This window comes from Eulemur rufifrons, chromosome 18, assembly GCF_041146395.1.
Source record: "Eulemur rufifrons isolate Redbay chromosome 18, OSU_ERuf_1, whole genome shotgun sequence".
In the NCBI taxonomy this organism is placed as follows: domain Eukaryota; kingdom Metazoa; phylum Chordata; class Mammalia; order Primates; family Lemuridae; genus Eulemur; species Eulemur rufifrons.
Window position 1 is genome coordinate 10053681 of NC_091000.1, and position 72089 is coordinate 10125769.

Below are 72089 nucleotides of genomic sequence, written 5' to 3' on the forward strand. Positions count from 1 at the left end.
CTCACAGCACGTAGCATGTAGTCTGATATAGAACACATGTTCCACAATTGACCTGAATAGACTTCCTATCCTAATTAAGCAAGCAGAAATTAGGAGCACCTAAGCAAAAGTCACCTGCTTCCTTGTTTACTTAACAGCTCACAGTGAGGCTCTATCTCAGCCAGAGGCCCTACTTCTATAGTTAAGGGCAACATGGAAGTACATTGAGAGATGCTAGCATGACTCTCTGGTAGGTAGACTCTGACTGCCAAGTGACTTGTGTCTATGCATGCTGGGGCCACTGCCCTGGAAGAAACTCAGGGAAAGATCCAGATAATTAAATAGAACGTTATATAAATTATAACTTATTTGGGGGAGACTAATTGAAGTTTGTTCAGGTTAACAAATTATTGAAAAATTTTTAGGTTTGTTTGGATTATTTTTCCTCTTAGTATAAGGTACATGGGTACAATAGAAAGTTTGACAGAGATATCAAATTTGGCCTTACAGGCACTAAATACATTTGCACTTGTGGTGTTAGCCACTAGCAAGGCAAAGGCAAACTTTCTTAGTAATTCATAGACACTGCAGATATATGTGCGCTGGATCCTAAGAAGGATCTAAACTGGCAGGTATTGGGTTGATTTTGCTCCTAATCATATATCATCCTTTGTTTTGATAGCCAACAAATCTGTTAACCTACTGGAATTGAGGTAAAGTTATAATTACATTCTTCATTAGATTTTATTATCTACATTCAAACAAGAATAACTGTAATGGGACTGGCTTCTCTTACTAAAATGTAATTTCCAGAGGGTCTCTACCCCAGCCCTTAGCAGAGTTCCTAGCTCATAAAAGGCATTTGGTAAATATTTAAATCGCATAATCATGATATAAATATATTGCTGAGGTAGTAGTTGTTGTTTTAAAATCATTTGGCGTGATGTACTAACCAGTGAATTTGTTACTACTGCCATGGCGCTATTTTAAATAGTAAGCTGATTTCCTCAGCTTTAGAAAATACTCAGTTTGTCGACTCTTCATTGGTAGGTTCAACAAATATATTATCTCTGGGAAACTTAGCAAGCAAATGAATTGAAATATTTGAAAAATTTGAAATTATGGCTTAGCATGAGGAATTTTTTTCTTAAACTGTGTGGGATGGAAGTGTTTCTTTTTCAATAGTTGGACCTAAGTAAGAAGATAATGAGTTAAATTTTAGATTCATCACACCTTACATTGTGAGTAGATTTAGAAGAGAAACTGGCCAGTAAAAGCCTAGAGTTTATTGTTTTCCAGATGTTCACAAAGAAATGTAGATCTTGGAAGAAATATTTATTGCTAACAGTATTAGAAATACATTGAATTGCTTTTCTTATGTAAGTATCTGTAAGACTTTATGTATATTTTGATTATTTTTCTTTTGTTAATTGAAAAAACTTGCATGTTTTTTATTTTATTTTATCATATATGAAAACAAAGCATTTTTGTTTGTGTTCTTTTTTGAGTAAACAGAAAATTCTCTTTGGAGATTGTAGAATGAACATATAGCTATGTTGAAATACCACTTATTTCAACATAAATGGGACCCACAGGTGACAAAAAATTAAGTTCACTGTAAGAAGGTCTTGCTATATTATATAAATATGCTTCAAGGAAATACATTCCCCTATAGGGTTTTTAAAAAGGAGCCTTGTTAAAGGTAATATAAGAAAGTATTATTCCAGATAAATTTAATCAGAAGTCTCATTATATTTGCATAAAATTTAAAAGAAAATGAAAGGGTAACATGGTAGGTGCATATATTATTTACAGCAAATCCCAGATTAGCTTAGAAAAACCTTATTCTCTATAAACCCTCCAGCTAGTCTTTGCCCCAGGTAGCAACATTTATTGGAGAAGAACATGATTTTCTTAAAACTTTTTCAATTAATTTCTTTGTGTTAAGCTACACTGTGCAATTTAAATCCTGCAGTTAATATATTCCCGGCTTTTTTATTCCTTGGAAGCTCTATATAAAAGGAAGGATTTAAAGTTGGTGAGATAATTCAACCTGAATTATTTCATTTGAAACTGAAAAATTTCTTAGAAGCTCAGAATATATTTTCCTTTCAAAAATATTTCTATAGAAAACCATAACACCTATATACTCGTTGCTTTGGTTTTACTGAGATACTATGTACTTTCTATAGTCATATCAAAATATTATGCAGTGGTTAAAAGTCCACACTCTGGAGTCAACTGACCACATTTCAATACCTTGTTCTACCTGGGTAAATTTATCAACTTCTCTTCGTTGGTAAGGGCTTCATAAGGTTATAAAGAAAACTAAGTGAATGAAGTAAAGTGCTTAAACTCAGTATCTAGTACATAATTAGAAATGAATAATGCTGGCCCATATTTTGAGATGCACACAAATGCTAAGTGATGCAGGGGACACAAAGATAGGGTTAGCCTGTACTTACAGTCTAGTTGAATAGAATCATTTTTTCTTTCATTAATTCATTCAGCAAAAGGTTAGGGAGTGTCTACTTTCTACCAAGGATGAGAATACAGGATGTGATAAGGCAGTACCCTGGGACTGATAGGTGAGACGATGTGTGAATGATGACACTCCAATGAAATAAGAACTAAAACTGAGGTTGTGCAAGATAGGATGGGAACACAGTGGAGACATAATTCTGCTATTGCAGAAAAAACATCACAAAGGAGACACACATGAGCTGAACCTTACAAAGATTACTAGACATTTGCCAGGTGGACAAGAAGGCGCTAAGCGAAGAGAGATGAACAGATGTATGAAAGTGTAACCTGAGAGAATACATGGCTTTCAGCAATCAAGAAGTAATTGAATGGGCTGGAGCCTGTGTAGGTCTACAGGACAAGATGGTGGGGAAGGAGCCGTGAAGGACCTTGGGCTAGAAGGTGAGGAGCAGCCACCTAATCCATTAGGCACTGTGGAGCTAATGGAAAACATCCTGTAAGCAAGTGATATGATGCAATTTGTGTTTAGAATATATCCAGCTGCAGGGGAAGATGGGATTTGGGGGGCTAGAGGTGGAGGGGCCAATTAGGGGGCCATTGTTTTAGTCTAGACAATAATTTATAAATGCCTACTCTAACTGGAAAGAAAACATACTTACTGATTATGTGTTAAGTTCTGAACGCTGTTTCCGGTCCCTGTCAAACATTGCCTCATCTAATCCTCTCCCTCTCCAGGATCCTTATGTAGTTGGTGTCATTTTATCCAATTAAAACAAGATAAAAGTGAGGCTCAGAGATGATAAGTAATCGGGACCTAGATCAAATACCAGCATAGACTGGAGCCAGATTTTGAATCATAGCCTAGATCCTAATCCTTTGCTCTCTTCACCTTATCATCTGCTTCCCTCAGTGGCTATAGTAGGAAGGGAGAACTGAAAATGGGTGGAAGATATTAGGAGTTCAGTTTTGTAAGACTCAGTGGAGATATTCAGTGTGTAATTAAATATATAGATCAGAACTAGAAAAGAGATCTGTAACGCTGGCTTAAAGATAAATTAAGGGGCTGTGGAAATGTTTATAGAAGAGTATCTATTTGATATTGTTCTGTACTTGGCTTAGAGGTTGGCCAACAGCATTTAAAACAAGTTCGCTCCTCTTCCTTGTTATCGTTATTATATGCTGAATATTTACTTTCAATGAATCTTTCTTTATGCTTATAATGAATATTAATTAGTCTCTATAAATATGTTTACATTTAAGATAAGATTGTTACTCTCATTGATATGTTCTTCAACATTGTTGATTTGGCTAATTAATCAATTAGTCTCTAAGTAAAGGAGATTTGAATATAAATGTGGAGAAATAGAACTTATTCACTGAAACCAAATGGACCATTGTTCAAATACTAGGACTGAGTCTAATTATTTGCACTTATTTTGATTGCTGCATTGTACTTTATGATTTGCATTAGCATCTTATTACCATAAGACCACTGCTATGGTGAAAAAATGTATTTTATATGATTCATAAGGAACAGTTAGGGAAAAATGCCCTTCATTTGCAAATCTCTGTTGATATTTTGCAACAGTTACCAAAGTAAAGTTGAAGCATCAAAGGGATGTATAAGGATCATGCAAACTGCATATAGTGGTGTGTATGCTTTGTTGTGATTACCAGGCAAAAAAAGTCTTATTGCAATTTAAGAGTCATGATGAGAATAGGGAACAGGGAATACACCATTACCCAATCCTGGCACTGTATTTGTGAATAAAATGCAAGTTATTTGGCAAATTACACATATTTTTAAAAACAGAATCAGTGAATAACCCAGTATTTAATAGGTTCCTTCTATGGGCTTAGTACCTGCCAAGCCCCACATTTTATAAAAGATCTATAGAAGGCCGGGCGCGGTGGCTCACGCCTGTAATCCTAGCACTCTGGGAGGCCGAGGCGGGTGGATCCCTCAAGGTCAGGAGTTCGAGACCAGCCTGAGCAAGAGTGAGACCCCGTCTCTACTAAAAATAGAAAGAAATTATATGGACAACTAAAATATATATATACCAAAAATTAGCCGGGCATGGTGGCGCATGCCTGTAGTCCCAGCTATTCAGGAGGCTGAGGCAGTAGGATCGCTTAAGTCCAGGAGTTTGAGGTTGCTGTGAGCTAGACTGACGCCACGGCACTCACTCTAGCCCGGGGAACAAAGCGAGACTCTGTCTCAAAAAAAAAAAAAAAAAAAAAAAAGATCTATAGGCCACATAAGTGCAGGGCAAAGGGAACAAATGTGGTATGAAAATTAAGATCATTGAAATGTCCAAGGCATAGTCTCTGAGACATTAGAGAATTCCCAAATCCATTAATATAAAAAATAACAATGATAGCCATCTTTGCTTAAAGTGTAGTAAAGTAAAACTGGGAACTCTCTGGGATCCCCTAGGGAGCCTTAATGAGTTACTTGTAGTTAGTGGACAGAGGACACTTAAATGAAATATTCCAGGCAGTAGGGTAGGCGCAATCTCAATCTCAAGATAAATGATTGTTCCTACCCCTAACCTCATAACACTAATTAAATTTATGTGAAATTAAAAATTATGCCATATTATTGATTTTCAGGGTCAGTCTCAGCAATTGATGCTGTATTAAGCCAAGATTCTTAGTATTTGCTCAATTTAAATTAAAATGCTAAATATGTGGTATAAAAAATGAGTTAGAGAAAAGTGTGAGGACTATAGACTTACCTTTGGCCACAGAAAATGTGGGACTAAACCCTAGAACTTAATGTAATGGCATTCCATCCATTTCCAAATTCTGCGTCTCTGGCCCATTCATTTCACCCAGTTGTTATAAGAATAAAAGCAGTAATTTCCCTTCTTGCCTTTTAAAATAAAACTAAGAAAATGGATACAGTTTTACCAGCCTGAAGTTTTTTTTCTATACAATTTCCTTAAACCCTTGGCACTGGGGCTCCTGTTAGCAAGAGCTAGCAGATGATACAATGAACGAGTAAGTAGCAAATTAATATTAACAGAAAACTCAGAAACAGTCAAACAGCTTGTTTTGTGTGTATAGACATGGGTGCTAGTGGTTGGGATTCTATATTGGATACATATAATAAGATCGTATTTTTTCGCTCCTGATTTTTGTGACAGAATAAAATATATCAACATGCCATGGTGTTCCATAAAGGAGATGTTGCTTTACAAAAATATGCTGTGATTGGTAGATTCAGCACTACCTGAAGAAGTTTAGGAACAGGGATTCCAGGCAGGGAGTTGTGAGAAGAGAAACAGCATTCCGGGAGGCAGAATCCAGTGTTGATCAAGGTTCAGGAGGTGGACAAGGATAGGATCTGCATGGGGAAATGTGACCCTTTTCACTGGGGAGGAATGGGACATAAGAAAATTATTAGCAATGTAAAGCATAGCCATTCTGCTTCCAATATTGAATGTAGTCTTTCTTGTAAACCTCTAGTATAAAGAAGTAACATAATGTTTGTAGGATATTTATTTCAAACAATGTACAGGAGAGCTATTCCTGTGTTCTAGTTTTTAATATCTCAAATTAGAAGAGATATTCCCAATCATTCTATTTCTCAGAATTTTAATTTGCACTTGTCCAGGTGTTTAAATAAATTGATTGAATATTTACTTTTCCTTTGTTGTTTTTGTTCAACTCCTCGATGTCAGGGGAAACCATGTTGCTATTCAAAAGCCAAGGGTAAAAAGTTGTCACTCTACCTATTTGCATATTACTTTTTGCCCCTTAGGGTAACCTTAAAGCCAGGTGTTTCATAGCAGATTGAGGCAATCATTTTTCATTGATGATGGCGCTACACAGGATAAATTCTAAAGAGGAGAAAGAAGGAAAAATTTCCTTTCCATTGATTTTTCTCCAGCTATTCCTTCCTGTCATGTCTTTGCCTTCTTACTAAATTATTTATTTTGAAAGAATTTTTATTGGGGAAATTTTCTGAAGCTAATACTTTCTCTTTTATGGTTAAATGTCTCTCCTGTCCTGCTGTCTTTCCCTTATGCCCTTACCCCATTCATTCAGTGTACTTATTTTATTTCAACATGAGTTTTCCTCGGCTGAATGACAATTCATAAACCTTTTGTAGTCAGATACCATGTTCTCTAACGTGTTCTTGTTTCCCCAGCAGAAGACACATAATAGACAGGAAATAAATGTTTGTTGAGCAAATGTGGGAATCAATGAATGATTGCTTTCCAATGGTTTTATAAAGAGGCAACAGCAGATTACTTTCTTAGGAATTTTTTCCTGCAGCCCTATATATATATCAAAGGCACATTTGGGATTTTTAAACAAAAGCACTTTCATCGCTGGGTGAATTAAAACCTGTGATTGCCAAATAAGAAGAGAAGTATTTGTCAAATGGAGGTTGGAAGGTTCCTGGTTGAAATGGGTTCTTAAGGTTTTATCTAGATTGTTGCAATAGCTTTCTAGCAACTCTTCCATTTCCAGATGTTATCTCTCTAATCCATTCTCCACTTCATCACCAGATTAACCTTCTCGAGAGACCATTTTATTGTCATTCTTTTGTTCAGAAATCTTCTATTATACAGACTGTCCTCTTGTACCTTAATTCATTGTCTTATATTTATTTCTCCAATAATTTGTTCAATTCTTGAGGGAAAGGAATATAACAGTCTCTCTCTGTCTGTACTTGTCTCTAACACATCTATACACATACACATAAATGAATCAAACTTCACCCAAGTAAATTCTAGTCTCCTCTTATTTTTCTGACAAGCTATAAGAACATTTACCCAAACTATTGATAAAAAATATTTTTGAATTTTTATTTTTTAAAATTTTTATTTACATTGAAGAGGATACAATCTAATACTTATGTTATCATAAACCCATTTTGTGTGTCGAAATACATAGTTAGATTAGGAATGACCTATATATTTAAAAAAAATGACTGTAGTAGAATAGACCACTTTTTGTTTTTCTAATGTTTATAGCCATGCTTATCTGAAATGGCCAAAAAAAAAATTTCTTCAACTGCATGCTCACATCCCCTATCTCCTTCTGACACATTTATTCCATCTTCTTTCTTCATTTCTTTGCTAAATTTACAGTGGACAAGATCTGTATCTTATATTGAGGTATTTTCTTGAGTTGTGTTCTGAATATAATTCTAACACTCTGGTCCCCCGCTCATTTCTACCAGGGACTCGGATGCAGTAATTACCATCAACCAACCACACCATCCTCTATGCCAATTTTCTCTTGGAATCGGTTCTCCTATATCACATGACTAATTGCTATTTTTGTTTAGGATTTGGCTTTGATGTCACATCTGCTATTGAGCCTCCTGGGACTCTTCTAAGTGTGTCAATATCTCACACGGCATCATTCATTAGATTGAGACTATCGACTAAATTTGAGTTCCTTAAAGACCATGCCTTCTCCATCTCAGTATTTACAGATTTCTGCACAGAATCCAGCAAATGCTCTGCACTTGATCAATGTTTATTGAATGCTTAGGTGTTTGCATATGAACTTTAATATTATAAAATGCTAATAGAAAGATGGAAGTGTGAGAATGGGCCTAGGGTGAGGAGTTCTGGTGTCTAAGCTCTAGCTTTGCCACTAATTTATTGAACACTTTGGGTAAACTACTTTCTCTCTGGGCTTCAGTTTGTCATTTGGAAAATTGGGTAATAGAGGAATGGAAAGGACTAGATCTTCACTTAATCCCTTCAAGACCTAATATATTATTTTCCTATTCATCACTATTAAGTGCAGAGGCAATATAAGATTAGCCATTTGGATGAGAAACTTTTTGTTTGTTTGTTTAAGACAGACAATATTAGGGATGCAACAAGTCAGAGAAGCTACAAAGTTCCTCCTGATGTATTTCAGGAAGAGTCTGTAGACCCATGAAGAACATCTAGGTCTATGTATTAGATTGCCCACTCTTGAGCTTTGGATTCCAGAGAAGCAGTTGGCAGTGTGGGAAAATGACAATGGGCATTGATTGCATTGATCAGGTACGGGTTTGAGTTCAGACTCTTACTCTAAAGATGTGACCTTGAGGGCCGGGCGCGGTGGCTCCCGCCTGTAATCCTAGCACTCTGGGAGGCCGAGGCAGGTGGATCACTCAAGGTCAGGAATTCGAGACCAGCCTGAGCAAGAGCGAGACCCCATCTCTACTAAAAATAGAAAGAAATTATCTGCCAACTAAAATATATATATAGAAAAAATTAGCTGGGCATGGTGGCACATGCCTGTAGTCCCAGCTACTCGGGAGGCTGAGCCAGTAGGATCCTTTAAGCCCAGGAGTTTGAGGTTGCTGTGAGCTAGGCTGACGCCACGGCACTCACTCTAGCCTGGGCAACAAAGCGAGACTCTGTCTCAAAAAAAAAAAAAAAAAAAAAGATGTGACCTTGAGCCCTAATCTTTCTGTGCTTCAGTTTAGTCAGCTGTAAAATGGGGCTAAAAACACTTGTCATCAGGGTTGTTTTTAAAAAAAAGTTATAAATTATAAATACTTTCTGCAGTGTCTGATGAATAGTAGGCACCCAATGAATCATAGCTATTACTATTATGGAACTAAAATTAGTGCTGCTGAGATAATAATTCTGTCTTAATATGTCAACTATCACTAAAGGTACAGGATGAGAAGGAAAAAAGAAATGATTAACCCTGTTAACCACCTGAGAAATAAGAGAGTTCTATTTCCAACCCACTGATAAAAGGCCAATTTGCAAGTTTTTGGTGTTCAAAGATTATTTTTATTCTGACATTGCTCCCGTCCTAGTTATGAACCCAGTTCAAAAATAATGATTATACAGTGAATATGCCTAATGATGCTGCACACATATGAGCAGAATTTAGGGGAGCATGGATTTACATTAAATAAGCAAATAAATATATATCAGTCTGCCCAACTGTAGACAGGCAATATGAGTTTAACACAGCTCCCCATCCTATTATAATAAAATACACATAGAGTTGGTGAAGTTTCTCTCTAATAGATATTTACTGTGTGTCTCAGTGTGAAACATCCTGATCTGCAAAAATTATGAGATACATTTTTCAGAATAATATTGCTAATAATTTTTGGTTGCTAAAATTAGTCACCGTAAAAAGAACTTAGCATATTAAGATATTTGCTGGGTAATTGAAAAAGATGATCATGTTTGGCCCTATTTTATAGTGTTCTAGACATGTTATACTAATAATATTTACTCATATTCTAAAACCATCATCAATAAGTCCACATATTCCTTTTTCTCCCCTCAGCATGGTACCCCATTTGAATGTATCTTGTAGAGAAAAATGTATGGAAATCAAACAGAAGTTCATTTCCTCCACAAGTTTTACTTATAGCTTTTTCATTCTGTGGGAACTGAATGCTTTCATAAGGAGATACTTTTTTAGGCATTACAGACAGGTACTGTTTTTCTCTTTGTTTATAACTTTGGTTTTAGGATTAAAATCATGAAAGAATTTTATGAAAATTTTTACTTTGTAAATACGTTGCATAAATTGTTTGCCGGAAGACTACTTCCCTCGGGCAGATATATGTAAAATAATTTTAAAAAATCAATTAAAAATTTTAATTTTATTTCAAATACTTTTTTTTCTAAAAATAGATCTAATGTATAAAAACAATTAGAAGCTGGGAAGGGTAAGGTAAGGGGCGATAGGGAGAGATTTGTTAAAAGATACGGAATTATAGCTAGATGGGAAGAATAAGTTCTAGTGTTCTATAGGTGTGGTCCCCGACCCCCAGGCCACAAGCTAGTACCGGTCCATGGCCTGTTAGGAACCAGGCCATGTAGCAGGAGGTGAGTGGCAGACAGGTGAACAGGTGAAGCTTCATCTGTACGTACAGCCACTCCCCAGCACTGGCATTACTGCCTGAGCTCCACCTCCTGTCAGACTAGAGGCAGCATTAGATTCTCATAAGAGCGTGGACCCTACTGTAAACTGTGCACGCGAGGTATCTAGGTTGCAGCTCCTTATGAGAATCTAATACCTGATGGTCTGAGGTGGAACTCAGGCAGTGATGCTAGCACTGGGGAGCGGCTGCAAATACAGATTATCATTAGCAGAGAGGTTTGACTGCATAGAGACCATAATAAATCAATTGCTTACAGACTCATATCAAAACCCTATTAGTGAGTGGCAAGTGACAATGTAATAATAATAGAAATAAAGTGCACAATAAATGTATTGTGCTTGAATCATCACAGAACCATCCCTCTCCACCCCCACATCCCCCGCCAGTTTGTGGAAAAATTGTCTTCCACAAAACCAGCCCCTGGTACCAAAAAGGTTGGGGACCACTGTTCTACAGCACTGTAGGGTGACTACAGTTAACAATAATGTGTTATACAGTTTCAAGTAACTAGAAGGAAGATATTGAATGTTCCCAACACAAAGAAATGTTAAATGTTTGTGATAAAAATGCTAATCACCCTGATCTGATCACTATGTATTATATGTATCCCAACATCACTATGTGGCCCATAAATATATCCAGTTGTTATGTGTCAATTAAGAAAATTTTAAAAAGAAAACCAATTAGAACATGTTCTTGTTTGCTATTTCACTGCCTATGATTTTGATGCTTTTGTGATTCTTCCTCCTTCATGTCCATTCTACTGGGCTCTCAGTTACTGGGGAAATGTTGTTATTTCCTTATCTTATTTCTACCTTTGCTTCTGCTTATAGGATTATTCATATGTTTATTGCGACATAATAATTAGTATCTCTGTTTACCACACTATGAGGTATGGTGGGGGCGCTGTGTGTGGTATGTGCACGTCTTAGTCTACTCTGGTTGCTGTAACAAAATACCACAGATTTGGTGGCTTAAACAACAGAAATATTTTCTCACAGTTCTAGAGACGGGAAGTACAAGATGAAAGCGCTAGGAGGGATGGTATCTGGTGAGGTCTCTCTCCTTGGGTTGCAGACAGCTGCCTTCTCATGTGTGCTCACATGACCTTTTCTTTGTTAACCTGCTGAGAATAACAGAAAGAGAAGAAGCACCTGGCGTCTCTTCTTATAAGGACTCAAATCCTATTGGATCAAGGCTCCACCCTTATGAACTCATTTAAATTTAATTACTTCCTTAATTCAAATACAACCACTCTGGGGCTTTGGGCTTTGACATATGACTTTTGGGACAACACATATATTTAGTTCATAACAGTGCATTACTGTAAAATGTACTGGTTAGGGATTTTATTACCACAAAAACTTCAGCTATGATATGGAATCTAAGACTACAGTGGGCATGTTTTCAGCAAGCAGAATTTTCAAGGAAGTCCTGATTGTGGAGGCTTACCAAGTTTTCCACACATACCCTCTTTCTTCATTAAGGTGACTGTGTAATTTTTTTCTTCTAAAATTGGAAGCAGCTCCTCCTTGCACAATCCATCTTTGTCGGGCTTCTCCTTCTGTTCAAATGCTTTGTAGCCACTTTGATTAATTTGGGGGCTTGATGTTCAGAGTTTCACTTTGATAAAACATAGGATAATTTTGTATGAAGCATACAGACATTTCTTTTATTTATTATGGCAACAAGCTTTAGAATTACCTTTTCCTCTGCCATTCCAAATATTTATTCAAGAAATGGCAGTATTTGTGGTACCTTAGCCCATCATCATTTTTGATGTTATCTGATGATTCAGTAAAATATAAATCTGGTGTTTTTCAGATTTCATCTATCAAAACCATTCTCATTAGTCATGGGTTGTGGGATTTGCAAATCCTATTGCCTACAGCCTTAGACTGAGATGATTTCTAAAGGTACTTGCCTGGTGCATCTTTAAAGGTATAGAAGCAGCATCGTATGTCTCTGAGAACTCTGACTGGTGTCTCAGCATCATCAAACAGATCCAGCCTGCTTTGTGAGAAAAAAAAAAAAGTTGAAATTGTGTGCATTACTCAGATTACAATAAATACAAGAGGAGATATATATATATATATATATATATATATGTATGTATATATATATATATATATATGTATATATATTATAAAAGCATCCTGCATAATATCTTATATTTTCTTTGAGTGAGGCTGCTATAGGTCTGTTTTTCCTTTATGATAAAATTGTGGCTTACTTAACAGTTCCTAAACTTTTCAAGGTATCATAATCTCATAAAAACACAAAACTCAGTCTTAGCCAACTGAGTTTTTCAGAGTTTTATGGCATTCAGCGTGGACCAGGGCCTTTGAGTTCTGCTTTAGGAACTTATGGACAGTTACTAGGGTTTCATACAATGCCACAGATTGGTTATATGTTGCAATTTAAAAAGTGACTTGCAATATTAAATATATATGTCTTTTAAGTTTTGCTACATATGTACCTTTAATCTAAAACTTTTAGGTAAAAGTTTCATTTATATGATTTAAACAGAAAGGGCAAGGGCGAATATGAGCTATCTGATCAAAGAAAATCATTTTAAATGTTGAACATGTCCCATTATTACTGTTAATTGGCTACATATATTCTTAGTTTTAGAAATGTTTTTCTTCATAGATTTTATATTATAGCTTCCAATTTGATAAAGCCTCAGGCATAAAAAGATCAGGAGCACATTACACATTAAGTGAAGAGAAAATGTAATTTTCATTTTGTTCTTTTCAGTAGCAAAAAGATTATTTGAATTTATGTAGACTTCACAGATTAGGTTTTCAAAAAGTTATCATTGCTTTAAAAATACTGTGTATATCTAGGCTTATATTAAAAAAAGATGGGCTTTGCACAATTGGGTGAAAAATCCTGTATAATGTTTTGAAATGATCTGACCTCTTATTGGCATATGAATCTATTAAGGTAAGTGATATTCATTATTTTTTATATTAGAATAAAAATTAAATCTTAAGTAAGCCATCAATTTGAAATAGACATATTTTTCATTAGATATAGCACAAATAGAAAATAATTACAGTAGTAATATGTTAGTATTACATATTTTTATATTGCATCTTATTGCTGTGCACACATTTTTTTAAACTTATATGTGTTCTGCGATGTAGATTAGAAATAGGATATATTTGGCAGGTATGGTACGATGAATTGAATTTCAAAAAAGGACCTCTTTTTTAGAATTCTTTTCTTCACCAATCCCACACACATGAAACAAAGATACTTGTTTTCTTGTGTCTTAAATGCATTCTCAATATTTCTTTTTAACTTTGTGAACTGATGAACAAGAGTAGAACTAAATTCTACTAAAAATTCTACTAGAAATATTGAGGCTGCATCCTCAGGTGAGGATGGATGGGTGGAGCACACAGTGCCGCGACAGGGTGCGCTGGGAGCAACACGTAGTAGAACAGGCTTGGGGAGAATGTGTGGCTTCAGCACATGTGAGTGTACAGGGTTGGTGTAGCCCAGTCTCCTGGGTCTGAGATGGGATGATTTGCCTAGACATAGCCATCAGAACAGCAGCTTTTTATTCACCTTTGCCATGTAATCATACTATAAATAAGTTATTTCTTTCATAGGTCCCTTCTTGTTCCTGGGACGTTTCTCAGATCATAGATCATTAATTACTTTTTGTATGGATCCCTGGACCTCTATTCTCTAGTAGTTTCAATCCAAGGAGCTACAGTTTCTTTATGTTCCTTTTACCTGTGCTAGAGAAATCTTACAGTGGTTTTGGGCCACCTCTTTAGTTCAGAAGTACAGATCTCAGCCTCTAATTGCCTTCTTATTAATCCGGGTCATTTTGAGAGGACATAGAACCAACCTAAATGGCATTTTACACTATCAAGCTTGTGAAAGAACAAACAGTTTCATTTCCAAATTTTGATGTTTCCATTTATCCCACTCAATCCTATATAAAGTTTACTCCAGATCTAATTTGTACATAAATATAAAGCCAGACTTATACTTACCCAAGAGTGAAAAATTCTATAATGTTAGAGACATGTTAAAAGTGCAGTGACCTGTACCAATTATATATATATATATACACACACACACACACAAGCACACTGACATTATATATAAAATATACATTTAAATTCTTAGAAATCCCCTTATATCTGTTTATTGTACTCACTGTTTAAAGTACTAGTAGTTTTAGAGATATCATAAAAATAAACTTGATGTGTGAAAAATAAGTTGGGGCCTTCAAAAACTGTAAGGCTGCTCTTGTAAATCTCTCAGCTCTGAACTGGAAATGAGTATAAGACTCATACACTCACATAAAAGATCAAAAACACAAAGTACAAAGGTCATGCTCCTCCTATCCTGTATTACGAGATGATCTCTTTAATTATTCTGAATATTTTTGGTAAAATCTGTAAGTATACTGTAGAGTAGTGGTTCTCAGAGTGTGAGCTGGGAAACCCTAGGCACCCCTGAGTCCCTAGTGAGACTCTGTGGAACTATTTTCATGGTAACACTAAGATGCGATCTGCCTCTTTCACTCTCATTCTCTCCTGAGTACACGGTGGGCTACAACAGGGGATGTGTGATGATGATATTCTGACGGTCAATGAAATGTATTTATGTATTCTTGTATTTTCTAGAGTGTTCTAAGGTACTAAGTATAAATGTGTGCATTTTTCAGAGATTAATTCCATTTGCTTTCAATATTATTTTACTCTTACTACAGCCTTACTTATGCCTCACACAAAGTCAGCAAACATTTTCTATAAAAGACCATGATAGATATTTTTGGCTTTGTGGGCCATACAGTCTATTACAACTACTCAATTCTGCATTGTAGCCAGAAAACAACCACAAACAATATGTAAACAAATGAGTATGGCTGCGTCCAAACTAAACTTTATTTATAGGCACTAAAATTTTCATTTCACATAATTTTCATATTTTATGAAATATTTTTCTTCTTCTGATGTTTTTTTCAACCATATAAAAATGTGAAAAACCATTCTTAGCTTATGGGACTTTCGAACAGATGTCAGGCTGGATTTGGCCACAGGACATAGTTTGAAAACCCCTATCCAATAAAACTGTAATTTTGAAACACTAAATTTTTCCTTATAAACATGTGGAAACACAAGTAAGAATACTTTGCTATCTTATTTTACTATACTGTTTGAAAATTCTTTTTAAAAACCTCCTTGGTTAAATTTCATATAACATTATTTTAAAATTTAATATTTTGCTCTAAAATAAAACAAAATGCATTTAAAATATATTGTCTGTTTACAAATAATAAACACACAAAAAATTTTTCTCTAAGTTCTTTAGTAATTTTTAAGACTGTTAAGAGATTAGGTCTCAACATCAACAACTTAGCCTTAGAGGAGGTTGCAGAGAATTCGCTCATCTCTCTTCCAGGCCTTGGCACTCATTTCTTAAGCTGCTGTGTTTTGGGGGCTGTCTTAGATGAGACCTTCCAAGACTTGCCTCTAGACAAAATGAGTGTATTAGTTTCCTGGCTCTGCCATAGCAAATATCACAAACTAAGTGGCTTAAACTACCAGAAGTGTATTGTCTTATCACCTCACACTTCTGAAGGCTGGAAATCCAAAATCAAGGTGTTGCCAGGGCCACACTCTCTGAGCTGTCTAGGGGAGGATGCTCCCTTGCCTCTCCCCAGTTTCCGGTGGTTGCCAGCAATCCTTGACATTCTTTGACCTGTAGATGCATCGTTCCACTCTCTGTGTCTGTATTCACTTGGCATTCTTTCTGTGTGTGTGTGCCCAAGTTTCCCTCATTTTATAAGGATACTAGTCATTGGATTAGGGCCCATCCTAATCTAGCATGATCTCATTTTAACTTGATTACATCTGTGAAGACCCCATTTTCAAATGAGATTACAGTCAAAAGTACAGGCAGTTAGGAATTCAACGTATCTTTTGGGGGGGGGGGGGACAAAATTTACCCATAACAGGAGCCACTACCTCACCCAAGCCCACAGCCCTCTGCAGGGGCAGACTACATCCCATCACTGGCATATGTGAGAAGAAGTCTCAAGCCTCCTACCCTGCCTCAGGCTGGGATGTCTCCATAGGGTCATTCCACTGCCAGAGCTCCCTGTAGAATCAGCTGAATCCTCTCTTACTATAGCCTCGACATGCAGTTCTCCCTCCGCCCGATCCTGCTTCCTCACCCCTCACAAGTGTTGATCCCAAGAGCACTACACAGTCAATGGCCTGCATTTAAATTTCAGAACCACAGAGTCTATTTCCTGGAAAACCCAATCTGTGACCATATGCAAACAAAGATGCTTGTTATTAAAACTGTCTTGTGTGTTAACTTACATTTTATATTGGGCTTTTCACTATAGAGACTATACATATTTCATTTTTACAGTGCTTCTTTGTTGTAAAATTAGAGATATTAAGACAACTAGACGTGGGGTTAAGGAACAGACACAAGTATTTAGGTTTTGTTAACTTCACTTCTGCTTCACCATGTCATATCATGACTGGTAGTTTAATTGGTTTCATTGTTTCAAAAGGTTTAATTTTGAAGTTGACTCTTATCAGAGATCAAAGAATGGCGAAAATAATCCTAGATGTTATCTATTTGGACCTTCCATTTAATGAAAGGAGGAGCTTCCAATTTGATAAAGCCCAGATTAATCTTTATGTCAAAGTGGCATATTTGGTGGTGGCATATTCTGCTACTATTCATCTCTTTGTAACACATATGCAAAATTTAATTATAGTACTGTTTAGCAATATTTATTGTAATTCTGTAAAACTGGCCCTTTTATCCTGCTGAACAAAATGTCTCTTATTGCAGTTTATCACTGGACTTCCTTTCCTATGACTGTAAAGTCTCTGAGTAATCAATTTATTCTCTTCAGGATGTTTGCTAAACCTCCTGGAGATATCAGAAACTAGAAATGTTTTGAACTGTAGATTGTAAAATTTTCAATAACTAATGACTCTTCTATTTTGTAGACCACCTGGTTTGTTTTTATGAACAATTTTGCTGTCATTTCCATCAAAGGGATCTTTGGTCTAAGTATCAAATCTTAAGTCATATTAAACATTCCCCAGAACTGTAAATTTAAAATCCTGACTTAATCTTTTGTTTCTGCATTCTTGCTGAAGAGAACGAAATTGAGTTTCTTTTGTTTTTCTTTTTTCTTTTACGATGAACAGAAATGAGATTAGCTTTACAATTTTTGATGTCAGGTGCTGAGGATAGTAACACCTATTTCCCCACTTATTCCTCTCTATTTCTTAATAAGTTGTTTTCTGTAAGATTTCCTTAGATGTGGTCCAAAGTCATCCTCATAAAATGGCTAAAATTTTACCTAGCTAGATAAATTCTGGAGGACTAGTCTAAAACTGGAATTATTTAGCTGAATAAAAAGAAGAAAGAAAATTATTGTCATAATAACAAAATATTAAAATATGAATTAGTCTATTTGGGCTGCTACAACAAAATATTATAAATTAGATGGCTTATAAACAACAGAAATTGAATTCTCAGAGTTCTGGTGACTGAGAAGTCTAAGATCAAGGCACTAGCTGATTCAATTTCTGGTGAGAGTCTACTTCCTAGCTCATACATGGCACCGTTTTGCTGTGTCCCACATGATGGAAGAAGCTAGCTAGCTCTGAGTTCTCTTTTATAAGGACACTAATCCTATTCATGAGGGCTCCATCTTCATAATCTAATCACCTCCCAAAGACCCACCTCCTAATACCGTCACCTTTGGGATAAAGATTTCAACATACATGTTTGGGGAAGGCAGGGCACAAGCATTCAGTCCAAACCAGTTTTTAAGAATAAATTTAAAAATAGTCAGGTGCACCTAATTTTTTCTCAAGGAAAAATAGGAGCAACCTTATAGAACAAAACATTTAAAGTAGATACAAAAAAAAACTACTATACATTTAAGGATAGGTCATAACTGGAGAGTATTCCTTGAGATCATTGAAAATTAGGACTGTATTTGTAAAATCAAACATATTTATTATACACATTCAATGACTGATGCTCATTAGGGACAAAACACAAGATACAGTGCATTCACTCAAGGCTGTCAGGGTAGGAAGAGAGGTAGTACGTCCAAATAATGGAAGATACACCAGTCATCCATGATGAAGGTGCAGCCGGGGATAATAGTGTTAGAAGGGAGGTATCTATAAGTTCTTAATAGCTAAATAGTCTATGAAGACAATAAGTACTATTAGATTTTAAAGAAACAAGAGCTTCTTTCTTTTAAATAGAGATTCTTTTTGGATTAAGTGAGCAGACTTTAGTTAGAATGGAAGAAAGAAAATAGTACAGAAATGATTCACTCAGAGAAAATACGAGAAATGTTCAGAGTAGACAGAATAAACTATTTCCCTAGAGCAGAGATTATTTGTTTGCCTTATTTTATTTGTTTATTTATTTTTAGTAGCCTGTAAGACATGCTAATGTGTTTGGACATTATTTCTTAGGCCAGAATGTGGCCTTTCTAAACAGAAAGTGGAAACAAAATAAGAAAACATATGAGTGTGTGTGTGTATATGTATATATATTTTATATATACATATATATATATAAATAAAATATACAGTGTATGCAAAAAAATACATATAATTTTGCTATATAGTGGTCTAGAACTGTTTAGGTGAACAGTAAATCTTTTTCTTTTTTTTTTTTCTAACATTCTAATTCTTCACTCCCAAATAAATCTTTAATAAAGCAATTGTTACCCAAATTAAAAAAAAATGACCACAGAACTTCTGTATTTTTCAAAGCATCTGTTAAAACCTTTCAAAATGAAGAATTTGTGCCTTAGATATTCTCTCTAATAAGGCAGCTATAAACAAAATGTGGCTGTTTAAATTCAATTGAAATTAAATGAAATTAAAACTAGTTTCTTAGTCATACTAGCCATATTCCATGTGTACAGTAGCCATATGCAGCTGGGATTAAATGACAGAGTATTGACAGGTGAGATTGTTGTTGAAACTGCAAGTGGGTTTTGGTCTAGGTCCAGTTGCTCGTTGCACAAAAATCCAATTATTGAGACAATGAACATTGCCAAGGAAGAAAAGAATTTTTAATATGATAGACATCATGTTGGGAGAATGGAGAAGCATCTAAGGGATACTATGAGCTTTTAAGGAGAAGCCCTGTGTCTTGGGACAGGTCGTGGTGTATCTCACAAGAGGCTACATGCATTTGGGCACAGATTGTGGGGGATGGTGAATCTTGGCCCGAGGCCTTCAGAATCTCAGCTCTTTTGTAGAAAATCTGTCTTTTCAGGCTGAGTCTGGTGGCTCAGACTTATAAACCTCAGCATATTCAGAGGGGAAGGAAGGAGGATTGCTTGAGGCTAGGAGTTCGAGTCCATAATTAGTGTGAAACAACTCAAAAGGTCAAGTAGTTAAGTGAGAGGATTATAAAAAACATACAGGGGTTCATGGAGCCTGTTACAGTATTTAACGGCACAGATATAGAATATTTCCATCCCTGCAGAAACTTCTATTGGACAATACTGCTTTAAACAATGAACAATTTTCAATTATTTCTTCAATTAGGGGGTTGAATTAAGAAACCTCAATATGTGGACATTGTACAGAAAAGACCTCAGGTTAGAGGCAATAATCAAGAAAGAATGTTATAATCCAGGTAAACACTTTGATAAGGAACTTGAAAACACTCTATTGGTCAAAAATTTGCAGATGAATATTCAGTGAATATATGTAAATGATGTGAAGACGGATATGTCACAAGCCCTGCCTTCAAGACACATCTTCTGGAGAAAAAACTGCTTTGTGCATACATAGTAAAATCTAATGCATCCTTTTAGAAAGCCAAAACCTATTAACAGCTTGCTACAACAGGAACAATTCATTCTAAGGGGTTCCAGGAAGGCTCTACTAGAGAAACGAGTGCTGGGATAACTGGTGGAAGGGACAGTAGAGGTGGCAGCTAGAGACTGATAAGGAAGGATTGAAATAGTTTTTAAGAAGTAGATGTCAGTTGAAGGCTCCTTTTAATTCTCTCGTATGAATTTTTATGATCATTTATATCCTATTACTATCATTACTCAGTCCATTTAATTATTAATTTTAAAGATCTTACAAACGACTCCCAGTTTCTTTTTAAAGGTTTTTATTTATCTCAAACTCCTGCTAAACTATTTATTTTCAATTTTTAAGTGATAAAATTGGAAGTTGTGTGCTAAACTGATGTACAATTAAATGATGGTAAGAAGCTTTAAATTTAATACTTAGAAAATGTAATATTCAGATTAAGAGATGTTATGGTAGACTCACTTATCCAACTATGACTGTTACAATTTATGAAGTCCTCGAAAAATTATTGAGGATAATACTGGGTAGACTAATCTGTAATTTTTTGAAGTGAACATCCATTTAGAAGCTATTTCCTTTTTTTAATTATAAAGCTAAATTTCACATTTAAAATTGAAGAATACAGAAGAAAATAATGAGGTGGGGGGGGGGGGAACTGCAGCCCTGGGGCCACATGTGGCCTTTTGGATGCTTGAGTGCAGCCTTTTGACTGAATCCAAATTTTACAGAATAAAGGGATTTGTTCTGTGAAGTTTGGATTCAGTAGAGGGGCCGCACTTGGGGAACTAGAGGGTCACATGTGGCCTTGAGGCCGCAGGTTCCCTACACCTGTACATACCAAGCTAGTCATCTTCCTTTTAGAACTTTCTTCAAATACAAATTATGAAAATGCTAACTAGATAATAAATACCTCATTAAGTGTTAAATCTTCAACATTATTTTTAAGTGCACCATTGAGAGAGTTATTTTCATTGGGTTATTTGGCAAAAAAGCTAAAATACTCAGGTTTTACCCTCTAGGAGTTTTAATCTATATCAGATTAATTTAGAAATGAAATTCACTGAGGAATGTGTGCCTGTATTTGTGTGCATGTATGTTGGGGGTGGGATGGAAATTTATGTGTAATCATCAGAGTAGGTTAAAGATGTGTAATTTGAAAAAGCCTGTTAAATATTATAACAATTTCTGAAATAAAAGCTAGAAAGTAAAATTTCTAAGACTCTCCTTGTCAAAAAGAAAGCTGTGATTCTCAGAACAGTAAGGGAGGTAGGTAGGGGGCTTATTTCCCATTCCGAGAGTGTTAGATTCCCCAGTACCGTTAGAAATCTTTATACTCTTCAGAAGTAGGTTTGCATTAGAAACAGTTGAGAAACATTGACATAAGTCAACTAAAATCAGTACAGACAATTTATAAACTCAGTGGCAGGTGATAAATGGCAAATATATTTACAATATATTATATCATAATGAACCAATAAAGTTGGCTGGAATAAATGCTTGCCTGAATAAGAAATTAGAGTCTGCATCTCAACTCTTTTACTAAACTAAGCTATGTGATATAGGAAAATCATCTAACTTCTTAAAATGTCCTTATTTTTTTTCATTTGAAAATAGATGAGATTGGATTAAATCTTTAAATCCCCTTCAACTTCTCAAATTCCACAATTCTAAGTCACTAAATAAAACTATGATTCTTGTCTCTGGGTCTAAAATAAGGGCACTTTAAAAGTATTAGAAGAAACATTACTATCCTTTCAAACATAAATCTAATTGGTTGAGGGAACGGGGGAGTGGGAGTACACATCCAGATTGTTCTCATAATCACTACCTAAATGATATATTGTTTTAAGAAATATAAAATTCTTGCCACAAAGAATTTATTACATACAACATAGTGTTTGTTTATTTCTCATTGAGTGAGAGTTGAGTGAAATTGAGTAAAGGGGTAAGAGAATGGTGTACTTTCAACATTCAGATATTCCCGAGGGCTCAAACGTTTTCAGTTGGCGCTGGGCCCAGGGAGCACTTAGCACAAAGTGATATTGAAGGCACTGTGATGATGGTATTTGACACTGGATGTGAGGCAGTTGATAGTAGCAGTTACTGAAATGTGTACAAGATAAGCTTTAACAATAAAAGTGCATTATAATATTTGATGGTGTGGGAAATACAGACAGAACATTGAATTCAATGAAATATAACTGAATAAATTAAAAATATGGAATAGTACAATGCTTTGCTATCTCCTCCTAGTAAATAGATAAAAGGTCATGCCAAAATCTTGGTTCTATGATCCTACTTTCTCATATTTGCAGTCCAGTTGTACACTTTCAATCATATCCATCCTTGATTTCTCAGTGAATTCACCTCAACGATTATCGTGTCTCTCCAAAATAATTAACTTCCCCCTCTGAAATGAAATATTCCTATCTGCAGAAAAATATAGCATAGCATTTTAAGATGTCTTTCATTCTCACCACTCCGGCTCCTGCCAAGGTCACTCCCTACATCTCAGAATCCATCAGTGATCTCATCTCCCACTTACAAAAAAAAATCAGTGTTTGAAAAAAGTTTATTATTCCCCCCAAATTTGACATCTTAGCTTTTATTAACACCATATCCCTGGCTCTCCTTATCAATTTTATTTTCTTCCTCTTGCTTTTCCCCTTCTCTCTATCTCTCCCACCTGCTCTTCCTCTATTTCCAACCTCTAAATATTGCTGGAGCCGTTGGCTTTCTCTCATCTACACTCTCTCCCTAGGTGATACCATGTAGCCTTCTGACTGGAACCATCTCAATGCACATAATTCCAACATTTATATCTTCACCCTAGACCTGTCTCTTAAACTCCACAGGGATGTCTAAAAGCCATGACTAAAACCTGCTAAAGAGGACCCCGATTCAAGCTTCTTCCCCAAACTCACTTCTCCTCCAGTCTTGCTCTCTCTGAGAAGATACCACATTCACTCAGTCTCTCAGACCAACACCTGGGGATCATTTCATGTTTCTCAAGTTTATTCCGCCATACTTTCTCTAATTATTAGTCAAGCGATCTCTGTTCTAAGTCAAAAACATATCCTGAATCTATCCCCACAAATCCTACCCCAAAGCAAACTACCATAAGCTTTATTTCTGTACTATCACCTCAGCAAACTAAGTGATCCACTTGCTTCTAAATCCAACTACCAGCATTTTATTCCCCACAAAATAAAAACTGCAGTGTTGCTAGATTGAATTCATATGAAATATTTTGACAAGTAGAATAGTACAGAAAATAACAAAATCCCTACATCTACCTCATAAAATTATCAGATGTTATCAATAACAGTTTGTCATAGATACCTCATAACTCTACTTTTGTGAAAATGCAATAGTATTAAAAAAGTTGAAATTTTACTGTTGCTTGTTACTCCTGTTACCCAGCCTTCCTCACTCTCTCTGATGACATGTTTTGACTTTCATATGTACCCTTCCTATTTTTCTTGTTATAAATTTATGGACGTACATACATAATACTCATACCATTTGTGGCTCACCTTTTAATTGTGTATATGTTTGTGTCTATGTGTGTTTTCTCAAATAAAAAAAATAATTTTAATGAAGTTGAATTTATCAATATTAACCTTTGATGCTTAAGTCATTGACTTAATTTAATAATTTTTTGTTACCCCAAGATCAAAAAAGTATCTTTCTAGATTTCCTTCTGAAAGTGTAAAATTTTAATTTCGTCACTAATGTCTATAATACATTTGGAGGGAGATATATATATATATATATAGTATAAGGTAGACAAGTTATTTTACTTTTCCTCTTACAGACAGCAAATTGTCCAATACCATTTGGTTGACATGAAATGTTACATCTAGTGTATACCAAGTTCTCATATTTGTATGGACCTATTTCATTAGCTTTTTAAAAAATATTCATTTTTGGTTTTGTCACTTTTTTATAATGACTTTATTTTGTGTTTTACATTTTTGTTTCTGTTTTAATTTTTCCTCATTTTACTTTCATTCTTTTCCTTCATTTGTTATTTTTCTAACTTGAGCTGAATACTTTGTTTTTAAATATCCAATCTCTTATTTTCTGCATTTAATTCCATACATGTTTGTATACATTTAATTTCATAAATTTTTTTCTAATACCACTTCAGATATATTACAAATTTTGGTAGCTAGTACTTCAAAGTCATTTGATTCTAAATGCTTCATAATTTCCATGTTTTATGTGACCCATGAATTATTAAAATTGTGTTTATTATTTCAGAACCAATGGGACATATCAGCTGTCTCTTTGTATTTGTTTTGTCAGATGATATGGCCTATGTATTATTCCTTTGCTGTTTTGGTTATGATCATTTTTGTAAATATTTACACATTTTTCATTTGAAATTTGTATCATTTACTTTTTGACATAAATTCTAACGAATGCCTGTGACATCAAGCTTGTATATGGTGTTCAAATTTCTCATCTCCTCACTAATTGGTTTGTGATTAATCTTTCAGTTCATGTAGGAGTCTTTGGTTTCTTTGACTCTGCCGATGATTCTCCAGGAGTTTTCTCGTCTATGAGGGAGCAAAGGCATGCAAGACTCTGGGCTTTATGTAGGAGGCTCAGTTGAACTCCCTTGGCTTGTCCTGTCTCTGCTTCTGCAGGTAGCATTCCACGGAAGTTTCAAACCTGCATCAGCTTCTGATTACAATTGAAGCCTTGATTTCTCTCTCACCCTCTCGCACTCAGGGATTTTCCTTTGTTTCCTTTGTGCTTGGCAACGTTTTTAAATGTTGGTGACCACTGTTACATTTTATGTATCATTTCTAAGTGTAATAGGAGGGGCTCCTTTGGCAAGAGTTCAGTTCTCCATTTTGCTATAAGTATCAGGATAATCTTGTTATGACCTGTATCAGTCATAAAGTCCGCCATGTCAAACTTTCAATAGCTTTCTAATACAGCAAGGAGAAAATCTATATGATCTGGCCTCAGTCTACCACTCTGGCCTTATTTTTGACCACTTTCCTTGCTGTTACAGAGACACTGGCCTTCATTCTGTTCCTTGAATACAATGAATTCATTTCCACTTCTGATCATTTACACTGGTATTTCCTTATGCCTGAAATGGATTGCATCCTATCTTTACAAAGCTGAAATTTTTGGCATGAAGTTCTGACCTCAAATGCCACAGTCTCAAGGCAGAGTCAGCTACATCATTTGCACGGCCCAGCGCAAAATGAAAATGGGAGGCCCTTGTTCAAAAGGAAAGAAATGAGTACACATGCAGGTGCTACAAGACAAAGCTTTCTCCTTTCTTGCACAGCCACTCTCTCAATTTGATATGGTGTTTTTTATTTGCTATTTAATATTGTTCTAAGTAAAAAAATATTAAATTTTAAATCATTAGCATAAATTTTAATGCTCATCTTTATTTTGCACACTATTTTACATGCAAATACAAGAGCATTTAACTGATATTTAGAATCACTAAAATTACACACTTCATATTTTGTAGCTCACATATGCATATGTGCTTTGTTCTTACCAGAACAGTAGAAATGCTACACAAAACTAACTCACTTGTTTTTATCTGACTTCTTGATATGCACACATTTTACCAATACTCTCTGCCTTTAGTTTACTGATGACTAAGGAAGGATTGAAAGAAAAAGGAATGATCCTTTCATTTCTTTTTATGTCATCAGTTTCACTGCTAGTGTTGGCTAATACAGAGAAGTACCATAAGTAAGAGAGGATATGACAGGTTCTTAGGTCATTTATATTTATTAGAACCCCTCTGCCTTCTTTCTGTATTTAAAATGGGGCTATCAGCACCCCATCTTACCCAGTCTGAGATGTGACATGATTACCTTGTACCTGCTTTGAGTCTTCATTTACTGTGGGTCCACCCGAATTATGTGCTGATGGACCATGTGAACATTATAGGTGCATGAGGCTACAAGGAACAGTGCACACTCATATTGTGCATATCTCCACAGATAAAAATGGTTGTTTGGAGTGAAAGGTGTGCACTCAGTATGGCATTGCTATCCTCAAGGGGCCTAGCCAACTTGATAAAGGAAAGATAATACATTTCCCCCCACCATTCCTACCTCCTTCTCCATTGACTCTCACAGTTTTCTTTTCACCAGCATCATCAATCTCTTGTTTTTCAGTTTTTGTTTCCCTTTTCTATCCTAATTAACTTAGCTCTCCCTCCTAATGAAATAAACAAACAAACAAACAAAACCTTTCATTTCACTCTATAGCTCTTTCTCCAGCTCTCACTCTCCACCATTCTCATGCAGTGAACCGTAACCACAGGTACACTTCCTCACTGCCCACATTTCCCCAGCTTATAACCTTACTCTTGTCCCCCACCATTATTTTGAATTCTGCCCTCAAAAGTCACCCATGGCATCCATATTTCCAACTCCTTTGGTCATTACCAGCATTTATTTTTCTTGTTCTCTCTAGTATTTGAGTCTTTTGATAAGTCTTTCTATCGGATGCTCTTTTCCTTTGTTGGCCTTAATGAGGACGCTACATTTTTCTAGTTTTCCTTCTACTTTTATTGACAATCATCTCTCTCCTTAACTATATATATTTCTTTTTCTTACCTGCACCACATAGAATATTTCCAGAATTAAACTCTAAACTCCTTTCTTTTACTTTTCTATTCTCACCTTACAATTGTCAACTACTCCTATTGAGTATTTCTTAACTCGTATTTTCTATCTTATTTCTATTGTATATATCTAAACTTCTGCATTTCTACAACTTCCCACCATCTCTTTCCAGATATCTAGTTCTGTATTTCCAAAGATTTGTGTTCTTTTCTTTTAGAATACCTTCTTCCTCCACCATTCCTTCTCTTAAGACTCTACTGTCCCCTCTCATCAGACTGATTATAAGTCTCTATAATGTGTGGCCTTTGTAATTTTTTTGTGCTCTAATACATTGTGTGCACCATCATCAGATTATGGCTCCTAAAACATTATTAAAATTATGTCAATCTGCTACTCAGAAATGTTCAGTGAATCAATATAGGTTAAAATTATGAAATCCTTAATATCATAGTCACAGTTTTTGTAGTCTAACCCACCTCACCTTTATCTTTTACTTAATCTTCAATTACTCACCTTCTTTGCTAATTTTTCTTCCTCTCTCCAGAACACGTCTGGTGCTTTAAAGATCTTGGCATACTATGTAAATATCTGTAATGGATTAAATACAAACTTAATAACTTTATCAAGATGTATTATTATTATACAGATTGTTCTCTGCAAACAGTAAGTCCATGAAATGCAAAATAGGTATTTCCTAAACTTTTGAAAACATTAACCTTTTCTCTTTTGTCAGGTTGTTCAACCAGCAATTTAAGACCTTCCTGTTTCTCACTTTCAAAATTCTACACGTATTTAAGATTTGCTAAAATAAGATATTATGCACTTGTGTACAATTCTTGAACTGTCATTTTATAAATTAGCATCTGTATACAAGGTGAGAATTTCAGGGAACATTAAACTTTGCCTGAGATATTTCATTTTCTCTGCTGTAATGTAGAAGAAAAAAGTCCTTTAGTGCCAGAAGCCAACAGAGCCAAAATTATTCATAGCTATTAAAAGACCGAACAAAAATTTTCCATGAAGCACAAGAAAAGGTTCTTTTGTAGTCTACCTACAGAAGCCAGTTAGAAGAAATATTTAGAAGCCTGAAGCCGATATCTCTATTATAAACAATTACTGCCCAATTAGTGTATTGATGTAAGTGTGTGTTAACGTGTTGGGCTCTTTTTGTTACAATGGTTATGTTTTAAGTCTTTCTATTCCAATTGCTATATGGTAATAAAGTTAGTAGTAGAATATTAAGACTTTTATTTACAAAGTTCAATTTTGAATGACAAATCCTCCATTTTCAGGTAATGAAACTAAATGTGTATAGGCTTAGGAAATAGCTATTCTCATCTGAAAGCAGCAGTAGCTGTTTGCAAGAAAATACAAAGAACATGTACCTTGCATGCCAGTAAAGACATTTATGAGGCAGATGAAAGTATTGTTCTGAATGTTGCTCAATGCACCAATTAAATAAGAGAAAACTTGACAATTTAAAAAATATATACTTAAAATATCAGCATCATAACTCAGTGTGTTTTATAAATGTTGGTACCTAATGAATTTGATTAAAGCAGTTTAATTAAGGTATAGTCTGCTGTGTTGCAACTCCCTTCCAGAGAAAATAGCTTGGTGAACAGGTAGTACGTCCCCAGTGAACTGTGAATATCAAAGTCAGTGAAAATTCTTCATTTTAATGAGCTGCATTTTCTGAGCCTAGACCTCTCCCCTGACAGGGTGGCTGCAGGAGGCAAAAATGAAAGTGGTTGTTTTCCTTTGAGACATTCGACTGCTAAATGCTGTGAATGCCAGAAATTAAAATAGTGGTGCTAAGATTCTTTATGTCTGTTCTGTCTTGCACTTGCCCTTGGGCTGGAAACTATTGCTAAAGGAAAAGCCCAACAATTAAAAAAATTTTTTTCATGTTTAGAAAACTATTATTCCACTTCTGAATATCAACATTCAAAATATCATAACCTATTTCTTTTATGAAAGTCATATTCCTCATGTTAGAACAACTCTATATAAGTATTAATACAAATATATGAACCAAATATAGTGTCCTTTCATTAAATAATCATTAGGTTTGTAACGTGAACATTTTTTACAACCTGAAATGAAAAATTGCACTTATTTCACTGTTTACAAAATTTACATGACATGAGGGATTGTTATCTTCTGAATGTATGCCAAGAGATATGGTCAAAGGAGAATGTATTTGATACAATTTTATAATATTTTCACTTTTCTTGAATAAGTTAAAATGTGACCATCACAAGTTAAGTGTACTCATTTTGGCAATTATTTTTAAAATATTATTCCTACAGAGCAAGTTCTTGTCTCAGAAAAAAATATTATTCACAATATTAAAAATATAAAAACCAAATATTTGATCATATGATAACTGTTAATACTCAGTGTCTTTGAATATTCATTTAGATGCAAATGCTGATATAAAACACCACCGAGAAATTATTTGGTTGGCAAGGAAAGGAAGCCTTAAGTAATTATACTTGATTTCCATAAACATGTCATGAGAGTTGGAAGGAAAACCAAATATGATTTCAAAGAAATACGTTCCAAAAGAAATAAGCATAATTACTTCAGTTAGCTAAAGGTTCATCTAGTGCTTCTGGATTTGCTCCAAGATATATGTAACTGTCCAGACCCAGAACAGCAGTTCATTGCAACCATTACAGAGAGAAAAAAAATCCACAATGATTTATAGCTTCTAATACTAAAAAGTACCGAAGTTGATTGCAGTTTTTTCAGAATCTCTGACTTGAACTGATTTTCTATACAGAAGATTGTCTTGCTTAGAAATCTAAATGATCTTAATTGTATTCAACTTAACCATAAAATTCTCTTAATATACTATATATATACAGATATGTATATATATCAACTTGCTACTGTGTAAAATTAATGTGTGCTACTGTGAATTTATACAAAGTACATTAAATCACACTTCAAGTATATCCATTCCTTTCTTTTTTCAGTAATTTTAAATTCCAATAATATATCCTACCATCTTTTTCTATTGTTTTCCAAAATCAAATGGCCAGACAAATAAAGGTAGGCCGTAGATTATCATCTAATCTAGGCTACCAGAGTTTCACAGTTAAAAAGACCTTTCATGTTGTCAGAAGTATGCTGCCACTTTAAGTCATTACCTACCCTTCATTATTGACAGTGTCTCCAAGTCACTAAGGAATCAGAAGCATTTGATTGGATATGAACAGGGCAACCATAGAGGTAAAAGTTGACCACAGTCTTGCCACAAAAGGTCCAATATGCCCTTATTTTCAAAAACTCTTCTATCGTGAATGTATTTGAATTTAGTCATCCATATGTAGTTTGATTGCACATGGCCAGGGTTAATATGCTCGTTAAGTTTTAGACTAGCAGTATCCTGTCTATGCTATCAGAATATCTATGACTTTTCAGATAATTTTTAGTCTAGTAGTGCTTTTTCTGAAAGAATGATCTTAAATATTAAATCTTGATTGGATGGTAATAGCAGTCCTGAAATATCCATAATTTTTTTGCAGATACCCTTCTTTACAACCAAGGCATGCATGTCTGTTCCTGATATGTGTTATATATTGTATGATAAATTTGATAAAATGAGTCATTTTATTGTTCATTAGTACTTTCAAGGAAGGAAAGTCCAGCATTAGCAGTTCCAAAGAAGCATACTGGATTAAATTAATTGCTATGATAAATAACATTAGGGCACTCAACTGTAGTAACTCAAGGATTTTTTTTTTTTTTTTTTCCTGTCGGGGTGGGATAGGAATAGTGTTTGCAGGATTTGTACTCTACATATATAAAACTATATCTTCTCTTTTTTTTATTTATGATACAAAAGATATATTTTACTAAAATGCATAGTTTTGAAATTATAATATGTATTTTATATCCTGCTTCACACAAAAAAATGTGAAAAACATGTTTAAGTGCATAATTGCATTGATTAATGAATATATTTTTGTTATGTATTGCTCAGATATTAGAAACAAGCCTCTAAAAGTAAACATTTTATTCATCTGCACTGACACATTCAAAATATTACTAAATTTAATTTTTCAGTGTGAATTCCAAAATAAAATGTATGCAATCTCTCAATTATTCTTTTTGAAAAAGCCCTGTGACTCAGTTATTTTTTATCTTATATAAATCTGCTTTTCTGCTCCTTTTCAAGCATTTCAAACATTGTTCTTTTAGATATTTGTTAATGTTTTGTTTGTCTCCTTTCTTTTTCTGTCTTTTCTTTTCTGCATGTCTATTTCTTATAGCAAGTACTATAAGGTTCCCACCATTTTCAGAAACTGAGCAGATGGTGTTTCCTTAGGGAATCAAAACAAGGTATTATGTGATGATCTTGCAAGCTTTTACCCTGTTATTTTTCTATGGCTTGATTATATCACAATATAGATTGCAGTTGCACAAATAATACAAACTGACTCAAACCAATAAACAATAGTAATATTAGTTTTAGAAGCCAAAATTCAAATTTAAAAAGCACTTTCTTTTCAAAAGCACAATTTTGCATCAAAACTTCCTGCTAGACAGAGCCACACTAAGAAATCCATGTATCTTCTCTAGAAAATGAACAATGAACAAGAAGGGAAAAAAAAAAAAAAAGAACCACAAACACAAATGAATAAACAAATAAAAAAATATCTAGGCCTTATAATGGAAAATACTACTGATATCTGAGAAACTTTGCAGTAACACATTTTTATATATGATTGTAATATTAAAAAGTATCTGTAATGTAATATAGCTTTGATAGTTAAAAGTAAACAATTTCTTGGACTTGAATTTCAGCCTTACCAGTTATTTATTGTATGACAATAGTCAAGTTGGTATCATTTATTATTCTCAATTTATTTTTCTGTACAATGAGGATAATAAAAGCACCTACTTTATAGAGCCATTGTATAGATTAAATAAAATAGAGCATACAAAATGTTTAGCATGTTGCCTGGCTTGAAGTTAGCATTTAATTAATATTAGCTATATTATATGTATTGAGTTGTATGTAATTGAGCTTTTATATATTTAATTTTTAAATGTATATTTTATGAAAAATAGTTGAAATAGTCTCAAAGATATGTATTGATATTTAGACTTATTCATTATTTCATTTTGAAATAGAATTTTGATTTGTCTCCTTGATAATCTGGCAGAAGGTCAGTAGACTTAAGTAGTTTCATTCTACCATTCTCTTCTCTCATTTCTCCCTCCACACACATACCCATAGCCCAGACTGAAGACTGTATATATAATTTAGTAATTTTTGATCATCACATATGGTAGAGAGTAAAACTGTGAGAACCCTCAATGGTGTTAAGGAGCTAGAATCGTGGTCTATATCTACAGAACTAGGACTTAGTCATGAGTTTTCACTGATTTTCTTGAGGAACTCGATCTAGTTACTTGGTTTCTCTGTTTTCAAATTTTCAATGATCAAATGAGGAGCAATAGTATAATCTTTATTAACCTTACAGAAGTGATGTGAGTATTAAAAGAGATTTTCTTGATACTTAAGTCTACTTTAGATGGATCTGAACAGCAAGGATTAAAAAATAAACAAAAGTGAAGCACCTAGTAACACAGATGCACACAGTAGCCTCTGCATGAATGTTCCTCCACTTCCTGCACTTAGGAGTGGTGGGAGTATGGTGAGAAGAATGCAGTCTGGCTGCTAAGGGCTGAGATGTGATCTGAGATAGGAGATAATGTAGCCAGTCAAGTCAGTATTAGCCCAAGAGTTGCAGGAGTGTGCTGTGGTTTCATGCAAAGAAGGAGGAACTGTCAGCACAACAAACCCAGTACTTTTTCCTTTCTGTTGTTCTGATTTGTCAATCGAAATTTTGGAGGAATGTATTAAAAAGAAAAAAAAATTGAAGTCAATATGTTAGGGAAACAAAAGAAAGAAAAACAGGGAAGAAGACATGGAAAAGGAAGTTAAATTGGTTTGTCTATTTGGTTTTATTATCAAGGTTGGGTAAAGACAGGAGAAATGTCTAAAATTTTCAAAGGGGGATATCTCTTCATGGGTGAAATGACGGAAGGAGGAGGACATTCAACTAGATAATCTGTAGATGGATGTACTGCTTTAATATACTATTACTCTAAGAATATATCAACAAGATGTTTAAACTTAAAAAGTGTATGTGTGTGTGTGTGTGTGTGTGTGTGTTTCAGAAAGAATGAAATTAGCTTTGCAACAAGCTGGTCTGTGGGGCCCTGATCATTAACTTATTTAGAATGACCTAAGAGGTTATGTTGTCTTTAATTCCAATTCCATAAAACAAACAGCTTCAAGGCAATAGATAGAGTTGACTTTAGAAGCAACACCAAGAGAAGAGGAACTGGAAGGAATAAGAGAACTGTGCCTTCCTGTTTAGCAAATCAAAGAGAAAGACATTTATTTCCTCTCTTCTGCAAAGCAACGAATGTGGCAAATTTAGTGACCTTGCTTGTAATACGTTTCCTCCATTTTAACATTTCCCTTTAAAAGCAGAAAGTGAGTTTCGGAATTAAATAGTATTAACATAACATTAAAATAAAGCTGGCAAAGTTGGAATGAAGTTAGTCACAGATTCAAAGAAGGGATGTGGCTGAAACAAGAATCGTCCATTATATATATATATATATATATATATATATATATATATGTATATATAAATATAGTTGAATAAACCATTTAAATAAAACGAACATGTAAAGAGGAACATTATTTGAGGCATGGAGAACAAGGGCACAGCAGTGCTCGCTGGAAAAAGAGAATCGCGTGTGACCCGTGCAGAAAAGGGCCATACCTATGCAAACCGGTTGAGCGCGTGTCATCATGAAAGCGAGGACGGCACAGCTGGGATGGATTCAAGGGCTCCCAATGAAAGGGGAAGAGAAATAAGAAAGCCCATCTGCCACAGAGACGGCAGGGAAACCTCCCAGGGAGAGCAGGGTGGCGGCGAGAGGGGCTTCAGAGACGGGGGAATAAAGACGACGCACGTCAAGCGATGGCGACCGACAAAGGGCAAAGGAAACCGCCACGAAGCTTGGGATGAACGGGGGTTTCGGTGGGAAAACAGCAGGGAAAAGAAAACCCTTGAAGGAAAAAATAAAGGAGTCAGAAAACATTTCCTTCAAGAGAAATGGTTTTATCTGAAATCTATAGAGGACGAAAGGGAGGTGGGGAGGAGAACGTTGAGGAACTAATGGAGAAAATGACTAACGAGAATGAAAATAACAGGCCCAGTGTGGTTGGAACCAAAGTCCGATAAAAAAAGGATCCAAGGAACACAGAGCCTGAGATGAGGGCAAGAGTGGACCACAAGGAATCAAAGGGGGAAAGAGTTTTTAAAAAAATCCTCAGAAGGATAAATAAATACGGGAAAACGGAACTGAAGGTAGTAACATAATGCCTGTGGCATGAAAAGGAGGGGATGTGGGCTAAAGTTAGGGCTCCAATTAGAGGATGAAGAAACAAATGATTGAACAGCCAAAAACAGCCTCTGAGAAATACCCAGTGTGAATGATTTTTTGAAGAAAAAGAAGATCTGACTGTGGATAGTCTCAAAGACTTTTGAGATCTGCCTGAGGGTTGTTTAAAAAGAATATGTGAGGATAAATGTTGTTCTGCAATCACAATGGAAAAGAAAGGATTGACAATGATATTTTTAGTTAGAGGGTACTCAACACTAGAGGCCACTGAACACAGAGATTATACGATTTTTGTTCAGGAATCCTCCCTCAAAGGCTGGTGGGATGCCATAAAGACAGCCCTAACTGGCAGGGACAATTAAGAGAAATCACAGAACTTGCTATAGGAGGGAGCTGGCAAGGATGGTTTTCACATATGGAACAAGAATAGTGCTTTAGAATGAGGCAGAAATGCAATGTGCCAGGTGAGAAACGTGGGAGCCATTGTTCATTTCTCACTACTCTCAGTAAGCATGTGAGAAAAAGATGTGATGTCGAACGGGACATACAAATTGCTTACTGCCTTTCACATCAGACCCCCACCTTTTAAATTTTGTCAGTTAGAACATGTACAAATCAGAGTAGGGAAAGAAGAAAAAGAGTAGCCTCAAACATTAAGGTGTGATTCCATAGCAAAGCCCTTCTGTATGGTCAGGGGACCTCCTTGCTGTGGGTGAGCCAGAATGACTATTGCCCAAATGTCTAACCTTAGACAAGTTATTTAAATTCTGAGTTTCTTAAACTGTAAAGTGGGTGTGAAAACTCACAGCATTGCCAACTTTTCGTGAAGGTTTATAGATCATATATACAATATAAATTTTCTAGTGCACAAGTGGTTTTCTATAAATATTATAATGTCATGCCAAAAATAATGTGGTTTTACTATGCATGTTTGAAATATATTGTGTGCTACCACATTCTAGGCTTCTCCTGGGAGGTTGAGAGTAGAGAATGAATGTATGTGTGTGCCCCATCTCCAAATAGCATCACATCGGGGTTCAGGGCTTTAACATATGAATTCTTCAGGGACACAGTTCGGTCCCTAGTATCCTGTTAGAGCAAAACAGGGTCTGCTTTTGCTCACTGTTTTATCCCCTACCGTAGAGGAGATGGTCAATAAATATTGACTGAATGAGTTGGTGATACAGAAAGCGTGCCCTATTCTCCATTGTTATGAACAAGTATAAAGTCATTGCTTATTTAGCACTGGTTGCCTTGAGGAACCTAAGTAGGGTCTGAGGCACCCTGTATAGATGCATTTCTTTATACTCTAATGATTCACAAACAAAAAATTCAGAAGCAATAGGTCAGTCTTAAGGTTGTATTTCTTATGTTTTAGTGCATAAGAATCACAGGCAAAACATGTTAAAATGTAGAATTCTCAAAAGATTGATTTAGTAGTTCTGAGGTAAAGTCCAGGCAACTACATTTATAAAAGAGTTTTCAGGGGACTGAGCTGATTTCTTACCATGCTACATAAATAGACACTTAGATTAATTGTCAAAATAGTTTCAAAGATTCATTAACATAAAGAGAACAGGAGAGAAAATTTCCTTTGGCTCCTGTTTAATCTAAACAAGCAACTCCTAAGCACTTACCCCTTTGTTTTTGTTTTTATCAAGTACTAGTTGCTTTATAATGCTTTCCTTGGCTGGAGTGGTTTTTCATTGTCTATTTAATGATTTACTTATGCATTAACAATCTTCAAAGTTATTCTTTATCACAGGTTAGAGAATATTCAAGGGATATGCAACTCCTATATATGAAGCTAGACTTGATAATGTATAGTCTAATATCTTAAAAGGGCTTTGTGGTAGTTGTGATAATATTTAATAGCTCATGGAAGCATCTTTCCATCCCATGCTTCTCCCCACGGAGTAAATGAACACACACAAGAGACATTATTCCTTGCCTTGGTTTAGGAAGGAGATTGTTAGGCTCTTCAGTTATAGCATTCCAGATTATATAAAGTCAAAATACAGTGACATTTTGAAATATTGACAATTTCATTTATCCAGGAGGCTAGCTGTTGCTAATGAGGAAAGCCTTTGGGCTGTCAGTACAAATGTAGTTGGTCCTTTCAGTTGATTACCTCTGTGAGCCATGAGCTTTAATATGCCATGCACCGTTCCATTTATTTGTTCAGCCATACTGACACATCCTCTGTGTCTTCCTCTACCTGCCCCCCCAGCCCCCCCAAAAATACAGGCTAAGTGACCTGCCCAAGATTAGCTGTGTTACAGAGGGGTGTTGTGCCTGGAGATTATCTCCCTCCCCTCTGATTTTTAAAAAGTCAGATGAATGTATATAAGAAAGAATGAAATGCAAATAACAGTTCAATGGCAAATAGAAGAGTGAAAAACCAAAGTGAAAAAACTCAGGCATGTGGACACAGTAAAGCAAGGAACTCTATGACACTGTGGGGGTTGGGGGTGGGTTGGCAAAAAGCTCTATACTGCATAGCCCACTCTGTCCTGAATTCATCCTTATACTAAGTTAGGGTGGAAAGTTTGTTGTTAGATAGCAACAATTCTAAGGTATCACAAGAAATGGGATTATTATTATTGCACTCTATTTAAGAGCATAAATTCTGACATTAAAAAGTTTTAAAAAATGATTAAAATCAGTATACTTTGCCATTTAAATTTGTCGATTAAATGTAGCCATTGTCCTTAAATTTGAAACATTAAGTATCACTGGTGCCACTCAATATGTGAAAAAAAGATATATTTTTTTAAAATAAATGGGAAAGCTACTTTATGAATTGGAAAAAGAAAAGGTTTTGCACAAGCATATTTCCTTTGTCTCCACTGATATAAACATTGAATTATAAAAATTCTTCATAGACAGAAATCTCATGACCGTATTGAGTGCTCTGATGCAGTATCTCCATAGCATAACATTAACCAAAGAGTACATAGAGAAAGCATTGTCTGCACCTCACATTTAATTATAAAATATCATCTTCATTCTGAATTCAAGTCCAATGGTAATGCATAATCTCTAAATTAAATATTTTGTATTTCATGGACCACTAAGCAAAGTACCAAATCCTGAATTCCAAAATATTCATCATTTGAGCAATTTTACTTTCTTGAAACAAACCATGGTTACTTTCTTCTCTTCATTTTTGTAGTGAAAATTAGATTGTTCAAGTTATATTTAGAATATGGAGCATGAATGTGGACTAAAAATGTAATGCAAATGTAAATATTGACTTCCAGTTGAATTTTGAGAGGAATAATTGTCATTGTAAATACAGTCAGTCTCAGGAAAAAATTGTTTAAAGTAGATTTTGTTATTGATTTTGTTATAGATTTTGTTATTGATTTACTTCTTCCCTTTTTATTGATGCAATATCCTTCCTTAGTTGCCCTACTATTGCTGATGGATAAATTTATATGCAGATATACTTTTAAAGGAGCTTCTATAAATAAAACATCTCAAAAGGTAATATTTGATAGGAGAATTCTAACATCAAGGTGAACTTTAGGGGTCAGGGCATGTTTTGGCACTTCCCTTTCTCCCAGTATTGTGATACAAACAGGCAACATAATGAAGACAAGAAAAAATAATGTTTGCCAAACTTTATATTCTGTGTCTGGTATAATTTTAGATGCATTTACAGAGGTTATCTTACTGAATCCTCCTAGCAATATTGCAAAGTGGATATTTAAGATGTCTTATTTGTAGACAAGTTCACTAAGATTTAAAAAGATGATGTTTGAGGTCTCACAAAATGATTGGGGTTTGAATCTGAATTTGTTTGGCTCTAAAATTGTGCTTTTTATTCTTTCCTAATGAATAGGAAAGTGTTCATGCTATTGCATATCATTCTGCCCATAGATCGAATCGTGTCCACAGACCCAAAAGATGGAACCATCTTTTATTTCCCTCTTTCTTCTCATATCATTGCACCATACAAATGGTTATATCATTCTATCATTCTTTAATTTTTCTATTGGTGATAGTTATGGTCTGAGTTGTGTACCCCCAAAATTCATATATTGAAATCCTAATTCCTAGTAGCTCAGAATGTCACTGTATTTGAAGATAGGGTCTTTAAAAAGATCATTAAGTTAAAATGGGGTCATTTGGGTGGGCTCTAATCCAATATGATGGGTGTTCTTAAATAAATAAATCTGGACACAGACCATGTGAAGACACAGGGAGAAGACAAATATCTACAAACCCAGGGAGAGGCCTCAGAAGACACCAGCCCTGTGAATACCTTGATCTTGGACTTCTGGCCTCCAGATTTGTAAGAAAATAATTTTCTGTTGTTTAAGCACCCAGCCAGTGGCTTTGCTATGGCAGCCCTAGCAAAATAATATAATCATCATCATCTCTCAAATCCATATTCTTACCATTTCCATTAACACTTTGTTCTTGTTTGAATGGATACATAGCACTTACTACATGCCAAGGACAAATTTAAGCACTTTTGACAAATATTAATCATTAAATGTCACCTGCATCTTAGGGATTATTATTATGAAGTTGTGATTTGAACATCGGTAACCCAGCCCCAGAAACTGCCCTGCACTCTGGCCCTGCTGGTTTTGCAATCTCTGTCCTGCATTCAGCTCTTCCCACCTCTGAAACACTTGCCCTGCCGTTCTGTCTACCTCACCAGTTCATCTTCTTGCAACACTTACTCGCATCAGTCTCCTACATTAAGACCATGTTGTAACAAAACTTAAGAATCAGTAATTTAAGAAACTATTTTATTTTTGTCACTTCTTTGCCTTTGACTTCGTGGAGCTCCCTTTTATTACTACCCATCAAAATGCTGTTTAAGACCCTGCTCACTTGCCACGTCCTCCATGAACTCTATTTTCCCAACCAGATGTTTTCTCTCCCTCCAGTGAACTCCTGTAGTTCTTTTTACCTCGCATGCACACTTGCATTACAATGTTCACATATGTCTTATGTCAAAACAAGGTTACAGACTCTTTCAGGTTATAAGTTATGTGTTATGCATGTTGGTGCCCTTACTTTCTCTAGTGCTCTGGATCACTGCCTTAGTTTGCTCCTGCTGCCATAACAAAATCCAGCAGATGAGGTGGCTTAAACAACATAGATTTATTTTCTCACAGTTCTAGAGACTGGAAGTTCAAGATCAAGGTAATGACAGAGTTTCTTTATTCCTGAGCTCTCTGTCCTTGGCTTGCAGATGGCCAGCTTCTCCCTGTGTCCTCACATGGCCGTTCCTCCCTGCACAGGCATCCTTTTTGTCTCTCCCCCTTCTTGTGAGGACACCAGTCATGTTGGATTAGGGCCCCACCCTTATGACCTCATTGAACTTTACTTCTTTAAAGGCCCTATCTCCAAATACAGTTACAATGAGAGTTATGGCTTCTACACATGAACTGGGAGTTAGGGGGTGGGACATAATCCTGACCATAGCAATCACAAAGGCATTTAAGAATATTTGTGGAATTTAATGCTGTTCAGTTGTAAGGTATGGTGTGCTGGTAATGTTTGCCAGCCAGTTCTGAAGGTAGCTCTGATTCATAGTGTGTTTTGGTTTCCCTGGTGTAAATACACCTACCACAGTAGATTTCAGGTTATCAACATGTCAGCCAGCCTGCAATTTTAACACCTGATGCCAGTGAGCCAGTAGGAATGGGCTCCGGCACACTGCTGACTTAGCCCGGGGTCTTTCAGAGCTCAGTTAAAGAAAATATAAAAGGTATAAGATGTTCATTGTTTATTTTTTGCTCCTTTTTTCATCCCCTCAAAATGGAGCCTCTCCACTCAGAAATTAAACTGTGTTAGGGGAAAAAAAGTTATTTATAAATCTAAGTTTGTAGGCCAAAATTCATACTTGCTTCAGTAACTTTTTTAGATGATGTTTATCTTCGTTTGAGTGCCCAGTAAGTTGATAACAGGATAAAGAAAAACTTTACAAGGTGACATTTTAATGAACAGCACATTAAATTAAGTCATTAAAAATTGAATCCCAGTAGGCAGTTTAATCATTATAATTAAACCAAGTAGTTTAAGTAAAGCCTAACCGAATCAGTAATGTTGCTTTCAAATGCTTTGTGTGTTTTGATAAGTTGTTCATTAGGAAAAATGCCCATTTAGAACCAGTAAGTAGAATAAATGTGTACTTCAAAGAAGCACATTCTATTATTTTCTAAATACCGTCCTCAGTAGCATGCAATGTATGTATATTCAGACATTACAGAGAATAAGGATGTGATACTGTGCATAATGTTTTGTGTAGTCATTGATCCAGAAATATATTCTGTAATAGTCTGGTGTGGCTTGAATGCCTTGACCAATGTAAGAGTGGTACAAAGGTTATCAATTACTGCAGGCATCACTGCAAACATGCATACCGGACATAATGCTTTGTGTAGACATCCCTGACCCAGAAAGTCCTACTGTAATAGCTTGGCATCTTCTGAATGGTTTAATCAATGTAATCTGGAGTGTAAAGGTTATCAATTACTGCAGGCATTACGGAAGATACTTTTGTTTCCAGTGATACTTATAAAAAGCATTATATATATTGTCAGCCACTTCACTTTCATCTGCAGTATTATAGGCTGCAATACTGGATATATCAGATTCCAGCTGTTTCTCTCCAGCTAAGGTGAATTCCACAGCTCTCTAGAATGCTTTCACTTGCAAGAATACAATGGCATCTGCTAAAGTACTGACCCCTGCAGTAGAACCTCTTCAATTACAAAGAATAATTCTTTCAGCTGTTCAGATGTTTAAGCATAAAGGTTAAAATAGTCTATTCAGTTAAGCTCTTCATTTATAGTGGTTTTTACATATGAAAGTGTTCCACTAACATTATATTAAGTCATTGAATATTGTCAGTTAGGTATTAAGGTATTTAAGGTATAGGGTTTTGAACCAAGTATTTACATAATAAAAAACAGTTTGAAATGGCATCACATTAACAATCATATATGCCTTGTAACTGCCAAGATGATATTATTTCTAAAATATTTGCAGTGTGATAAAATAACTTGAAAGTATGCAGATGAGGGATAGATTAGTCCTAAATGGGAAGCCAGTCAATATGCCATGGTTCTGTGTGCTGTTTGGTCCAGACTTTTCCCTGATATCTGGCATTCTATTATTAGAGAACAATTACTTCAGTCATCATTGCTCATTAAAATAGAACCCTCTCTCCTGTCACTGTTTGAAGATACCAGCTGTTGCATTAGTTCTTTTGTATAGTTAAATTTTTCATATTCTTTCCAAGTGATGAGTGATGATAGTTAAAGAGAGGATTGATTGGAATAGGGAGGTAGAGTAAAATTAATTAAAGAGAAAGTGTTGACAAAGAGGTCTGTGTGGTGGACTCTCAATAGCTAGATGGTATTATGGACTATCACTGTAAATCTGGTATGGCAGACTTATAGTGCAGTCAGCCCTCTGTATCCATGGGTTCCACAGATTCAACCAATCAGGGATCAAAAATATTATATAAATAACAATACAACTATAAAAAATATGAATAAAAAATAGTCTAACAACTATTTACATAGCATTTACATTGTATTAGGTATTATAAATAATCTAGAGATGATTTAAAGTATATGGGAGGATGTGTATTGGTTCTTATACAGGAGATTCGTGCATCTACAGATTTTAGTATCTGAGGGGGTCCTGGAATCAATCCCCCGTGGATACCAAAGGACGACTGTATTTAAACTCCCATTGTCAAAATCTAGTCATCATCGCTTTATGGGTGCACTGACACATGTACCACTTAGCATCTGTTTTTGCCAAAGCTAGAAAGAAAAGTGAAACACATATCATGGACAATGAAGGTACCTATGTCACATTTCCAGGTTTGCATTGATAAATATTTTAGATGAAACTTTATATATGTCTTCACTGAAGCACTGTAGTTATCTTTTCAAATCAGTAACATCATGGAGCCATGTTTCTGGACTTGATGACTGAAATGACTGAATAAATGAGGATTTTGTAATATGGCAGGTTGTATAAAAAGAAACATTGGTGTAGTCGTCACTTTAATACACTGTTTTCCCTCCCCCCCCCACACACTCATATACTGTCTTCAAATTCTATTTCTCCTCCTGCCCTATTTTTTTCTTTTCCACCTTGCTGGTGTAGTGTAGATTGACTCTAATTCTCTTGCACTTTACTTTTAATATAATTTCTACTTCTCTATCTTCCTTCAGTGCAATGGACTCAATGATTGTGTCCCCTGAAATTCGTATGTTGAAATTTCAACCCTTTATGCAGTGATAATAGGAGGTGGAGACTTGGGGAGGCAAATTAGGTCATGAAGGTGGAGCCCTCATAAGTGGGATTAGTCCCCTTCTCACTCAGACCACAGAGAGCCAAATCCCCCTCTTCACAACAAGAAGTCAGCAGTTCGTATCTGGAAGAGGGTCCTCATCAGAACCCGACCACGCTGGCATGCTGATCTCAGGTTTTCAGCCTCCAGACTGTGAGTAATACATTTCTGTTGTTTATAAGCCATCTAGTTTATGATACTTTGTTATAGCAGCCTGAACTAAGACACCATGCCATTCATTTTCCTCAACTAGGAAATTGTTTTATGAATTAAGGCTTTGGTACTTGAATGTGGAAACAGCTCATCACTCCTTGAAGCTTAGGGAGTAACTGAATTTAATTTAGAAGTTTCAATAAGCTTTATACCAAATAATAAATGTTCATGTTCAATCCCTTTATTATGACTCTCTTTAGGATTAACAAAGGAAAGGAAAGCACAGTAAATTATAACTTATGGAGAACAAGACTATACACCATAACCATATAAACCAAAGCACTGCTGGATATGTTAAACTATTCTGTGCTATGAGAGACTGCTCTGACTTCACAACCTGGCTTCACAGTTTTAGAGCAGGTGACCTCGTATGCACAGCCTCAGTTCTCACATCTGTAATATGCATGTAATAGAAGCAGTAATGGTTAGTGCAGTTAATCTCTAATAACTATTCTACCCAAAATAATTACTCTAAGCAAAACATGGCAATCCCATTGCACTTACTGGTCATTGGCTTTACTTGGGTTTATGACAGAATTCTATAGTGATTTCTCCACTTCTAAGAAAGAGACTCAAAGGAGAAATAGTTCTATTTCTTCATCTGTCTTTTATTGCACCCACTACACCTGCCTTGGACAAAGGTAGAAGCTATGTTAGTTTTCTAGGGCTGCCATAACAAAGTACCACAAACTGGGTGTCTTAAACGCTAAAAATGTATTCTCTCACATTTCTGGAGCTTACAAGCTCCAGAATCAAGTGGTGATAGGGCCATCCTTCCTCCAGTGTGTCTAGAGAGAGGATTCTTCCTTGCTTCTTCTAGCTTTTGATAGCCCCAGGCATTCCTTGGCTATGCAAGCAAAATGTCAGTCTCGCCTCAGTCTTCACGTAACTGTCTTCTCCCTGTGTGTCTGTCTTCACATGGCATTCTCCTCTTCCATGTCCCCGTTATATAAGGGCACCAGTCGTATTGCATTAGGTCCCACCCTAACAATCTCATCTTAAATTCATTACATCTGCAAAGACCCTATTTCCAAATGTGGTCACAGTTACTGTGAGTTAGGACTTCCTCTTTGAGGAACACAAATCAATTATAACAGGAACCAACTTGAGGATAGTTAGCTGAGACCCAAGGCCCCCTCTACCCACTTCCCCACTCAGAGGAAGGCAGGTAGAAAGGCAGAAAGGGTTGAGTCCTCAGTGACATTGCTGAGTCAACCATGAAACCACCCACTTTTGGACATCTTGTGAGATAATAAATAACCTTATCTAGAAAATAATTGGAGTTGGTATTTCTGTTAGTTGTAGGTAAAGTTGCCCCACTCATGTAAGAGAACTGACTCATACTGCAGTTGTAAAATTTAAATGAACTAATGCCAGTCTGACACTAAACACAGTGTCTGGCATGTGGTAAATCATAATGAATTTTGGCCATTAATAGTAGTATAATTAACATTATTATTTGATAAAATTTAAAAATTATACATTTTACATTTCCTTCTTTGACTTGATTAAGGTAAAAACAAGCAAACAACAACAACAAAAAACCCTTAGTGACAGAAAGAAATATCTGGATCCTGATACACAGATTTTGTTTTCGCTAACTTATAATAAAGATGAAATCACTTTGTTAGCTGTTGTTGAATTTGTAAATGTAATTAAGTGGTGAGGTTGAGTTTTATTAAGAGTTAAAAAAAATCAATAAGAAGGCAAATAGCTGTTGAAGAAGTAAATAAGATAGCATTACCAATACATTCAGTTTATAAAATTCTGACTTCTTCAAGATTCAATTCACATATAAAAAATTTATGTAAAATTCTGTATTAAAGTAGCAAACGTCAGTGTCACAGTGGCCAGGCATCAATTTCTATGGTCATTTATAGTATTAAGATACTTGCTTTTAACAGTATGAATCTGTTTATATCTCCTGTTAAGATTACATATTTTCTGTACACGAAAATATTACATTGAGTTTCTGGTACTATATGTACTGGATAGTGCCTCAAAATCTTTTTGTAGTTGGAAATTCCCTTGCTTTGTTTATTACAAGATTCAGCTTATAATAAAAATTCTCATCAATACTTTCCTAGTAATTCTTTATAAAAAATGTAATGTTTAAGTTCGGGGATTTATGTCAACAGACTATATGTGAATATACCTTTAAAATTCTTAACTGTTACAACATCTTTTTATCGTAAGAAGTAGAATTTATTTTCTCTGAGAATCCTGTATTGGAATTTTCCATATAGTCAGCATTCAATACAAAAATGCTCAACATTCTTTCTTTTCAATTGACTATAGCCAAGTAAATCCATTATGATAGTGCCTTCAATCATATCTCTGCATTCTATGTTCATATTAAAAATCAGTTTTGACTGTTCTCCTTTATCTGTAAGCACAGATGCTACTTTTTCCTTTCTTCAGAAGTCTTTATTTACAGAATCAGAACTTTTCTGTCACATACACATTCATTATATTGTAAAAAATACTTATAGCTAGGATAAGCTAAATTGGTGGCATTAACAAATATTCGTTATTGCTCTAAGTGAGAATCTACATTATTGGTGTAGTTGCAGTGAATCCTCACCTTGTTCTGTACCCAACAGAGCTCCGACTGACATCTGAGGACATTCAACTTTCACATGTGCTCTGTTACCTGCTTCATTTTTCTTTTAGATATAGGTCAACACCATTCCACAGATCTTAAGCAGTTGAGTGTTTTGAAGTTATTTGATTTCTGCAGTATTTCCTGTGGAATCTTTGTATATGCAGGTACTCACCAAGAAGTGGAATTCTCTTTCTTTTTCTCTGCTATGACTAGAATGTGTCCAACTAAGGGAGAAAATATTTGACTTTGGCCCTTATAGGTGTATTGAGAATTAGGATATTTTCACATTGGTTTAATTGATAGTGGAAACTTTAAATACAAACTCTGTTGACCTGTCCTAGATTTCAAATGTGAACTATTGAAATCTACAATATCCAGGATAATATCAACTACATAAAGCATATTAATGAATATTAATTAAGGTTAAACTACATCATAATTATGAGAGAAGCAAGAAAAGGACCAATCCTAGCCAGCTATAACTTTCACCCTCCATTCTCAGTCTCGGATCATGAATTTAGTGGGAAGCCATTCTTAAAGCGGAAAATGGGTAGAGAAGCAGGAATCCGTGTAATGAATGCTTCTATTTTTCACTAGGATGTTAAAAAAGCATGCATAATGATGGATATTTTGGTCATATGATGACATTCTGAAAAGATTCATGGCTACATACTGGAGAAACACATGAATCACTATGCTCAAAGAATATAAGAAACAAATTCCTTGTTAAGCAAAAGATAAGAACTGATCACCAAAATATAACTTTATGACTAGGTAAATACTTAACAGACGTTTCACAAAAAGCAATTTTGGTGTCAAAATATCTGACTTCGATATTTCCCAGTTGTTTGACATTAAGCAAATTTTGCCTCAATTCCCTCATCAGTGAAATGGGAATAATAAAAACACTTGCTTGAGAAGGCTTTGTCAGGTTCATCAAATCTGAACTTAATATGTAGCCCAGCATGAGTGATCCAATAAATATCAACTATGAAATATTGAGGTAGAGACAGCTAACTCCACAAAAGCAATTGCTCAACTATTTGAATGGAATGATCATAGGAGGTAAAGTTTCACATGTTCTGACTGGCAGTTTTCTGTATCTGACAACTAATGAAATACAAATTCAGTAAAACCTTTCCTAGATTTTTTCAGCAGAGTTTTAGTCAACATGAATTTTTTGTTGTTATTGTTGTTACTTGTCTATTATCTGCTGAGCATCCTAGCCTGTTGGAAGCATTGCACTTTGAGTTAATCATGCTTTCAATCTTAAAATTGTCTTCTAAGTTTTATCATTCATTCTTAGTTGATCACAGAAAATCTGATAGTCCTGATTTTATGCACTTGCCTTATTTCCTCAGTCAGAAGGATGCAGATAAATATTTTGTTATTCCTAGTCACATCAAATGTGCTGCCTCAAAACCTCATTCCATTGGTCAGGTGACTAGATATGAGACTGACATTTCCTAATGTACTGGAATGATGTGATGTTTAACTAGCAAAGTCCATCAGGCTGACATGGGATTGGATAAGGCCTGGTTATTTGAACAGCTGATAGATGATCATGATAAACTTTGCTTCGGTGATTGCACCTCTGTATCTCATGCCCTAGGGAGGGATGCTGTCCATCAAGGTATTCTAGAGCACATTTCCTCATGACCTCTGTGATTGGTTCTTTAACCCTGCTCAGATACAGCATTAGATGTGCATATTACAGTGTACCAAACATCCTTGTAAAAATAACACTGATATTTAATTTTTTATATAGTGATAAATATTTTAAAAGCTAAAATTCCTTTTTCTTTCTCCCATCCTGCAGAGCTTTTGTTTTTCATACTTTGTCATATTTTTAATAAATGTGTAAAAGTCTACAGGTTGTGGTTGAAATCTACTTGCTTTTTGCATGATAATAAAGATGTTTGCATGAGCCCTTTTCTAATAATGATGTATTATAGCTATAGAAACTCACAAATTGAATAACTGTCATGGAGCAGTATGAAAGGGAGAACTAGCTGAGGGGTCCCCTAGAGTTCCTTTTGTAATTCAATTACCATTAATGAGTTAAAAAGTAGAAAGTGGAAAAGGAGAGAACTGTGGGTACTTGACTCTTATTTTATGTATAATTGTGAATTTTCTCTCTTCTTAATCATTTTCTATACCTGTTGCTTGGAGGGGAAAAGACAGAGCTACTGGAATGATTTAGGCAAGAGATACTCTTGCATAAACCTGTACCTACCATCTCTGACACGGAAAACAGGGAATCAAGAAAAAAATGTGGAAGACAGACATGTCTTATTACTTTTGAGTTGTTAGACATGGTAGCATGGATTAGGCTACCTTCTATTTTTAAATTGAAAATAGGTGCTTTGTTTATTCAATAATTTTTTGTTATGAATTTACTATGTATAAAACTCCACTAGCTACAGAGTCTATAGCCATTGTGAAAAATAGAAGGTGTGGCTTTGTTTTCAAATAATTTATAGTCATCATCATCGTCAGATAGAACCCATGAATCTACAGATGGTTGACATAGAGTTCCATGCTTCTAAATGTTAAGAGATGACATAAAGTGGAGGCAGCTTATGAGACAACCAATAATATCTATGAAAGCATAAAATGGGAAATAATATGTAACAAATTATAAATGTTGAAAATTAGTTGTTTCTTATAATTGAAATACTGTAGTTACACATAAAATTCAAAATGTCTTTTAAACTACTTCTGCCTAAAGTCGTATTGAAGGGTTCTTGTCATAGACAATAATGGCAGTAGATTCATTTCCATCTTGTCATATCTATATTCTCGTAAAAACTCAGTGAATTATATGGAAGAGATATTATCTTCATTTATAGTTTGAAAGGCTGATATACCAAAAGATTAGTAGAGATCTGAAATTTGGGTGCTCATATTTACTGAGTCAAGTGAACAAACACAGGATGATGCTGTCAATTGGTTAAGGTAGGCTTTAAAGTTTGATGAAAATTCATTGTCCCTAATTCTCTGAACTAGGCACAACCATCTGCTCAAAGATAAGGAATGAAGAGAAACATTTGGACTTTCAGCCACTTCATGGGGATTACTTATTAGAAAGTAGATACAGAAGAATTGCTAGGGTAATACAATGTAGATTCATTAGTAGTTTGGCTTGGGCAAGACTTCACTGTGGGAAGGGTAATAATTCCTGAAGATAGCCTCTTGTTTTTGATATCAGTTATTCCTTATAAACAAAAAATCAAACTTTTTAGCCATAAGACTAGGAGTTTAAGAGCATATACATTATATTCATAACATAATGACTTACCTTTCCTGTCACAGAATATTTCTTCTTTCTTTCTCTATTTGCTATATAAAAACATGTCGTGCTACTATTCTACCCAAGGTGTTCTCTTCTTTACCTCAAGCATCTGTGACTCAAGTCTGGATTTTTAAGATTCTCCGAGTTCTTGCATTCTCTGAGGTCTCTCTATCTTTTAATATTCAAATAAAAGTGTCTGAGAAGAGTACTTTCCCCATTCATTCTGCGTTCCCCAACGTTGGACACTGCCTCTCTCTGTTTGTTCAAAAGATCACTAATTCAAGGTTTGCATGGATAGGAAACATTTTACGCATGTTTTAGTACCATGGAAAGCTATTATACCAAATCAAAATACTGATACCTACTTAAAATGAAATACTTGATGTCACTAATTTGCAGTTCTCTCCCACTGATCAGTCCCTTTGTCCCAATGATCCAATGTGCTGTTTTCTTCTTGAATTTGACCCTCAATCTTCTGATGTCTTCCTACCTTCTGTTAAAAGAAAAAAAAAAAACTTTAGACAAAATAAATTTAACAGAGTTTATTTGAGCAAACAATGCTTTGTGAATCAGCACACAGAAACGAAAGAGGTTCAGACAACTTGGCTTTAGCAGTGTGAGTAGTGGGTAGTTATGGACTGAATGTGGACTCAGGTAATGATTTGATTCGCTACCGCTAGGCATTTGCCTTGTTTGAGTATAATCCAGTAGAACATCCCTAGTTACAGGTTAGTTGGCAGTTTCTGATTGGTTAAATCTCTAGATTTTGTTTTGCTGTCTACACTGGGATTTGGTTTGCTTACAGAAGAACCCAGAGTGCTGGAGCTGTTTTGGTCTAATGGCATCTCAATTAAAAAAATTTTTAATACTCTCCTTCCTGAGCCCATGACCCCTCTCTCCAGAGTTTCACCGAGAAACTCAAGATACTTCTAGTTCGTTTTGCAAAACAAATTTATTATTTTACCCATCCAGACTATGCCCAGGAAAGTACCTTTTCTAAACCAAAATGGCTCATAGAGACTCATCTATTCATTTTCCTTCAAAATAAACCAGGAATATATTTGCCTCTCCCAATCCCCAATACCTTTACTGTTTCCTTTCCACACTACCCTAATCAGACTCTCTATGCGTTTTTCTTCTGCTAAAAACACAGTACCTGATCCCTGGCACAAGTCCTCTGCCATCTTTTCTGTTTCTTCCTAGTCTTGAGGCATTTGAGGGGCCTTCTTTTCCTCTTGCTAACTACTGCCACCTACTGACTGGCTGCAGAATAAGGCACAGCCCTGTCTCTCACCTTGAGACAACTAGGAGTACATAGATCCTTTTCTTTGCAAATTTCTTTTTTTTTTTCTTTTCATAAACTGCTGACAATAAGAAAATAGGGACCAACAAATATAACAAATAAAAGAAAATTACTAATGACAACTGCTGTCCTGAAAAGATCACAAAAATCTTCTTTTGAGCAAATAAACAAAGAATATCACCTTTTGCAATAAAAGCCATCACCTCTTAGATAGTCTTGGAAGGGGTAGTACAAGGACAGATATATGTAACATTTCGAGATCTGGTTTAAGTCAGATCTTTTAATGATGAAACATGATTGGGACTGAGTAGTGTTTGTGATATCATAGTTCAAGTTTGATGGCATCAGGGAGAAAGAGGGATTGAAACGAATCTTGTTGAATAAACAGTCATTCGATAAGCTGCAGGTTTGCTTATTTGAGCAATGTATTATCCTGACAAGGCTCATGGAGCAATCTGTCCTTTAAATTTATCAATTTTCAGGAAGTTTCTAAAATAAACAATTTTACTTGCAACTTTGTCTTCCTGGGCAAGGATTTTCTGAAATAGTACAGTCATGGTAATGCAGACAGTCTTGTTTCTTGATCTGTGTGGTTACAATCAAGAAATAAATGTGTGTTCTCTGGACTCAAAAGTCCTATGACGAAGACCATTCAGCTCCGAATTCACAGAGTGTGGAATGTCGTAGATACTCTAATCATTTTTTGTTGTTTGCCGCATGTAACTGAAGAGTATTGATGACCAATTTTTCCCCCAAACCTTTATCAGAGATGGTACCTGAAAATACCCTTATACATCTTTCTTCTCCTTCCTTCCTTCTCACCATCCATTCTCCAATTCTTTGCAGAGGAGCCAGGAGATCTTTTATAATCATATATCCCATAATGTCATTCTTCTGGTTTAAAAACTCTCCAAATGGTTTTCTGTCAGCTTTAGAAAAATTTGAAACTCCTCTCCATTGCATGCACAATCCCAGGAGATGGGGACCCTCTTCTCCAGTCTCATCTCACCTGATTCCCCAGTTCACTATGTTTAAGTCACATGTTACTGACCCTTGGGCAGACCAGCTCTTTGATCTCTAGGGTCCACCGCCTGGGCCTGCTACCTGGAACACAGCCTGGAGATTCTCTCCTAGCTCTCACCCACTCTTGTCGAGCTAATGGCTTGAATGCTGCCTACTAAGATGGACTTGTCCCCACTTCCCTACTTGGTCTCTGCAGTAGGGACTCAATGATATGAGTGAATGAATGAATTAGTGAATAATGAATTTATTTGCATACCAACAGAAATGCACATTATTGAATTAGCTAGAAAATAGAGATTTTTTTTTAAGCTTTCATTTACATCAAAGTTTATTGTTAATGGTATTTCTCATATCATACCTATTCACTTTACTAATCATGAAGGTAAAAGTAAAGGTGACCTCACATCTGAATTGCATCTTAATTTGCATCTCTAAGAAACTCCCAGCAAGCATTTCTCTGATCACTTTTCTTCATTAGAAAACGTCCTGTTGAGAGAGTTTCCTCAGACCCAGTTCCTCACAATCCACACTTCACCCCACCTCAGACAGCATATGCTGAAACCTTCTCTGTATTTCTCCCTATTAGGATGGGGGGAAGGTGGCAGGAAACAAAGTGGGTGGGATCGACACTGCACACCTGGAGCGTTCAGACAGGAGCTGCCCTTTTCATCGTTGTTACAGAGGGAATTATCCCTGTATGCAATGTGATCTTTGTGTTTTCGAGAATTTAAGAAACTCTGTCTCTCTCTTTTTTTTTAATTTAATTAATTAATTAATTTTTTTTTTTGGTCACTTTTAGATTGTTATAGTTGCTCTTTGGCTGGTTTCCTGGCCCCAATTCTCCCCTACTCAATCTTAACCTCATATCACTGCCAGATTTATTTTGATGAAATATTATTGTCAGTTACTCAAATATTTAAAAAATCTTCAGTGGCTCACCATTGTCTATTGGCCAAGGCCAAATCTTTGAACTGTCTATCCTTCACATTTGACTACCCCCATGTTCCTGTGTAAAGAGGATATTTTTGCATCACTTGACTATGTAGAGTGTGAAAATTGACAGTCCCCCATTGGCAAATCTCATCTGAAATGGCTTTTCTTCTACCTCCATCAGTTGAAATCCTACCCAACCTCCAAGAACCATCTCCGATTCCGCCTGCTTATTAAATGCACTCCTGATATCATCAGAAGGAAATAAGCTGGCCCTGCTTTGCATTCTCACAGCAATTTTTCAACCTCTAATTCTTTAACTCTCTCCTATTTTTAGAAGTTTAAAGACATCTGTTAAATTATAAGTGACCTGGGGGCATCATCATCATTTTTATCATCCTCAATCTTTATAACTGCAGCTTTTTTTTTTTTAACCGCAGTTTTCTTTTGGGCTTTTACTTAATTTCTTGCATATTTAATATCTGACTTTGATTTTTTATCATGAGCTATATCATAAAATTAAAAGTTTAGGTACAATGCTTCAGCAATTTTCTAAGAAAAAAATAAATATGTGTATACAATCTAGCACAATGACTAAGCATTACCCACATAATTTGAAGCCTCCTGTGTTCCTCTCTGATCTCAGACGCGTGAATGTAAAATGTTATTGCACTATGGGTTTAATTTTCAAATCTTTGATTATAATTAAAGTGATCATCTTAATATATGTTGGTCATTTGTGTTCATTTTCTATAAAATTTCCATTCATTTACTGTGTACCTTTTAAATAATCTTTTTTAGAAAATTAATCATTGGAGGGTTTTTGTATTCTGGATATTAATCTTGTGTTCAGTATATTTGCTCAGAATATTTTTCAACAATATATAGGTTTTTTCACTTACTTTATGATGCCTGTCGATAAACTATGGCTGCTAATTGATAAACAATGGTTGCTAATTTTAAAATAATGAAATTTACCATTCTTTCCCTCTGATTAATAATTTTTTGTGTCTTCAAGTAATTTTTCTATTCTGAAATTATGAAGGTAAGCTCCTATATTTTCTTCCAAAAATTTTAAATTTTTGCCTTTTATATTTCAGTACTTATTCAATCTGGAACTGCTTTTAGAGTAAGGTGTGAAGCAAAATCAGGTTTCATTTTTCTTCTTTCCTTTTCAAATGGAAATTGTCAAAGCATAAGCAATAGTTCCACGCTTTCCACACTGTTCTTCAGTGCCAGCTGTGTCATATGTTAAGTTTCTGTAATGCAGTAGAGCATAAGCAAGAATCTTTGAATGTTTTGTTCACTGATTTATCCTAAGCATCCACAAGTAACCTTAATGCAAGTAGACATTCAACAAATGTTAATTGAATGCATATGTTTGGATCTGTTTCTAAGTTCTCTATTCTCTTTCACTGGTCTAATTGTTTATCCTAATATAAATATCAGATTCACAATTGTCATAATTTTATTTGTCTGTTCTTAGAATTTTGTTTTCCACATAAATTTTGTATCATCCTGGAAGTACCACAAACAAACAAACAAACAAACCTGTTGGGATGTTAATTGAAATGTGTAATCCATAGATAAATTTGGGGAGAATAGACACGTTTAAGATAATTTCTTATCCTGTTTGAAAATACATTTCTCCTTAAAATCCTTAGCATCTTTTCTTAAATGTCCCCTCTAGATATTTTTTGATATGTGTGTGCATGTGTATACCTTAGTAGGGGGTATGTATATGTGCATATATGTAGCATTAGATATATAACATTTTCTGCTCTTGGTGTTGCTTGTGGTTAGAAATGCAATTGATTTTTCATTTTAATTTTATGCCAAGAAATCTTACCTCACTAATTAATTCTAATAATTTATATAATTGTTTCAGTAGACAGTGCTACCGTTTTATTTTTATTTTATTTTTTTTTTTGAGACAGAGTCTCACTTTGTTGCCCAGGCTAGAGTGAGTGCCGTGGCATCAGCCTAGCTCACAGCAACCTCACACTCCTGAGCTCAAGGGATCCTCCTGTCTCAGCCTCCCGAGTAGTTGGGACTACAGGCATGCACCACCATGCCCGGCTAATTTTTTCTATATATATATTTAGCTGTCCATATAATTTCTTTCTATTTTTAGTAGAGATGGGGTCTCGCTCTTGCTCAGGCTGGTCTCGAACTCCTGAGCTCAAACGATCCGCCCACCTCGGCCTCCCAGAGTGCTAGGATTACAGGCGTGAGCCACCGCGCCCGGCCAGTGCTACCGTTTTAAATAAGATGATTTTGATTATTTCTTTCTTAAACTTAGAGCTTTTATTTTGTTTTTATTTTGTTATTGTGAACAAAACCTACAGGATATTGAATGGAAGTGGTGATGGTAGACATTCTTGGTCCTAATATTAAAGTGAAAAATTTTCCCATTTTGCAATTATTTAACACATTACTTTAGGGCTTTCTAAAACAACTTGTTATCAGTTTTTAAAAGTTCCTTTTCATTTCTATTTTCTTAAGTGGTTTTGATAAATTTGTGGGTTGTGTTTTTTTCATCTATCAACATAATCTAAAGGGTTTTACTGCCATTTTTTCTGTTAACATGGCAAATTAGATGAATAGGTTTTCAAATGTAGAAGCTATATTGTGATGCTGGGATAAAACTATTTTGGTGATGACATATTATCTTTTTAAAAACAATTCTGGTATCTTTTAGCTGATATTCTGTTGAAGATTTTTGCATCTATGTTTACCAGCGGGAGCAACCTATAATCTGATGTTCTCACAATGTCCTTTCTGTATTATTGTCAGCTTTGCACAACATTCATAAATGTCTTTGGAGGATTTATACATGTTGAAAATTATCTTTTTGTTGAATATGTGGTGGTACTGACATATAAAACTCTCCTAGCTTGAGATTTTAATGTTGTGACTTAGTACTGATGAAATTTCTCCAATGAGCGTGGAAGTAGTCTAGGTTTCTATATCTTTTAAAATCAATTTTGGCAATTCATGTATTTTTCAGATTTTGTGTTTCTGTTTTGCCTTTCTTCAAACTTACTGACATAAAGCTGCTCAAAATAATATTCTCTTATCTTTTAAAAATCACTCCTGTCTCTGACAAAATGTACATTTCTACTCCTGATAGGTGTTTGTGTATTTTCCTTTAAAAAAAAAAAAAAATAGGCTTGCCTTAGGTTTGTCAATTTTATGAAACTTTTCAACAAATGAAACTCTGACTTTACTGAGTTACTTATTGAATTTTAATTTTCTTTTTTAATAATTCTGCTCATATCATATTCTTTAATTCTACTTTCTTTGGATTAATTTTATTGCTTTTGGAACCTCTTATTTTAGATATTTGATTTACTAATTTTTGGCTTTCCTTTTTTTCCAATAAACCATTTAATACAATTTGTCTCCACATACTATTTTAATCTAGATCTTGCAGGTTTGAATTGTTAATGATCGGTTTTAAGTGATTCCTAAATGTCTTTATGATTCTCCCTTGAACCTCTGAGTTATTGTGAACCTGTGTTAGTAATCCTTCATGTTACAAAGTTCCCAATTGTTTGTTTTTATCTTTTAAATCATTGATTTCTTACTTAATTGAGTTGTAGTCATAAAATGTAGTCTGTATGAAATTTAAACTTTGAAATTTGTAGATAATTTTTTTGTGGCCTAGAATAGTGCTTCTCAAAATAACTTGTCAAAGGAGCATTTTCTTTTAAATTTCCTAATTTAAAACAATTGAGACCTATACTTTTATAAAGTGCCATAAATTGATAAGTAAATAAGCTACTAGGAAAACAAAATTTTAAAAAGACATAAAAATGCAAGCTCACACTTTGCTATTATTTCAACCAACACAAATTTACATTCCAATAAATATAATCAGAACAAAATAATGATGGAAAAATAGTTATAAAAACTGAATTATTGTTCACTAAAATTGTATATAAGATGAGATGATTAATGTAAAGAATTGCTATTAAACTCATAACTCTGTTGTTCTGTTATCATATCAAAGCCAAAATTTTGGAAGGAAATAGTAACTTTCTATTTTAAGTACCTTTCACACCCTTGGATGGATAGCATGTCTATCATACTTAAAGTTTTTAATGTAACAAATGAGCTTGCTTCTTGCTTATAAATTTATATAATCTAGGTTGGATTTATAACCATAGTACTCTCAGGGTATAACATATAGTAGATCTTTGAATAACATGAGGGTTAGGGGCACTGACCAGTGTGCAGTCAAAAATTCAAGTGTAACTTTTGACTCCTCCAAAACTTAACTACTAACAGCCTGCTATTGACAGGAAACTTTATAGATAACATAAACATTGATCAACACATATTTTGCATGTCGTATGTGTGATATACTGTATTTTTACAATAAAAAGAGCTGGAGAAAAGAGAATGTTATATGAAAATCGTAAGGAAGAGAAAATATATTTACTATTCATTAAGTGGAAGTGGATCATCTGAAAGGTCTTCATCTTGTTATCTTCATGTTGAGTAGGCTGGAGAGGAGGAGAAAGAGGAGGGGTTGGTCTTGCTGTCTCAGAGGTGGCACAGGCAGAAAAAAATCTGCATATAAGTGAATTTTCACAGTTCAAACCCATGTTGTTCAAGGATCAGCTGTGTTAGTTATCTATTGCTGCATAACAAACTATCCCAAAATTTAGTGTCTTAAGTGATTAACATTAATCTCACAGTTTCTGTAGGTCAGGACTTTTGGAACAGCTCAGCTGGGTGGTTCTAGCTCAGGTTCTCGCACACAAGGTTGTTGTCAAAGTGTTGACTGCGGCTGCATCATCTGAAGACTGGAGGAAGCTGGAGGCTCCTTTTCTGCACTGGCTCACTCACAGCCGCTAGCACTAGCAAGACCCTCAGCTCCCCATCACGTGGGCCTCTCCTTAAGTGTCCTCACCACATGGCAGCTGTCTTTTCCCGAAACAAATGATCCAAAAGGAAGGAAATCTCAATGATTTTTATGACTTAGTTTCAGAAGACACACACCATCACTTCTGCCATATTCTGTGTTTTAGAAGTAAATCACTGAAAAGAGGTGGAATTAAACTCTACCTCTTAAAGAGAGGTTTATGAAAGAATCTGTGGATATTTTTTTAAATCGCCATCTAGGGAAACTAGCCTCAAAAAGATATGCTTATAGGAATGCAGGAAGGGATTTCAAGTTCAAGATATTCATTTTTAGCTTCTATCTAAAATGAAACAAATGATGCTTTATTTTGAAACTTTATTTTTAATATATCATCAGTAGCCAATTTCAATAATTTATCTTTTAAAATTAAGGGTGAATTTAAATTACCTTTTGATGAGGAAAAAAATAGATTTTGTATTCATGAATTTCATATGCATTTTTGGTAGAAAATAATTTTGGAAGATAAAATTAAAAATCTGTTAAATTCATAAAGTTGATAACTTTTCACAGATACACAACATTGAAATCACCTACTTCATTGTTAAAGTTGTGAAATTATGGTGCATATCAAAGCAATCTGTAGAAGCTCTATTTTTATAAATCTTTGTCTTCACCCTTTGATCATATCTGCTATTGTGTAGCAATCCTTCTATGCATTCAGATAAATACCAAAGGCAACAGACAAAATAGTATGTCCACTGCTCAGCTATAATCTTTAAAATGTTGGCACCAAACTGGTTGCTTATCTTGCAAAAAAGTTGTTTATTCCGTATTTTGAATATTCTCAATTACTCATAATATCTTAGTATTCAAAAACAGTTATATAATTTATTTCCTTTCCATATTATCACATACAGAGAATATTTTCAAATTTAACAGATCACTTTTACACTATTCTCAAATTTTAATCATGAGTAATTACTTTTTAGTTCAACTGATTTTTTTCCATTTATTTTTAGTTGACACCAGATAACTGTACATATTTCTAGAGTGCAGTGATATTTGGATACATATATATTATATTAATACAATACACAATGATTAAAGCAGAGCAATTAACATATCTGCCACCTCAAACATTTATCATTTCTTCACATTGGAAACATTTAAAGTCTTCTAACTATTTGAAAATGTACAATAAATTATTAACTATAGTCACCCTACAGTGTTATAGAACATCAAAACTCATGGAGCTGTAATTTTGTATCAGTTAACCAATTTCTCCAGTATCTTCCTGTCCCCCCGAACCTTCCCAGCCTCTAATAACCACAATTCTACTCTCTACTTCTATGAACTCATTTTTTATTAGCTCCCAGATATGTGTGAGAATATGCAGTAGTTGTCTTTCTGTGCCTGACTTATTTCACTTAATGTCCTCCAGGCTCATCTATGTTGCAGGAAAAGACAGTATTTAATTCTTTTTTATAACTGGATAGTATTCCATTGTGTACATTTATTATATTTTCTTTATTCATCTGATGATGAATGCTTAGGTTAATTCCATATCTTGGCTATTGTGAAAGTGCTACAAAAAACATGAAAGTGCAGACATCTCTTTTATATACTGATTTCTTTTCTTTTGGCAAAATACCCAGTAGTAGAATTGCTGGATCATATGGTAGCTCTATTTTTAGTTTTTTGAGGAACTGTTTTCCATAATCTCTGTACTAGTTTACATTCCCACTGACAGTGTGTAAGAGTTTCCTTTTCTCTACATCCTGTCCATAATTTGTTATTTTTTGTCTTTTTGATAATAGCCATTCCAACTGGGGTGAGATAATACCTTGTCATGATTTTGATTTGCATTTCCCTGATGATTATAGATTTTTTTTAATTAGAAAAATTTCTAGATGAGGAAAGTAATATATCAATTGACATTCTGGCACAAATTCTTAATCTGAGTAACTGTTATAGGAACAGTTGCTTACCACAGTGTAAGAACATACTTGCACATAATACATAAAGTCCAAAGCACATTTTCACACTGAGCATGCTCTTGGATGTCAGACAGTGTCAAATTGTTATAAAACTTTCTCAGTGCTTACTCATAGTTTCTGAACTTGTTTTGTCATGAATTGTTAGCAGACATTCATGAATCAATCTGGTCTGTGGAACAGAACTTGAGCAGCATTGACCTACAACATGACCTTTTTTTTCTTAAATGTTTCTGTGTGCTGGAAACAATGTGTATATTACAGTGGTTGGATCCAGAGTTCTGTTTTATGAAACTTGTTATAATTCAGATCTTTTCTACCATTATTGATTTCTTCTGTGCTTTGATTTATAAATTTTTAAACATGAAAATCTTTCACTGTGGTGGTAAATTTGTTCATTTTTTGTTATAGTTGTGCCAATTTTGCTTTATATGTTTTGAGGCTAAATTATTTTACTTTTAAAGATAGTACACTATAATGATTAGGAATATGGGTACTAGAATTAGGCTATGTGGATTGAAATACCAGCTGCATGACATCCACCAAGTTCTTTAACATACGTCTATGTTTCTTCACCTATAAAATGGGGATAGTAATAATATCTACATCATAGATATGTTGATTGCTGAAACATTAATGAGATAATATATATCAAGTACTTGAGTATGGGTTTATAGTAAGCTTTTAATAAACATTATCTAATACCATCATTGTCATCTCCTAAAGCTGCTTATCCAATAAATGTGCATTAAACACTTATTGAGTAAATACTAAATGAATGTTGAAGCTAGCCTAAATTAATATAAGTTGTTTCCTGTTACGTGTGGAAATATTATAGCACAGAGAAATCAGGCATAGATTTGAATTCCAGCCCTGACACTTGTAGCTCTGTGGATCCTTGTTCCATTTTCCTGACATCGTTAAGTTTCAAGATCTCTTTTGAGGGAATGAAGGCTAATAAATGCCCCCTGTTCATCCGGTTCATCATGCCATAATTAAGCTTTAAAAATATAATATATATGAAGTGAAAAGAACCTGGTATATACTACAGAAGAAAAATGCTAATTTATTTTATTTATTTATTTTTTACTTTAAAAAAAGTACCACTGTCTTTAATCATTTAACTAATAAATGACTAGGACATGAATTTTAGGTTCTCATTAAAACCAGTGGAGGTCTTAATTTTGGATGGAGACAGGAATGGAAAATGTGGTGCTTCTCACAAGATACTAATTAGATGACTGCTGTCCTCACTTATTCTGGCCCTGACAGCTAGCTAACGTTAGAATCTAAAGGAAAAGCTACATGCTACTGTAATAAAATTGTGTTCTGAGTATGTGTGAGACCTAGAAACCAAAATCATTTTTGGATTCCAAAGCGCTATAGGTAAAAGACTTTTAGGATGCTAATAAAATGGCAATAGGAAAATTGAGATGAGTAGAAATGCCCTCAGTGAAAATAACACTTGGAAGCAACTTAGGGTGTAGAGACCATTATGGCGCCTAACACTGCTAGCATCAATTGGGAGCCACTCGAACTGCAGGGTTTGTGATTCAACATCCCAAACAATTTGAAAAGAAACATGTTTAGTTGTGATTTTATTGGCTGCTTTCTTATATCAAGTATGCTCTAAGGGAATGATGCTTATATTGGACTCTCCCTGCCAAGGCCAGCAATGTTTGTTGTGACCACTGAAAGAATATTCCATGGCTTTTCTTGCAAACTTACAACTGAGTGTCATATTTCTACAAAAACATGGCACCTAGTATTTAATGAATCATTGCGTAATAAATTATTTTCTTCAACTTTGACATACTATATTGAAAAATTGTTTAGAAAGCAAAAATTATTTTCCTGCAGTCTTAGTCATTGCTGACTTTATGTGTATATGTATGTATGTATATTTCTTTTATAGAATTTCTTTGTTTTTCCAGTCCCATGACACTAGCTGAGATTGCCATATAGTCATCTCAATTCATTTACTTAAAACTATTGCAACTTATCTGGGGAAGATACATTATTTTAACAAGAAGAGGAAACACATATTTCTAGGACAGTGTATTGACTAGAAACATAGTAGATATAGTTGCAAAGAATTTGCAACTAGATTTTCTTAGCTCCATAAGATAACCAAATTTTTGGTTTGTGGAGCCCAAAAAACATAGATCACTATAGATACTTTAGTTAATTTAATACAGTGGTATTAATGTTTTTTTTTAATTTCTTTTTTATGATAAATATATGATGTGGTAGAGAATTTGAAAATCTATTAACTTGAAAATTAAAATTGCCCCTAATTAATACTTATTTAAAAATTAAAATTAGAACTAATATTTTATACATTTCTTTCTGTTCTTTTTTTCAGTTTATTTTAACAGAATTTAGAGCTTACCATGCATGCAGTTTATATGTGTATTTATAAAAACAAAACATATAAACTAAATAAATATCTAAATAAGTTACCAAAACAAGTCCCTAATAATTGTGGGAACGCACTTCCTGGTGCTAAAATTCAATCCTTCTCTCATTCTTTGCAACCATTCACTCTAATAACTATCTAAATTGATTTTTAAAACAAATACGTATGTTCATGCCACAACTCAGATTTTTACTCTATAAACTGTTCTTCCTTTGCCAGAACCATTTTTGCTCTATTCCCACTGGAGATTGAGGGCAAAGTTGCTGTTCTATTGACAAGATTCTAGTTTCGGACCCTGCAATGATTCACTTGACTGTGGAATTATTTCCCTTGAAAAGCAACAGGGGAGTGCTAAGATGGTAAAGTAATAATTACTTCCTTCAGCAGCAATGGTTTAGGGAAAAGCTCAAAGACATATGGGCTGAATATTTAGCAGACAGTGATAATGGTGAGGTCACAGATATGACTCTGTGGGATGCTAGCAAAGCAGTATTGCAGGGAAAATTGATTGAAATCTTTGCCCAAAAGAAAAGGGAAAGGCAACTACAAATACCAGAGTTAGGGACTAAAATTAGGAGTCTCCAAAAGGAGCATATTAAGAAGGGTAAGGCTAAAACTAATTGATTTAGAAAATGCCAAGGGGAAACTTAATAGGATTCTAAATGAGAGAATGGAGTATCTAATAAAGCTCAATAAGGGCAAGTTTTCCTCCCATGGCAATAAAGCAGATACTATCTTGGCCTGATAACTTAGAAGGAGAACACAATTGAGACTAATTAGGGAAATTAAGGGACAAAAAGGGCCCAGCTCTAGCCCCGGTGAAACAAGAACCAGCATTGTTCTTTATTATTCTTTCATAGACACATCTAGTATTAAAACTCATGTGTTATTTTAAAGTTTCTAGACTCAGTTGATTACGATAAAATGTAATCTGCTTCAGTCAATGCACCGTTTATATCTCTGTATGTTCATGACATTTCAATGCCTTCTCTGTTAATATAATGAAGAGTTTGGGACGGGATGTGAACAGTAATATAATATGGTGAAAAAGCTGCTGGCCTAGAAGTCAGAAGACTTTGTGTCTAGCCTTTATACCACCCACAGCTTGTTAAATGATATGCCGTGGGTCCCACATAAAAATCAAAGCTCCTGATTCATTTCCATTTGAGATTGACCCAAACCACTACTACCTTATTCTTCCAAAACTATCCAAAGATAGGAAGTAAAGCAATAAATTTTACAGCAAAACTGTCCATGGGACCCTCTATGCCAGAAAAGAAATTAGAAAAATAAAATAAGAGAATAATAATGAAATGACTATATCTAATGGTTTAAGATGACTTGCTAGTTGTCACATGGAAATAAGCTAAAATTAGTGGACTGCTTATTGTACTAGATGTTTGTTGTTATAAGGCCAATGTCTTCTTTCCTCAAATGGCTGAGAACCAAATTACAGACCAACAGACATGGAAGAAATAGCAATATTGAGCAACATATGGTTTCGCCACTTGTTTTCTGTGTAAATTCCAACATTATGTACCCTCAATTTTCTCAGGTGAAAAATGAGGACAATAATATTTACACTGAAAGGTTGCCCTGATGACTAAATAAGAAAGAAATCTACAACTACTTAGCAAATGCTAAAAAAAATGGTCATTTTTATTTTGGTTGTTGTTATCAGTTAATCCCACATTCATTCATTCATTCACGCAGAAATGATCCATAATATACTTAACTGGAAGTCTAGAAATCACTTGTCTTTAGGATATTTAATTTTTAAAAAAATAGGGTAGTGTTTGTATGTGTTGGTGTTACTGATTTTTTAAAACATTGCTTTCACATTTGAATCTAAACCACTCTGTCAAGAGATCCGGTCTATGAAGAAAATAAAAGGTTTGGGATAGGAGAGATGCATAATGACAAAAAATATGAAAGGAGATTATTTTTACTGAAATATGACCAAGATTGATGTATATATGTGTATTTGTGTGTGCATGTATATACTTTTATGACGTGTTCCTTATTACTTACCAAAGTACATAAGCCCGTTCTAGAGACTATAACTCCAATTCATCCAGCAAATATTTGCCAAACAACCAACACATGCTAGGTCCAAAGACAAGTTCTTGGAGGTAGTTTAGTGAAGAAGAGAGGAGAAAGAAAGAGGCCCCCTCAAACTAATTGGGGAGACAGTGTGAGAAGGTTTACAGCAATGTACTACCATAGCATAGATACACCTACCAAACCTCCAAAGTTGACTGACCTGCCAGGAAGGTATTTGAATATCTGAGACCTCCTGATGCAAATCATACACTAAATTGAATTTGGCCAATATAGCATTTGGTAAAAATACACCTTTTCCTATTTTGCTGACTCTCCGATATTAACATTATGTCAGGGAGGAAATTGTGAGTGAATCTAGTCGCAAATACCATTTTCTTTTCTCCCACATTTTCCCCTCTGTCCCTCACATTGCTGAAGGGTAGGGAGCTATCTATCTGTTTGCACAAGAAGTTAAATCTAATAATAAATACAACATAGTTGCTAAAATATCATGGTCAGACTGGCTTTAGTTGTCAGAAAACTAGTCAACCACTTATATGTTATAAGAGGAGTGTGAAATATGAACTAATCTCACAGTTTGATACATTATTTTCAACTCGTTAAAAGATCCCACTCTTACCCTAATTTGTTTTGTTGCCATATGGCTGGCTTTTATGCATTTATCCTGATCTCTGTAATGTCACTTAAAACAGGTGCTATTATTTTATTTAAGTCTGAATTACATTCAATTTACATACCTTAACTTTGTAAAGCATTTACATTTCTACATTTTGGTAGAATTTTCTAGGGGAGATGAATTTAATTTATCCTGAATTGGTTGATTTTTAACTTATTTGGAATGTATTGTCCTCTACATAAATTTTCTTAGGAAAAAACTCAAAATGCATATCGCTTGAAAGAACTATTGACTACTTACTGCTATTCATCAAGAATATGTTTGCATTTTTTATAATTTCAAATTAAAAGTATTACTTTAAGCAACTTGGACGCTTTAAATGTTTTAATTTTTTCTAATATATGAAAAATTCTTAGTGTTTAATAGATTTAAAAAATATGATCTTGTTCATTTTAACTGGTGATAAGAGAGAGACAAACTATTTCTTTACTTTCTAGCTCACATTGGTAAGGCCAGAGAGTGAAACTCGTATGTAACTCATTTAGCTGTAAGTTTGATTGTTTCTACTTAACGTAAAGAATTGATACCCAAATAGGTTCACCTTAATGTACTTACTACTCTGTTACACATTTTGTATCCTATGATCCAAACCTAAATTTTAGATCCTCAAATGGCTAAAAGCACAAAATCTTTTTTGTTGAATAGGTTATTTTAAAGATTTAAAGAAAGTAATGAAATCAGGATTTTAGATATGAAAGAAGAGTTTTATTCATATATAAATATAGAATATCAAAAAAGTATAATTTTATATATCTGCAAAAAATAAATCCAGCAAAAGTTTTAATGGAGAATACTTACTTTAGAATTTAGGAGCTTGAATGAAGCTTACTATCAGCAGATTTTGTCTGTGGGCAATATTTAATGCAGTTCAACAAATATTGAATACCTAATATAAGCAAGGCACTTTGCTTGTTATAAAATATCTAAAAATCTGCAAAAGTTGTAAGTTCTTTTTACAATGTGTGATGAAATCAAAGAGAATCCTTCCTTCTCACATAATTTTTTAGTGCCAGCCGGGACTATTGAAAAGATGCAATTTAAATAGATTCTAAGCCATGAAATGGCCCCTTTAATGTCCCTTAACTCATCTACTACTTTTTCACCATTAAACTAAATAGTCTTAATTGATCCACTGATTTTTTTTCCTCAGAGATATCATATCCCTTATCTCTAATGTGATCAGTTTCACCACTTATCACACTAAGCAAATAAGGATAAATGAAATCAATATAGAATGTCTGGGATATTTTCTTTTATTGTTTGTGGCCATATCATTAAAATAGGAGGGTGAGTATTTGGTTTCGGGGGACATTGTGCATCATGCTAGGCTTTACTTGGTGGAGCCATAGAGATACACCATTACTTGTTAGGAAGGTATAATTTAGAACAGAAAGACCAGTACAGAAGCTCACAATGTATACACACTGTAGAACAATAACATTAGACTAAAATATGAAAGAATAATAAATTTAGAGGTAAGTTCTTTATAGAATGAGAGAGCAAGTACAAACACATGCAAATGAAAGGGCTGAGACTATAATTCTTAAGGAAATGTTACAGAAAAGGAGAGAACCTGGCAGCTTTCCTCTGGTCAGTTTGGAAGGATTTCATGACAGAAGTGAAAGTTTAGCTCTTTAAATGGTGAAATGATGGGAAAATATTTTTTTCATTCTGTAGAAAGGAAATTGTATATAAAAGCACTATCTGGAAAAATTATACTTGACAATATGAGCATTAAAATCACCAGTAAGAATAATAATTTTAAGCAAAATGTAGGATTATTTGTAAAATGTTAACAGAATCATTAACTTGCATTTTATACTTAAGCGTCTATGCTGAGCAATAAGTAGTATTGTCCCATAGTGTTCCTTAAAAAGTTTGTGATTAGCTTTATTTGAAAGATTAATGTTCTGTTGCTGATATAATAAAAAATTATCAGAAATGAAATTTTCAAAATAATACTTTTGATATATTTATATTCATCTTAGAATATTTTATAACTATATTAGCAAATTCTCCAATTTAAAAAAAGTTAATATAATAGTTGTTTTTCAAAGCAGAATTGATATTGTATAATACTAACTTACTTTCATGTTGATTTTACCATTTGTACATTTTTTTCTCATTGAATTTTTTCATCCACTGAATATATTGGTTTGGAATAAGAAATACTAAGTCAACAATTATAATAAGTTTTAGAATTTTATGTATAATTAGGTTGTTGCTATATCAATCACATGATGAAAGATGACAAATAATATAATCTTCACCAGAAAAGTCATGAAAATATCAGAGAACTCTCATATTTGGCTTCTTTCATACTAATAGACTGAATTAGAGGATTAAAAAATTAATGACATATAGCATTCAATTTTGACCGCAGGAGTTTTTCTTTCTTTAATGTTTTAATGTGGGAAACATAAAATCCAATTTACATCAAACCTTCAGATAATAGCATGTATGTTAATATAAGATTCTGACAAAGACTTCTGTGTCCTTTCTACAAAAAAGTACAACCATATATCAAAGATCCATCAACCACTGGGACAGCTCTTTGTTTTAACTGATGTCGACAAAAGCTCACAATTTCTTTGGGCAAAAAAAAGCTAGGGAAGATCAAAGAGCTTACAGGGGAGCTTCCAATAGAGGAATAGAGGAATGATCGCTACAGCTATTCTATTTCAATTACTCTTTGGGTAATAGGTACCAGGTAAGACAATTTTTTTGGCAAAATACACAAGGTATGAATTATATAGATTGAATTTTCAAGAGCTGCAATTTATTATAATTGGATAAATATCTATGTTTATTTTTCTCTAGTACTGTGTAATTTGTTATAAAATGGTACTTGACCAAAAAAGATTATTTATTCTTTCATTGACTTCAGCAAGATTTGTCCAGTACCTATTATGTGTGTTCCAGTCACAGGTCTGGTCTATAGTTTTCACCTTTCAGGCTGAGATAAGAAGACTATTGGGAGTAAAAATTGCTAAGAATGGAGCTTACCACATCTTCCCACTTCCTTTGGAGTCCATCTTTATATGAAGTGAAGGGTGAAGATGGAACCCAAGTGAAGTGAGAGTTTCCAGGTTTCAAGTTGAATAATTGCTTTCTCTAAGGAGCCTTGTCTCTGTTGCTTATTTCTTCACACAAAAGAGATTTATTTTAAAAATGTATGTCTGACAATAGAAAAAGTTACAAGAAACCTGAAGGATAATGGGAAGTTTTCTGTCTTAAAGAATTTTAAGGAAAAGAGTGACAAACTCAAAAGTGATACAGAGATACTGTTCGACTAAACATCTTCCTCCCTAAACCTTCCCTTCCCTCCTGCTTACTCACCTTGGGGAAAGGTGCCACTATTCATTCACCCAAGTGCCCTGGGCAGAAACCTAGGGGCATCGTCAACCTCCCCATATTCAAAAAGTCCACATAAAAAAAGTCACTGCCAGCAATTTCTACTCCTCAAATTTATCCACTTTCCTCCCACCATTTCAGAACTAGGTGCCAGCGTCTGCTCCCCAGATTCCTATAACAGCATCAAATCTGTCTTGCTCTGACTGCAGCCTCCTGGCCCTAGTCCAGTCTCCTGTTCTCCATGGCCACATGGAACTATTTGAAATCCATGGACAAGCTATATCTTCACATCTGTGCCTTTCTATGACCAAACAAGCTTTTCTCCCCATAATACGTATTGTCAAAGGAGGGGGAATCTTGCTAAATCAATCCTGTTAAAATCATCACTTAGCTATCATTCTCTTAAGTCTTCAAAACAAAACAACAACAACAAAAAAAGATAGTTGCCCACCTTGTAGCAGCACTTAAATTAGGATTTTCTTCCTTCTTTCTCTCTCTCTCTCTCTCTCTTTTTCTTCCTCTGCCCTCCTAAAAGCTCTTTGAAGAAAGGGGTTGTTCATTGTATATAATATCTTCACCATACAAACTGTTTTCAAACTGCAGAAACAAATTTGTTAAGGTAGGCTTTGGTAGAAACAGGGAGGTAGACAAAATAAGGAGATATAAGGAAAATCAAAGAAAATCATAGCAGTAATACAGGAGAGAGAAGATGAGGCCCGTGAGTAGCCTGGGAGCATATATGAACTATGTAGAAAAAATTCTGTATGACTTGGTAAATCATACAATTAAAGGTACCACGTGGAGGGCAAATAATATGCAACTCTGTGTTTCCTTTCTTAGGACATTATATGAATGACTATTTAGCCCAACTTAACGGAAACTTTCAGAAGGCAAAGAGGTTATGTATGGAATAAATTATAAAATTCTCAAACAAGCACAGTATATTAGCAATTAACATTGTATAATTCATGGTAAGATTGATGTGTAAATGTAATTTGTGGCCAGTCTGAACATTAAATTGAGCCTTGAAGATAAATATCCACATTTCTTCTTCATGTACTATTTTTAGAAAACTCAGTGGACATGTTTTGATTTCCCATTATAACAGTGGAAGCATACAGAAAAAACTGGTAAAGCAGGAATGTATTCATCATTTAAGGGCCTCTGTCTTTTCCCTGACCACTTTAAGGCCAGAGTTTCCAACTTAATATTTGAATCAGCCAAAATGTGCATTATCTGTTTGTGTGTGTGTGTGTGTGTGTGTGTGTGTGTGAGAGAGCACAGATATAAGCATGTCCAGCGATCCTGTCATCTATCTGACATGTCTACAGTACAGTTGTCTAGGACCCCTCTATAAGTAATGATGGTGTGGTTTATAGTGCCTATTTATTTATTTATTTATTTTTTTGTTGAGGCAGAGTCTCGCTTTGTTGCCCGGGCTAGAGTGAGTGCCGTGGCGTCAGCTTAGCTCACAGCAACCTCAGACTCCTCGGCTTAAGCGATCCTCCTGCCTCAGCCTCCCGAGTAGCTGGGACTACAGGCATGCGCCACTATGCCCGGCTAATTTTTTTATATAGATTTTTAGTTGTCCATATAATGTCTTTCTATTTTTTAGTAGAGATGGGGTCTCGCTCAGGCTGGTCTCGAACTCCTGACCTTGAGCGATCCACCCGCCTCGGCCTCCCAGAGTGCTAGGATTACAGGCGTGAGCCACCGCGCCCGGCCTATAGTGCCCATTTAAAACAGGAATATTCAATAAAACTTCAATCCCTGAGGCAAGCATACTTCTCTGTCAGCTAACAGGGTGACTCTCTTTCATGCCTTGGTTCCTTTTGAAGCTCTGTTCCTCACTATGCTCTATCCTTCTCTCTACCTAAGCATTAAGAAGAAATTGGCTCTGATTTTTAAGTTCTGTCTACATCTCCCAGGAAACTTCCTTTAAATGAAAGGTGATTACCAGGGACTTAGACTTTTTTTTTTTTAAAGAATGATGAAATTATATAATGTAAAAGACGTGCTTATTTCCACATTTTTTTAAAGATTAGATATAATGCTGATCTTGTAAGTTTATCCTCTTCCCCCTAAAAACGTTTTTTTTTTTTTTTTGTTATATCAGCATTTTAGATAGCTATCTTTTTCTTTCTAAGATTTTGGTAATACAATATGTGGCATATTTCTCACATTATACTGCTTAATATCTAAAACACTGTTGGAATATAGTTTGATCCTTAAATTCATGGGACATATGCTCCTTTAAGTATTATTTTCTCAAAGCTTCTCTATTTTGAATTTATCATCAAAACTGAACCATGTGGCTATGTCTATGATGAAATTTAAATTAAATCAAATTAAACTTAAAGTTAAGTTACTTTAATTTCATATATTGATCAACATTCATAAAAGTCTTTATGTGATAGCATCTATAAACATGATAGCAGAAGATTGCCAGAGGCTAAGTAGGATATTTATAATAAGCAATAATTTAGGGCAAAAATTGATTTAAATTTTTGATACCATAATAACCTTATCACGTAAAAGTCACATTTATCAAGTGCTTGATTATGCATAATACCATGCAAATTTTGTAGAAAAAAATCTTGATCTTAATGAAAGACTCACACAGATGTTAGAAAATGATCTTCCATTCTGAATGTAGAAGTTACAGAAGGAAAAAGAAACTAGGAAGCAAATTATACAGCATTAGTATATCCAGAAATGAGAGGAATTGGTGTACAAATGAGAAGAATACATTTCTTTTTATTTTTAAGAGATTTTTCTGCACTTCATATCATTAAGAGCAATTCCATTGATCCTGTGCAATCTAATTGGTCATGTGGTACCATTTGGCGCTTGTGTTTGTGTATTGTGTTCCAAACTAAATAAAATATTGAGACTAGTTGAGACTTTTTTGAGAATATTTTGATTTTTTTAAATGTATGGTCAATAATTTTAGAGAAGAATGAGCTTCCCATTCTTTTGAATTGGTTCTCAAGATTTGAGGGAAAAACAAAAATTAGATTATTTTCACAATGCGACAAATTAGAGCCACGTATTACAGTTTTTAATTCACAGTTCAGACTTGTCATCTCTATACATTTATAAGGACATTTTGGAGAAATATTCCAATTGTAACTTAAGGAGTATTCCCAGGTCTCTACTGAGCATTCTCCTATGTAAATGGACTGTGCAAATATGTTTGACTAAGAGTTATGATTGGAATCATTCTTAGATCCGTTCTGCTACTGTGCAAATAGGTAGAGCCTTACGTATCTTTCTGCTCCACTAAATATTACTATTAAAATTCCTTGTGTTATTAATATATCATAAAATAATATTTGCTTTCAGGCCCACTGTATTCAAGAAACCTAAAAAAACCTACACTACTTCAGATTTAATTGACCACAGGCTTAGTCCACATTGATAAAATCTGAATTATGGAAGAGTTTAAAAGAAATACTGCTTGTTCGCTCCAGTGAAGGCCCCTAATAGATTACTAAAGGGAATGGATATGACTGATTTGTTATGAACCTTGCTGTAATAATGTCCTTGAGTTCATCCATGGAACTTCCTTATAAGTAAGGTCATTGTAGAATAGGTTCTTTTGGTGACTTAGTAATTAAATGCTCTGAACAGTATCTAAGATAAATATGCCCCATTTCCTTTCTCTCTCTAGTTAAGAGCACTATATCATTTCCCTAGTATTTAACATCTGAAATTTCTTTTCCTTTTAAACAATTCTTATAATCTGTTCAGTTTTAAGCCTTTCCCTCATTGATAGTAAACACATTTATTTCAACCTAGATCTTATAAAATAATCATAAATTTGAAATTTGCATTGTCTAAATTAATATCATACTATATCACATTTTTAATGTATTAAGCTTGACAAAAGAACATTTGAAACTCCTTCAAAAGCAGTTAACTTGTTTCAACTTATGTTCACCAAGATTCCTGTTCTTCTCAATGAAATCTTTCTTTAGTTAACATTCAAGTCTAACACTTAATTCCTCTCTTCTGTGTTTTTAAAGTATTCATAATGCCATTCATGAATCATTCCACTGCATCATTATACATTAACTTTGCTTGTTTAAACAGCATCAATAAATCACTTTGTGTGTATTGCTTTATTTGAGAACCAAAAACTAAAACTAAAACAGCTATAGCGTCAGCATCCCTCTTCACAAATAAAAGTGTGAGGCTCAGAATCTCCTGCAGGTCACCAGCTAGTCTTGGCTCTGATTCAAGTCTATCTTCTGATGCAAATCTCAGAACTCATTCTGTGACACCCAACTGGTGCTCTTCCTAAAGAAGAAAATGTTGAACATGAAGGATGAGATGTGTCTTTTATCCACTTTCTCATACCCTAATGCTAAAAGTCTTATATATTGAAAAATCCTTGCTGGTGTCGAATTGTAGTATCTTTCTTGGTGTGATTTACACCTTAGCTAAAGTATTGAAGCTGTCCACTTCAAATTGGCTATGACCCACTCTTGCCAGCTTTAAGCATATAGTCTAAAAACAGGACATTTCAGTCTCCTCTATTATATAAACTTTCCAAGAGTTAGTAAGGGACAGTGTCTCTTTCCCTGTTGCCCATAACAAGTTGGGAAGGAATTTTTGCTTTGGTTTTTTCAGTTCCAATATGGTGTTCTTTTAAACAGAACTTATCACTTATATTCCTGTGAGGGAGCAAAGATGTGATAAGATAAAAGAAATGAAGCTTCA